The sequence below is a fragment of the Solanum stenotomum genome, chromosome 1, assembly GCF_019186545.1.
Source record: "Solanum stenotomum isolate F172 chromosome 1, ASM1918654v1, whole genome shotgun sequence".
Classification (NCBI taxonomy): Eukaryota; Viridiplantae; Streptophyta; class Magnoliopsida; order Solanales; family Solanaceae; genus Solanum; species Solanum stenotomum.
The window spans coordinates 35,360,854-35,432,942 of record NC_064282.1 but is presented as its reverse complement, the minus strand read 5'-3'; the positions used below and the strand labels follow the sequence as shown (position 1 = coordinate 35,432,942).

Sequence of the window (72,089 nt, the reverse complement as noted above, 5' to 3'; positions counted from 1 at the left end):
TCATCCAATAAGCTTGGTGTTCCAATTCCTCCGAAAGATGACATGCTTTACCAAGCACTATGTGATAGGGAGAAGTTCCTATGGGTGTCTTATAAGCAGTCATATACGCCCACAATGCATCATATAACTTCTCAGCCCAATCCTTCCTCTGCATATTCAAAGTTTTATGCAAAATTTGCTTCACCTCTCTATTCAAAACTTCCACTTGGCCACTCGTTTGAGGATGGTAAGTTGTAGAAACCTTATGCCGAATACCATATTTAGCAAGAAGACTTTTAACTAGATGGTTAATAAAATGCTTACCTCCATAACTTATGATTGCCCTTGGAGTGCCAAAGCGAGTGAAAATATGCTTCTTGATAAACTTGATCACTACCCTTGCATCATTCGAAGGAAGAGCGACAGCCTCAACCTATTTACTCACATAATCCACAACCACAAGAATGTATTGGTTTCCACTAGATGGCGGGAAGGGACCCATGAAGTCAATATCCCACACATCAAAAATTTCCATCTCCAAAAATGTTACTTAGCGGCATATCATGTCTTTTTGAAACAGTACCCAACCTTTGACATTTATAGCAACCCTTCACTAAAGCAATAGAGTCTTTAAATAACGAGGGCCAAAAGAAACCAGATTGTAGTACCTTGTGCGCCGTGCGCTCTCCTCCATGGTGTCCTTCATATGGGCTAGCATGACAACTTTCAAGAACTTTTCGAACCTCAGACTCCTTAATGCATCTTCTCACACCTAATCCATACCTTGGTTGAACAAGAACGGTTCATCCCAGATATAGAACTTGGCATCATGATTGAGCTTTTTCTTTTGTTGAGTGGTTGCACCCAGGGGTAATCTCCACTAACAATTAGATTCACAATGTCCGCATACTAAGGCACTTGAGAGATATCTAGTGCCATCAACTATTCATCCAGAAAATCTTCCCGGATTTGTTCACCTTCATTCACATAGGAAAAATCTACAAACCTAGACAATTGATCAGCTATTTGATTTTCAGTACCTTTCTTATCCTTAATCTCAAGGTCAAATTCTTGGAGAAGCAATATCCACCGAATCAGCCTTGGTTTAGCATCCTTCTTGTTGAATAGGTACCTAATAGCTGCATGGTCAGTAAAAACAATCACTTTAGTACCTACCAAATACGATCTGAACTTGTCGAAGGCGAACACTAGAGCTAGCATCTCCTTCTCAGTCACTGTGTAATTAGCTTATGCAGAATCCAGGGTCTTGCTTGCATAATAGATCAAGTGAAACACTTTATTTTTTCTTTGTCCCAACACTGCTACATCGCTTGCATCATACATGAGTTCAAATGGTACTTCCCAATTCGAAGCAATCAAGATGGGAGCCTCAATTAAGTTCCTCTTCAACATCTTAAAAGCTTTCAAGCATATCTCATCAAAATTAAATTTCACCTCCTTCTCTAAAAGACAGCACATAGGTCTTGCAATCTTGGAGAAATCTTTGATGAATCTCCGGTAAAAACCTCCATGACCAAAGAAACTTCACACCCCTTTTACAGAAATGGGAGGGGGCAATTTTTCAATAAATGCTACCTTGTCTTTATCAACCTCTAAACCCGACTTAGACACCTTGAGTCCTAACACTATCCCCTCTCTAACCAAAAAATGACATTTTTCCCAGTTTAGCGCTAAGTTAGTGTCCTCACACCTAGCAAGTACCTTATCAATATTCCAGAGACATACCTCAAAAGACTTCCCGAAGATGGAGAAATCATCCATGAACACCTCTAAAAAGTCTTCCACCATATCATGAAAAATGGCCATCATACACCTTTGAAAAGTCGTCGGTGCATTGCGAAGTCCGAATGTCATGCGTTTGAAAGCATATGTACCATAAGGACAAGTGAATGATCCTCGGGTGCAATCAAGATTTGGTTGTAACCTGAATACCCATCTAGGAAACAATAGTACTCCTGCCCTACTAGTCGATCAAGCATCTAATCAATGAAGGGAACATGGTAGTAATCTTTTCGGGTGACATCATTTAGTTTCCGATAATCCATACAAATTCTCCATCTGGTCACTGTTCTAGTAGGAATCAACACATTCTTTTCGTTCCTTACCACTGTCATACCTCTTTTCTTGGGAACACATTGCACCGGACCTACCCACTTACTATCAGAGATCGGGTACACAATTCCAACATCTAGCCACTTTTTTACTTTCTTTTTCACCACTTCTTTCATCAAAGTATTTAGCCGACATTGATGTTGTGAACTTGGTTTGTGATTATCTTCCATGTAGATTCTTTGCATACATAACGCCGGACTAATCCTATGAATATCATCCATTTTCCATCCAATTGCCTTTTTCGTCCGCTTTAAGATCCTCAATGCCGCCTCAACCTGTATTTCAGACAAATCTACGGAAAGTATAACAGGCAAAGTTTTGTTAGTACCCAAATAAGCATACCTTAGGTGAGCAGACATTATTTTCAGTTTCAACTTGGGAGCTTTTCCGATTGAGGGTTTGAGTGGAGGCCCTAACTTATGATCTAATGGCTCCACTATATACCTGTGAGTCTCCACAAGTTCTAGATTCAAGCATGTCTCTATCTCTTGGGACTCAGTATCTCCATCCACCTCATGGCCCACTAACACTCTTTCTAAGGGATCTTCGGGCACAACTAACTGCGATTCTACTATGTGATCTACCACTGTGATAGCAGACAACTTTTCATAGATAGAAGGCAATTTTAAAGCGTGGTAAATATCAAATACCTCAACCTTATCATGTGCCCTCATAGTTAATTGCCCAGTTGCTACATCAATCAATGCCCTACCCGTGGCCAAGAACGGACATCCCAAAATGAATGGAACTTCAAAATAGGGTTCAAAATCTAAGACCACAAAATCCACCAGAAAAATCAAGGAACCTACTTGAACTAACACATCTTCCACCACCCCCTCTGGCCTAGCAATAGATCTATCCGCGAGTTGGAGAATGACAGTGATTCTTTTTGGACTACCTAACCCAAGCTTTTGATACAATGATAAGGGCATCAGATTTATACTTGCCCACAAATCACACAACCCCCGAGCATGAACACTTTGCCCAATTGTAATCTGCACAGTAAAACTACCCGGATCTTTTAACTTTTTGGGCAGTCTATTTTTGATTCTGGAGCTGCACTCCTCAGTAAGTGCCACAGTTTCATATTTCGTGAGCCTTCTCTTGTTAGCCACTATCTCCTTCACGTATTTAGCATACTTCGAGATACCCTGCAAAATGTCAACCAAAGGTAGATTAATGTGAACCTTTTTAAGGAGAGAGGGAAACTTACCGAAGCATTCATCCTCATTCTGCTTTCTAAGACTTTGTGGAAATGGAGGGGGTAGTTTCTTTTGAGGAACGGTGTCTCAACATTGGAGCTCTTTACTACATCTTCCGCTTTCTTTTCTTTAGTACCTGCCTCAGTATCTCTCTTTTTCGGAGCTAGTTCCTCTAGTTGTAACCCATTCCTAGTACTTACCACATTTAGTTGTTTGGGGTTAAGTTCAGTATCACCGGGCAGCCCACCTTGGGGACGCAGGTTCAGAGAATTAGCTACGTGCGCAACTTGTTTCTCTAAACTTATTTGGGACATTTTGGATGTCTTTGATGTTGTTCTCATCCTGCTTATCTATCCTAGCATTTATTTTTGTACCTATTTCAGTCATGAGCTTTTGGAGTAGCTCCTCATTAGTCATCCCCCCTTTTGGTGCATTAGGATTTGCGCCTTGGTTAGGATTTTGGTATGGTTGCCCAGCCCCTTGAGAACGGTATTGGTTATCCCCTTGTGCCTGATTTTGATTTTGGTTCCCATCCCATGAGAAGTTAGGATGGTTCCTCCAACTAGAATTTTAGGTATTACCATAATTTTGTTGACCTACACCCCTTTGCGCATTATCCATATAGTTTACGGAATCTGGTTTTACCTCACATTGCTCGGTTTCATGAACTCCACTACCATATACCCTTGGATGCCTGTTGTACCATGTTAAACGATGCTTGGTTTAAGGACATCTATTTGAAATGCATGGCTATATTATATTACATCGCATCTAGTTTGGCATTTATAGCTGTGGCTTGATCTATATCTAAGATTCCCACGGCCTTTTGGGTTGTGGTTCTAGGCATTTCCCTCTCATACCCGGGGTTTCCTTCTGAGAGTCTATCGATTAGGTCGAATAACTCTTCACATGTTTTTGCTAGGGCTTGTCCACCTGTTGCACTATTAAGAAGCACACGTGCATTATAATCTAAACCCTCAAAGAAAGTGTGAGCAAGTACCTTATTAGTTTGCATGTGGTGCGGGCAGGCATTCAACATTTGTTTAAAATGAGCCCATGCTTGGTACATATTCTCCCTCGGGTTTTGCTTAAAGCTTAATATCTCACTTCTCAACCGTGCAGTTTTCTTGGATGGAAAGAATCGACTCAAGAACTTCTTTGCTAGATAATCCCAGGTAGTGATAGAGTTTGGTGGCTTAGAATCTAACCAACGCCTTGCGGATCCTAACAATGAGTATGGGAACAACGTCAGCCTCACATAGTCCGATTAGACTCCATTTGGGATGTATGTATCACTAATCTCTATAAAGTTCCTAAGGTGGATTTGGGGATCCTCATAGGGGAGACTAGTGAATTGCCCACTAGCATGGACGAGTTGTACCATGCCCTATTTCTATCACGACCCGAGAGCACCCCTTAGTCATAACACGGTGTACTTGACCTCGAAGGGGTCTAATACAAGCCTCTTAGCTCATTCATTGCATAGACAAGAGAAATAGTGCGGAATTAAAACTTTTTATTCAAAACCATACTATTCAAAGTCATTCAATATTCATAGAAAATCTTTCAAAAAACACCGCGGAAGACTAAGTCTCACATGGCCATCTTAGAAAAACTTTAACAATATAGGGTCACAACCCTTTTACAATCGAATCTTAATAATAGTCTCAAAATAAGAAAGAACTAGAAACAATAAAGTCCTTGTCCTCGACATATGAGGACATACCAAAAGAGGTCTTGTGAGAACTCTAATCCCAAGCTTCACTAGAGAATGCAATCACTTGTCGGAACCTACACTTGTAGTAAAAATAAGGAAATATGGGTTAGCACACAAAAATGTACTAAGTACGATGACCATGCAAAAACATGCTTTAAAAAGGGACATTTTGTTGAAAGTCATGCTTTTATGCCATTTTTGTAAAACTTCATGAACATTGATACAAGAGAGGCATAATATAAGTCATAACCAACATACAAAGTCACATAATTCACAGTTGAGCAAAATCACATATAACCCTTTACCTTCACCTGAACCTCCACCTCAAGTAACCCTCAAGCTATACCTTGTGCAATGTATGGGTAGCATCCCATACCACCACCCACACTAAGGCACCACCTTAAGGTCACCCAATAGTGAACTTACCATTCGTCCTTTCCACTTTTACACAATAAAGCATTTAAGAGACATAAGCATTACATGAGTCACATCATCACATTAAGACCAACATCTAAGACAACCCTAAGTCATACTTGTGCAATGTGCAAGTAGCTTCCCATACTACTACTCACACTAAGTACTCCTTTGACGTCACCCTAGACAAGGCACATTCATATACAATAGACATGACCAGGAAGTAACTCATAATACAATCCAAGTATAGCATGGATCTTTACATTTGAGCATTTAAACCAATATTCTTCATCATAAAGAAAGGAGACTTATTTCAAAGTGGTTCAGGTAGCTCAGCTGGATTGAAATAGGTTCATTTAGGACACATTCATTTATTTAGAGGACTTTCATACAATAGTCATTAAGACTTAGAGAACTCACTATAGCCCTCTTAAAGCCTACTCGTGCCATGAATGGATATCATCCCATACTACTACCACAATTCATAGAACTCCTCAAGAAACTATAATGCACATCTCACATGATGGGAATAAACATTTAACTGACATAGACCATGAGAGCTAGATCATGAAATCCGATGTACTATCCCACATCGTAAAGGTTAGTCTACTTGCCTAAGGTAAACCGGTTAACATTAGATCGGATGGAATCCGCTAGCTAATATCATATGTGGGCACATAGTTATGGGATAGGAAGATGTTCATTGGAACTCTAACCTAACATTGGGAGAGTTTCCATCTAACCATATCCACTCGGTGCTTAGCCTACATTCCCATGGATTATTTCATTCACATTATATTAGTGTATTGAGGAGGAATGCCATAGGCCTATCGACCCATGATACATCATTACCAAGGAAGGAATGCTATAAGCCTATCGATCCATGGTATATTCAAGAATAGCTCTAGGGTCCATAGGAAAGGAATGCTATAAGCCTATCGATTTATGGTCCCTCATTACATTCTTATACTCATGAAAGGAATGCCACTAGACTATCGATTCTAGAGTCTTCATTACATTAGATCATTTATGAAAAGAATGCATAAAGCCTATCAATTCATAGTCATCAAGTCAAAACACATTCATCACTCATATATGAAAGGAATGCCATAGCCTATTGATTCATATTCATCAAGTCAAGACACATTCATTATATAAGAAAAAGATGCATAGGCCTACCAATTCTAGATTCAACATTCCCATTAAAGAAACTCTTCACATTCCATCATTTTTCTTTCATGAGTGTCAAATTGAGAAAAAGCCTTTCAATACTAAAACAAATACATTGAATACAAGATCATCATTCTATCATTGAATCACATGTAAATCCTTTACATTATACAACATCATGATAATACTTCAATTCATCACACTATGCCTTCAAGGACATGATCACAATGTGCATAGTAAGTAAACACCTCCACCTTTCAAGTGGATCAACAATTCAAGCACAATTCTACATTAACATGAAATTAGGTCAAACTTGCCCTTTCAAGGCTATGATCATAAATCCTCAATTCACCAACAATTCACCATAATTAGGCATAGATGATGATACAAGTCAACAATATAAATCAATCTAGGCATAAATCCATCAACATTCATTCATAATCAACACACCCACTTTATAAGGCACAATTTGGAAATTGAAAGAAATCATGGGTTCATAGAGTAAAATCATCAATTAAACATCAATATAATCATAGTTTATCATTTGAAAACGTTTGATACAAGAACCCATGAGATTGAGTAAAACCTAGGGTTTTTCATGAACTTGAAATCACTTTGAAACTTCTTTGAAATTGACTCTAGGGTGAAAGATAACCCTAGATGAAGGATCACCATACCTTGCTATTGATTCCCCATGAAAATTGAAGAAGAAACACCTTGAAATCCGCAACCCTAGCTTGATCTTGACCTTGATCTCCAATGGAATTTCTAGAGAGAACTTTTAGGAGGAAAGGGTTTGATTTGAAAGATGAGATCTAAATGAGTGTTTTAATGTTTTAATACTCTTAAAATATGTTAATACACCTAAAATAACCATCCATGCACTTAAAAAGACTTGGGGTGAATTTACCAATTCACCCCCACCAAGGCCGAACTAAAACCAGATTGCAGGTGCCAAACGACGGCTCCTCATCCACGGACCGTGGATGAGTTGACGCCCCATACTGTCACCTTGTCGTTTGGTTCAGAGACATGGCTTAGGGGGCCATGACCCATAGAGGCCATCCACGGGGCGTGGATGGACCTACGGGTCGTGGTCCTCTTCCGTGGTTCACCATATTTTAGGCAGCTTGGTGGTTTCAAGGGGTCTTGGGGGGTTAGACTTAGGTCCTCCTCAAGGACCCCTAGGGTGGTCCTTGGGGACTTGTACCTTGACGTTTAAGCCCTAAACACCTCAACCATGCCTCGTGACAACATCAAAACACTTCAAAACTCAAGACAAACCCAAAGCACACACGTTAGGCTCTAGTTTCACTAGTTTGTTTTTAGGGTCGTTGCAGTTTTAGTTCAAATCTACCCCCCGGTGGAGGTTTTCTAATGCTAGACGCCACATTGGCCATGAGTGGGACTGCCACATCACGAACGGGTCTTGTTGGTACAACATGGGGTACCTCTTGTTTATTCAGTTCTCTTGGTTGTTCACGCTGTCTTGTTTATTCTCCTCATTGTCTCCACGAAGACCTAACCCCAATTCTTCTTGAAGCTCTCGTAAGGTTTTTTCGGGTTTGCTGTCTGGTTCGACAACTTCTCCTTTTCGAACCAGACTTGAGAGTTCACTGCCTGCAATAAACAAGCTAAGATCAAGTAGTTAACACCTGAATATTCTAATTGTAGACTTAAGAGGATCAAATATAAATAAATTTCTAAGTCTCCGGCAGCGGCGCCAAAAACTTATTGCTCCCCAATATACACGAAAGGGTACGTGGTCGCTCAAGTAATATAGATTCTTAAAGAAACGAGTTATCGTTCCCAAGGGACTTATGATCAACTTATATTTGACATTTATCTCTACAAATAAAATAAAACTAACCATTTTCAGAAATTGTGATGATTGTTAACTACTACTGAGTATGCAATAAATAAAAGTAACTAATGAACGACTTTAAGATGATGTTTCAAGAAAGTAAAAGACAATTCCAGGGCTTCAGCATATAATGAATCTCATGTATCATATTCTCGGCTTAGAACTAATTTTAGTTGTCAAGTTACTGGTTACAGAGTTAATTGTATGAGTCGGGTATCAAACCTCTAGTCGCCTACTCCAGTTAGTAGTCTAACTACATCGTTGAGCAGGGATATACATGCCTAACTGGCGAGCATTTATATTTCATTGTGTTTCGTAACCAAGCAAGTTGTTCGTCCGGGCGTCATTCCTAAATAGAAATCACCTCAATCAAATGGGTCGATCGAGCTCTCTAATTCTCTGTTCTATCTAACCCCTCCTCTCTCGATTTTAAGATTAGACAATATATTTATCTCATGGTGATCAAGCACGAAATACTAAAATAAGAATATAAAAGTAACTTATAATGACAACCAAGAATTAATTCAAAAAGCCTTAAATAATCAACAATCAATTCGTAGCTACAACCCCAGAGCTAAGGTGTTTAGCCACTCATGCTATTAGAAAACCACAAAATACAATTGTTCATGTTTATTTTCGGAAAATAGAAGAGTTAGAAGATTGAAACCTATTTCCAAAGATGAAACTTGCTCTTGCACACCAAATAAAAAGTCGAACCCTAACAATGTAGCCTTAAGGGCCTATTTATAAGAGTTAGGAACAATAGAGTTGAATTATACTTCAAATAGGAGTCCTATTTAAATTTAATTTCGCTCAAACATCTACAAAGTTGTGGGGCATCGCGCCCAAATCTCGCCTGGCAGGTTGGTGCGCTGCGCTGCCAGTGCGCCAAAAACAAGCTGCAGTCAAAAGGCCCTAGCGCGTCGCGCCCTTGTTGTGCCAGTGGTGTTGGGGTGCCGCACCACCCTTTTCTCCTGGCGTCACTTGTCGTCTTCAACTCCTTTTCATTCCTTCAATCAATCACTTCCCTTAAGAACCTGCAAAATCGCTAATCATGTATATTATTATGCAATCATCACAATCCTCAGCCAAAACATGTTAGTAATTAGATTAGTGAATGTCCTAAAACTTACGTTCAAGATGGATAATTCATAAGAGTTGGTCAAATAAATATGCCCAAGATCATACTTCAATGTATTTCCTTCTATGAAGTCTTCAATATTCCTTGTCAAGTAAACACAATTAGCTGAAAATATGTGTTATTGTATGGACCTCTACAAATTTCATAAAAAGTAAGCACGGATATAATTCGAAAAAATTCTTGAAATAATAAAAACTGGAAAAGTATGAGTTAAAAAAAGACAAAAAAATTGAAATAACAAACATAATAAGGCTGTATAACTGTAGTTTGATAACTACACTCCATAACTATAGCTCTGTTTGCTATGAATTTCGCTTGCAAATATACAAATAGGTAAGTATCTATAATTCTGTATTTTATAAATTTGAATTTTTCAGAACTTTGTTTGTATATTTCTCTTGCCAATATACAAATTAAACAGGGTAATTTATTTTGATTTTTTCATAAATCATATACAAATAGCTAGGGTTAGCACGTACAAAATTCTGGACTTATACAATCACGAGTCAAATTATACAACTTCTAGATTTATACAAATCAGAAAAATTATACAAATTCTAGATTTATACTATGTGTTATTATATGGAATTCAACAAATTTCATAAAAAGTAATCACTGATATAATTAAAAAAAAAGCTTGAAATAATAAAATAGTAAAAGCATGAGTTATAAAAAGAAAAAAAAATTACAAATAGCAAACGTAATAAGGTTCTATAATTGTAGTTTCGATAATTGCACTCAATAGCTATAGTTCTGTTTGCTATGAATTTCGCTTGCAAATATACAAATAGATAAGTATATAAAATTTTGTATTTATATATTTAGAAATTTTTCAGAACTCCATTTGTATATTTCACTTGTCAATATACAAATTAAACAGAGTAATTTATTATGATTTTTTCATAAATCGTATACAAATAGCTCGGGTAAAACACATAAAAAATTCTGGATTTATACAATCAGAAACTAAATTATACAAATTTCGAATTTATACAAATAAAAAAAATTATACAAATTTTAGATTTATACAAATCAGATGAATTATACAAATTCTAGATTTATACAAATCAGATGAGTTATACAAATCATGTTAATAACAAGAATTAGAGAAACTATAGCCGCAAATTACAATTTTCTTAAATTGTAGCTATAGTACATAATATAGGCTAAATGTTTACTATTTTAGGTAATTTTCTCTAAAATATAAGAATTCTAATTCTTAGGCAGTGTGTGAAAACTTGGGAAGAATGTAAAAGAAAGAAAATGTTAATTTTAAATTTTTTCGATGTCTTTCCTCCCTTGACAACTTAGTAAAAGGGGAAAAAGAAAGAATTTAAACCCAAGTTTTATTATGAAAAAAAAAGAAATATGAAAATGAAAGAATATAAATACAAGTTAAATTAACCATTTGTCACCATCAATCACATTGACTAAATAATTATATTTATCATTTTAGTAAATATTATGTAGTTTTTTAAAAATCTAAATATGCATTTTAAAAGAATATTACCATAAAATCAATGTATTTTTAATATTTAAAAATAAGATTTTAAAAATATGGTCATTACTTATAATTAAATGACTTTCACAATTTTATCGACACCAGCAGGAGTGGATTGCCATGCAGTTAGGTAGAGACAATTAGGAAATCATTTATTTTTCATTTATAAGAATTTATTTTCATAAATAAAATATTTTAAAATAAAATATAAAAAAATTAAAAAATATTTTCATTCATACAAAACTTACATAAACATTTTTCAGAACGAAGATCTTTACTATGTATAAATATCATTGGAAGAATATTAAATGGATCAAATTTCATAGTTTTCATACCTCCTTTACAATCTGAAATGAAAATTGAAAGTAAATAAGATGAACTTTATATATGATGACAAATATTCATTCGTTATGAGATGAATTTTAAAAGTAACTATGATGGCTTTTGTGATAATAGTCGTCCTCTACCGATGAACGTTAAAATTAAATATGTTGGTTGTTATCACGACATACATCCATCCTCTATCGGATAAACATTAAAAGTACATATGATTGTCTTTACATACGATAATTGATGTTCATCCTCCATTGAATGAACTGCAAAAGTAAATATAATGACAATTACGACAACAGACGTTCATCATCTAGACGACTTTAAAAGTAAATATATAGCCTTTTCAATGACAGACATGCATCCTCTATTGGATGAACTTTAAAAGTAAATATGATGGTCTTTACATATGGTGATTGACGTTCATCTTCCACTGAATGAATTGTGAAAATAAAGATAACGACCTTTACGAAGACAAGACGTTCATCCTCCACTGGATGAACTGTCAAAATAAAAATAAAGATCTTTAAGATGACATACCTCTATTTTCTATTATATAAAATTTAAAAGTAAATATAATTGCCTTTACAACAAACGACACACATCCTCTAGCATAATTTTTTTTTCATAGTGATATACTTCAATTAAAGACCGATCGAGTCAAACGAGAATTCCTCATTTAAATAACTTTCTTAAAGTGGTACCTTCGTGTTTTAATATGAAAAGAGACAGACATAACTTCTTCTTTTTTTGGGAGGGGTGGTGCCTCTACCTCTTTAGAAAAGCTAAGGAACATGATATTTTTCATCTCTTAGGGCTTGTTTGGTAGAGAGTATAAATGAGTAATTTCAGTTTCTTGCTTATTTATGTTATTTGGTAGGTAAAAAAAGAAATTGTCTCAAGAATAATTATACATAATTTAGAAAAATATTACAGAGTGATAGTCAAGGATCAGGAGTGGCTCAAAAATATTATAAACGCTCTAAAGTTAAATTAAATTTTATTAATATGCCTTAAATTTTAATAATAATAATAATAATAATAATAATAATAATAATAACAAATATAATTCGTGTTTTATTCTCGACATATTTGAATTCTAAGAAGTAAAATAAAATTACTCTTGCGATGTAATTTTTTTTTTTTAAAAAGGTTCATTTTTTTATATTTATAAAAAAAATAGGTGAGAGTTGGAAAAATAGAACTTGATTATGGGAATTGATAAACATTCATCCATACCAAACACACCCTTAAAGCAAACACATAAACATATGACAAACCAAGATTTTTGCTATTTATAAATAACATTGGAAGAAACTTTCCATAGTTTTCATTTCTCCGATACGGAGATAGACGTTCATCATAAAATGCAAAAGAAAATAAAATAGTATTTACGACCACAACAGTTCATCCTCTATCGAATGAACTATAAAAGTAAATAAAATAGCCTTTATAGCCACAACAGTTCATCCTCTACCGGATGAACTATAAAAGTAAACATGCCTATACGGTGACAACTGTTCATCTTCCACTGGATGAACATCAAAAGTAAATAGATATTGATCATTTGGGGGTTGTCAATGCCATTATCTCACTTGCAGCTTGCTTGCACATGTCTTTCACTGTGAATGCTTCAGAGAATTGAGCTAACCCACTTCCACCTTTTGCCTGAATATACATCAAACATGTTTTTAGAACCAAACAATAATAATATACTTAGTAAAAATTTATAAGTGGGGTCTGAAGAAGGGAATATGTACTCATATTTATCCATATTATTTCTATTAGACACTCGACTCAGGGAAAATAATTTAAATAATTTCTAAACATATATAATCTATGACTAAACTATATGTAGTAGCAAATAGAGAATTTCAACCTCAGGGTGAAACTAGGTGGGAGGAGTCATTTCTAAGAAACAAAAAAGATAGATATATACTTCATTCCATGTGAAGATAAATGTTTGATTAGACGCAAAACTTATAAAAGAAAAAAACAACTATATATTTTTCAAACACCCAATTCAAAAGAATTTCTCAACGCGTTTCATTCTTCAATATTTTCTGAGCAATCAAACTAAGACACGTAAAATGAATCGGAGAGTATGCTAACTAAAAAACCCTAGTTCACAATGTTCAAATTGACCAACATATAATGCACTACAAAAATGAAAGGACTTACATGAGCTTGGATCATGAACATGCTTCTGAATTGATCAGATGAAACTTAAGCAGGCAGAATGTCAATCTTATGTTTCTCCAAAACATAACAAATGATGGTAAATAACCGTGGCTTCTTAGGACAACACACACTAATATGTGCATCCTCACCACAAACATTTAGTATCACATTTGGTGAACTCCATGCCATAAAACCTGTTGGAATAAGGGGACTAGCACCATGAGTTATTGGTGTAATAACAGTAGAATTGTTGATTGATCCTTGATCACCCACATATTTCTCCCAACTATTACCAACTTTCTGTGAACTCATCAACCTTATGCTATATTCTTCTAGCCTTTCTAGCTTTTGACTTTCAAGTTTTTTGAAAGTATTCTGCAGTTTTAGGATGTGGTTCACTGCTTCACCAACTATTGTAGACTGATCAACCTGCATATACAAAAAATATGAAATTAATTTAATTTCTACTTCAGAGACGAAGTCAGATAATGAGGGAAGTAAACACACACGAAGAAGTTAAGGGAATACCATATACGAGTGAATTAGTTTCAAGTCATTTATTAGTGTCTTGAAAAAAAATCATTTAATAAGTATAAATTACAAAAAAAGGCTATAATTTAGAATCTATGATCTTCAAATCATGTCTATTACGCATCTGACCAATTTATCCTTCTTATAAAACTAATTGTAATAAGCGATTTACATAAAAACTGTTATTGGTTGTAATTAATATGAAAAATAAGCAAATTTTATCGGTAATAGCAAGTGAAAATACGCTACTACTAGTATAATGATTATGTATATGGTTATTGTAGACAAACTAAATTGATATAAAAATTAATACTTATTAATTACTTCAATGAGTTATAAAGATCTTATAATTATACGGATTAAGAAAATGTTCTTTTTGACAAATTTAGAATGAAATTAGAATAATGTTAAAAACTTCATATTCTTATGCTAGAAGAGAAAAAACAAATAAATTTGTGGAGATTTTTTTTTCTATAACTATATATGCGAAAAAATCGGAAGTTCTATATTGTTTTATCCTTCACTTTTTTGGTAAACAAAGCGCATCTTATTAGTCTATTTTGGAATTAACAGGTAGATATGTACAAATTAGTAATAAGGGGAATGTGTATATCACCAAATAAATTTATTCCAATTGAATCGAGGGTCTACTAGAAATAGTCTCTCTAATTTTTATTTTTATGTTAGTTTATTTTGAAACATTAAATAATATTTCTTTGATGTCTCCTTCAGTAAGCTTCCTAAAAATATTCTCCTAAAATTTATTTACTCAATTTAGAAAGTTGGAAAAAATGGAACTATCGTGAGTAACTTTTTAAATCATTTTCCAAGTTTCTATTTGATTTTAAGAAAAACTCATGTTCATTTTTCGAATTATTCTTGATTAGTTGATTATAATTATTAATTAAGGTTGTGGAAGACAATACAAGGAAAATAACAAAAAAAAAATCGTTTCAGATAAGCATTAAATTTATTGAATTATTTTTTATTGAATTAAATATCGGATAATAAATTATAAGGTAAGTCATTGAAAGAACTTCTTTTTTACCTTAGCAGGGAGATTAGGAACCAAAGCATGAAGAGTCTCAAAGCACGAGATATGTGTATCTCGTGCTCAGATTCACCTTTACCCCCGCCTCTGTCAACACCAGACGTTGGTTCTGCAATTTCCTTACCATTTTTTTTTTCGGTTGGGTGGACTTCTGTTTTTGGCAGCATCAATACTCACTTCAACCACCTCATTAACAATTGTCAGTGGCTGACAAGTATCCGACCTTGTCGGATCTAGCAACTTGTCACCCTCAAACGTCTCTCCACTCTCAAGTTGATAGTCATTCAAGTCCAGGTATGACCAGACATCAACATATAAACCATGGTCATTCTTGCCGCCTTCATTCTTTTTTTTTCTTTTTCAGGTGATCTGATAATGTAACCTATGTTACGCCTATTTATAGATTTTTTTTTCTTATAGGGGTATAGTGTAAAAAGGAGAAATAAGGGATTGAATATGATAAATATTGAATATGAAAAGAATATAGAGAAGGGTGACAAAAATAAAAAAAGAGAAAAGTAGAGATAAAAAAGGATGATTCATTTGTAATGAATAAAAAAAATAAAATACAATCATAAGCCAAAATGTTGTTACTGGCATCAAAACAAAAAACAGTAGCTAAAGAATTTTTGTTACAGACTTTGTTCTCACTCAATTGGGTCCCAATTCACACTTACTACTACTAAAAATAATTAATTAAATTAATTACTTTAATTGCAAATACTAAATCACAAACTTAATCAAGATATTATTCTCATCTATACAAACAGTCTAAATTTTTTTATCAGTTAAAATAATAATAATTAAGATGATTGTATATAAATATAATTACTTAATATATTTTTTTTTTAAAAATACAAGTCTTAATTCTTTCTTAAGTTATATGAATTAGGTGTGTCTGGGTTGTAGTCTTATAATATAAGAGATTACATGACTATCGTTAATGAGATTTTAATAATAGCTTATTCACCGTGATTGTTAATGTTAATGAAATTTCATTAATAGCTGGCTCCGACTATATACATTAAATTTTATGCATCTTTTTACTCATTTATTCAAGTTAACCACACTGAATTAATAACTAAGCAAGTATTTTTTTTCGTGAATAAAAGTTTTTATCATGTCATATATGTTTCATATAAAAGAAAAACATCATTTTATTTCATCTTCTGGCTAGGATGTTAAAATGCCTCTAAATACTAATCATGACTTTTCCTTTATTAGGAGAAAAAAAGGAATTAGTTATGATATTAATTCCTTGCTAATCCTCCATTAGTTTGTAGCTAGCATTTTTTTTATAATTCATTAATAAATGGTATAATCGACAATTTTTTTTTATCATTTATTGGTAATTAAAATTGTTTATTGCTATTTCTTTTAATTATGACAATTAGGAGTATCAAATGTAGGGTGGTGTATTGATTGGTTTGGTTTAGTTTTGAGATTTATCGGTTCGACTTATTGTTGATTAAGATATTGACCTAACAGTTATTGATTTATCGGTTTAATCATTAAGATTTGATACAAAAAAATCATTGAAATAACTTAGAAAAAAGGTGACAAATCAAATGAACCATGCACATGAGTTGACAAATTGCATTTTGCTCAAAAGCAAAGACACTCACATTTTAGAATACGGATAGTTTGAAACGATCAAAAATAAAAGTATGAGACTAAACTCTAAGTCAACGACTTTAATGATATACTAAATGGTATAAATATGATTATTTAATTTACTATGGGGTTATTGATAATCCGTTATGAAAAAACTCGACCCGTTAAGAAGCAATAACCCAAAAATAAAAAAATTGAAACCTTTACCGAAACTACTAAACCAATAACCCATTATCGATAAACTAATAACTTTATTCGGTTCGAAATCGATTTCAATTTGATTTTAAATAGCTCTATCAAATAGGTGGATTAAACTAAATTTGAGCATATTAAATCGAATTGAGTTAATAAATAGATGAGACAAGTTACTTGGATTGAGATGGACTAAAATCCGAGTCATAGCGAAATCCACCAATTTCTTATTAAGTTTTAAATTCTTTATTTGAGTATCTAATAAAACTTTTTACTTATGTTATAACCATTTATAATAGGAAAAATTACAAGGACATTGTGTTTAAGGCTTTGATTTACAATATAAATGTCACGACCCAGACCGTCGTGATTGGCACCCACACTAACCCTTTGGCGGGAAAACCATAAATACTAACTAATTAATACGAATCAAGCATTTAAAGATACGAAAGCAGGTTTAAATGACTAAAACTGAAGTTCCCATAAACTTTCAAAAGATCTAACAACGAACTGCATAATTAAATGCCTAGAACCTGATTGTCAATGTACCAAAACTCTAACAATGAATCGAAAGTCTAAAGGAAAATGGGTACAACCCAACTAAACATAAGATTATCGAATGAACTAGTCTAAGTCCGAAATGTGGACATAAATGAAAGGAGAACTCATGGCAGCTCGGAAGAACTGGTTCACCCTTAAATTCGAACAACGATCACTGATCTCCTGAACGAGGTCTGTCAATAGCCGCTTGAAGATGCCCTGTACTCAACAAAGAAAGAGCAAGTACAGTATCAGTACACAACCATAGTATACTGGTAGGATCACACGGCAATCCCACAAGTGCAACATACATAAGCCATTACAACAATATAATCACACGCATATACCGAATATATACAATATCAACAACATTCAATAACAACGAAGCATTTCACAAGCCTCAATTATACAAATATGTCAAGTCATAGGTCCTCTCATGGAACCCAAACCCAAACTGTTAGCATACCGAAACGTGGTACCCGATACAATGATTATGTCAGAACGTGGCAACTGATCCTATAATTATGCCGAAACGTGGCAACCGATCCAAGTTAGTATGTCGGAATGCAACACCCGATCCATTCAACAAGACACAATCACAATCACAAGTATATTCTCATAATCGTATAATCAAGTCATGATTCATGACATTCATCATTCATCTATCTCATTTACAACTAGTGTGATCAATAATGCAACATTCACATACATACACGTATTATAATGAAGAAGAACGAACATATATCACACAATCATGAAATCACAACCATCACCTACCTCGAAACAAACTTGAATCCCCTAAGAAGCTTGATTATTTCCTTTCCGAATTCGTTCTGCTTGTTCTTGGTCTACAAACAATCATAATAGCACGAGGATCAATAAACAACACCTAATTACCCGGATTATAAACAATAATATCAATCCTATTTCAAACACTTGATCCCCATACCCAGATTAGGGCTTTCTCCACCATAATTTCCAGATCAAAACCCTCGCCCATTGATAATTACCCAATAGATTACGCTCTACGGATCGAAAAAATGGATTTGAGAAGTTAAAATCTTACCTTTAGCCTCAAGAATGGTGGAAAACTGTCAAGAAAACCTTTGGGTTCGTTCCTTAGCTCTCAAGTTTGAAAATTGCAAAATAAAATGTTTTGGGGTTTGTTTCCGACTTTAAGTCGCGTCTGCCCCGCCATGGCGGCACTCACCCCGCTACAGCGGCCCTGCCCTGGCAGCAGAAATCCCGTCTCAGCGGCTTGCACGGAAACAATGAGTTATTTTAATAATTACTAGACCCCTATTTCATAACACACCTTCAACCAACGATACGCAGAAACTACCCGTTCACACTAAGATCAATTTCGGGAGTCCTACTTACCCGAATTCAATTCCGTAAAGTTGTATGGGTTCCTTAACGTCTTAGCTATCTACTCATGTGATCAAATTCATAATTAGATCATCCAATTATTACCATATTTCCCTAGACTTTAATGACTCCGATTTCATCCAAATCTGGACTAGGTTGGAAAATTCCAAGTTACTACGAAAAAGTTTTTCGACTCAAAATTTTTCCCTATTGGCTTTTCTATAAAGACGAAACTCGTTCGTTACAATAGATACCAATTTACCCATCACTCGCCCTCGAGTGACCAATTTAGGAAAAATAGGCTAAGGAAGAAATGGAGTAGTACCTGAATCGACGAACAATTGGGGTACTTGTCTCGTATGTTCTTATCGGTTTCCCAAGTAGCTTCCTCAACTGGATGATTCTTCCATTGAACTTTCACGGACTTAATCTCCTTGGTCCTCAGCTTTCGGACATCACGATCAAGATTTCAATCGGTTCCTCCTCATATTGGAGGTCTTTGTCTAACACAATTGAGTCCCACTTAATGATATAATCTCCGTCCCCATGATATCTCTTCAATATGGACACATGAAGTACCGGATGAACTCCCGATAGGTTAGGAGGTAAAGCTAATCTATACGCTACTGGTCCTACACATTCAAGAACCTCAAAGGGACCAATGTATCGCGGACTTAGTTTGCCCTTCTTGCCAAACCTCATCACCCCTTTCATTGGCGATACCTTAAGAAGAACATTCTCATCAGAAATGTCATTCCTCTCACCTTATGGTCTGCATACTTCTTTTGTCTACTCTGGGCTGCTAAGAGTTTAGTTTGAATACTCATCACCTTCTCTTAAGCATCCTTCACTAAATCGACCCCCAAAGGTTTCACATCTCCAGCCTCAAACCATCCTATGAGTGATCTAAATCCCCTCCCATATAATGCCTCAAAAGGTTCCATATCCATGCTAGAGTGATAACTATTATTATAAGAGAATTCACACAAGGGTAAGAACTTATCCCAATGCCCTCCAAAGTCAATCACACATGCCCTCAACATGTATTCTAACACTTGAATAGTCCTCTTCGATTGCCAATCCATTTGTGGATGGAAAGCGGTACTAAAAGTGAGTTGTGTTCCCAATTTATCATGCAATTTCCTCCAAAACTTGGAGGTAAACTGCGTATCACAATCTCAGATGATAGAAAGGGGCACCCCATGCAACCTCACTATTTCTTTCACATAAACCTTAGCCAATTGTTCAACATTATAATCTATTCTTACCGGAACAGAATGGGCTGACTTAGTCAATCTATCAACCACTACCCAAATAGAATCAAACTTTCCCAAAGTCTTGGGAAGACCAACCAATTGGTATTATTTGAAGCAAACCTGTAGGCCTTTGATGTTCATACTTCACTGGTTGACAATTTTGACACTTAGCGACAAACTCTGTTATATCCTTCTTCATGCTCGGCCACCAATAAATTCACTTCAAATCTCGGTACATCTTGGTCACACCCGGATGAATGGAATATCACGAACCATGGGATTCTATCAACAATTTCTGAATCAAGTCATCATCTCAAGGAACACATATCCTTCCTTTAAAGCTAAGAACACCTTTCGCATCAAGAGTGGTCGCTTGTGCCTTACCAATCACAGTCTTCTTCTTAAGTTCATTCAAATTCTCATCCTCAAATTACTTGACATTGATCTCTTCCATAAACGTGGCCCTTACTTCAATGCTAGCTAACACCTCACCTTTTTCTGAGATGCCCAATTGCATGAATTTAGACTCCAAGGTCTGAATTTCCTTAGCCAAAGGTCGTCTAGTTACACTCAAGCAAGCTAAACTACCTATACTTACCACCCTTCGACTCAAAGCGTTTGTCACTACATTAGCCTTACCCGGATGGTATTGAATGGTGACATCATAATCTTTAAGTAATTTCATCCACCTTCGTTGTCTCAAATTCAGATCCTTTTGAGTAAACACATACTGCAAACTACGATAATCAGTAAACACCTCACACTTAATACCATAGAGGTAATGCGGCCAGATCTTAAGAGCAAACACTACCGCTGCCAACTCCAAATCATGTGTTGGATAATTCCTCTCATGCACGTTCAATTGACGTAAGACATAAGCTATAACATTCTTATCCTACATCAACACAACACTCAAACCAGAATGTGAAGCATCACAATAAACAATAAAATATTTACCTTCCACTGGTAGTGCTAGGATAGGTGTTCTGGCCAGGAGAGTCTTGAGCTTTTGAAAGCTATCCTCACATTTTTCAATCCATTCAAATGGTATCTCCTTTTTGGTCAAATTTGTCAAGTGAGTGGCAATAGAAGCAAAGTTCTTCACAAATCGACGATAGTAGCTAGAGAGCCCCACAAAACTCCTAACTTTCATCACAGAGCTAGGCCGAACCCAATTCTTAACCGCCTCAATCTTTTGGCGATCTACCATTACCCCTTCTTTTGAAACTACATGCCCTAAAAATGCAACCGAAGTCAACCAAAATTTACACTTAGAAAATTTAGTATACAACCTTTGTTTTCCAAGAACACCCAGAACAATATGAAGATGGTCGGCATGTTCTTCCTCACTTTTTGAATAGACCAAAATATCATCAATAAAGACTATGACGAATGAATCAAGAAATGTCTTGAACACCCTCATAAAAGTGGCGGGTGCATTAGTCAAATGAAAAGACATAACTAGAAACTCATAGTACCCATAGCGGGTTTTAAACGTTGTCTTGGGCACATCCTCAGGCCTAATTTTTAACTGATGGTAGCCAAACATTAGATCAATCTTGGAGAAAACTAATGCACCTTTCAATTGCTCAAAAAGATCATCTATTCGAAGCAAAGGGTACTTGTTTCGAATAGTGACCATATTCAATTGCCGGTAATCTATACACATTCTCATACTACCCTCCTTTTTCTTAACAAACAAAATTGGAGCCACCCAAGGGGAAGCACTAGGGTAAATAAATCCCTTATCAAGAAGCTCTTGGATTTTAGCCTTACGCTCTCTTAATTTCGCTGGAGCGATGCGATATGGAGGGATAGAAGTGGGGTGGGTACCAGGTTCTAAATAAATGCAAAAATCTATAACCCTATCCGGAGGCATACCGAGCAAATCATTACGAAACACTTCTTTAAATTCTGACACCACAGAAATAAACTCAATAGATGGAGAGTCAACCTCAACATCCCGAATATGAGCCAAATAAGCCAAACAACCCTGCCCCACCAATTTTCTATCCCGAATGGAGGATATGATCTTAGCTTGCTTAGGCTTGTACACCCCTTCCCACTCTAACTTTTCCCTTCTCAAAATTTCTAGAGTTACAGACTTAACATTACAATTAAGCATAACATAATAGGGGGACAACCAAGTCAGGCTTAAGATTATGTCAAAGTCAGTCATATCCAATATCACTAAATCAACCCAAGTTTGAAAACCATAAATAAAATAGGACAGGCACGATATACATGGGTGACTATGACAGACTTTCCAACTGGGTAGAAACATGGATGGGGGCATAAGTATATCACAAACCATAGCAAATTCTGAGGCAAATCTCACGGATACATAAGAATAAGTAGAACCCGGATAAAATAATACATTAGTCATCTGGTCACAGACAAGAATAGTACATGTGATCACTGCGTCAGACACCTCTGCTTCATTCTTGCTCGGAAAGGCGTAACACTAAGCCATATCATCGTGACAGGCGACTTCTCTGCATGGTTTCATTGTACCTATGCCTGCATTACCATTTCCCCTACCTCCGCGGCCTCGCTGATTTCCTCTTCGCCTACCTTGTGGACATCCTCTATCATTATTACCATTTCCCGCAGGTACCATTGCTCTAGACGACTGTTGTGCGAAATCCAACACACATAGGTGGGGACAATCTCTCCTCATATGCCCAGGTTCTCCATAATTGTAACAAGTACGATCAAAAGATGGTATGCCGCTCGTCAAAGGTGCGACTCCCTGGCTATCCAGAATCAAATTATGAGGTGGAGTTCCCGAGTAATTATTTGTAGAGGCGGACAAAACAGATTGAATTGGCCTGGATGCAAGTGTTGGCCTCCCTGCCCCTTTGGAGTAAGAACCTTGAAAGTTACCCGAGTTTTTGGCCCTTTTAGCCAATGCCTTAGCCTGACCGTCTCGCCTCACCCCCTCCACTTTCTTAACAAAGTTTGTTACCTCATTAAAGCTCCTCCCTGCAGAGGTCATATGAACATATAATACCTGCAACTCAAAATTTAGTCTCTTAATAAATAAACAGATCCTCTCTTCCTCAATAGTCACCAATTGTGTAGCATATCTAGACAAGGCATGAAACTTGGCCTTATAAGCAGCCATAGACATACCACCTTGTTCCAAAGCCATGAACTCATCCTGCTTACGATCTCTCAAAGTCCTAGGCACATATTTCTCCAAGAACAAATCATGAAACTGGGTCCAAGTGAGTGGGGGTAAAAAGGAAGATCTGCATTTCATATAAGCTCTCCACCGCTGCTTAGCCGCACCTTGAAGCTGAAAAGTCACAAACTCAACCCTATGTTGATGAAAAATTCCCAACTTATGCAGCCTCTCATAGCAATCTAGGATGAACTCATATGCATCCTCACTCTCGGAACCATGGAACATAGGCGGTTTCAACTTCAAGAACTTAGTCAACATTTTATGTTCATTACCAGTCATAACAGGACCCAACAAAGGACTAAAGAAAGCATCATTATCTCACGTTCCACCCACCTTGGGGACAGTTATAGCAATAGGAGGATTGACGGGAGCTTGAGTTTCTTGAACAGAAGGAAGCACTCTAGGACCAACCAACCATTTCAGGAATGACATGATTTGTTGAGCTAACACTGGTCTATGGGAGGAATACATGTAGTCTCAGCCTGCACCTCTTTCTCTTGTCTAACCTCCTCAACATTTTCAACCACAATATTCTCATCTATCTCTTCAGAATGCACGGGAGAGGCCTCATTTATGGGAGCATTTTCGACCAGTACCCCATCTCTGGTAGGCGTCACTCTTCCTCAGCCTCTACCCCTAGCTCTTCCTCTACCCCTACCTCGACCGTGACCTCTCGCTGCAGATTCCTCAGTTAGAGCATTGACTGTAGTGATTGGTACCCACACTAACCCTCCGGTGGAAGAACCATTAATACTAACTAATTAATACGAAACCAAGTATTTAAAGATACGGAAGCAAGTTTAAATAACTAAGACTGAAGTTCCCATAAACTTCCAAAAGATCTAACAACGAATTACGGAATTAAATGCCTAGAACCTAAAAGTCAATGTACCAAAACTCTAACAATGAACTGAAAGTCTAAAGGAAAATGGGTACAACCCAACTAAACATAAGAATATCTAATGAACTAGTCTAAGTCCGAAATGTGGACATAAACAAAAGGAGAACTCATGGAAGCCCGGAAGAACTGGCTCACCCTTGAATTCGAACGACGATCATTGATAATCTAAACGAGGTCTGTCAATAGCCGCTTGAAGATGCCATGTACTCAACAAAGAAAGAGCAAGTACAATATCAGTACACAACCATATTGTACTGGTAGGATCACGCGGCTATCCCATAAGTGCAACATACATAAGCCATTACAACAATATAATCACATCCATATACCTTATATATACAATATCAACAACATTCAATAACAACAGAGCATTTCACAAGCCTCAATTATACAGTTATGTCAAGTCAATAGTCCTCTCATGAAACTCAAACCCAAACTATTAGCATACCGGAACATGGTACTCGATCCAATGATTATGCCGAAACATGGCAATCGATCCAAGTTAGTGTGTCGGAACGCAACACCCGATCCATTCAACAAGCCACAATTACAATCACAAGTATATTCTCATAATCATACAATCAAGGCATGATTCATGGCAGTCATCATTCATCTATCTCATTTACATACATACACGTATTATAATGAAGCAAGAACGAACATATATCACACAATCACGAAATTACAACCATCACCTACCTCAAAACAAACTTGAACCCCCTAAGAAACTTGATTCTTCCCTTTCCGGATTCGTTCCTCTTGTTGTTGGTCTACAAACAATCATAATAGCACGAGGATCAATAAACAACACCTAATTACCCGAATTATTAAAAATAATATCAATCCTAGGTCAAATCCTTGATCCCCATACCTAGATTAGGGCTTTCTCCACCATAATTTCCATATCAAAACCCTCCCCCATCGATAATTACCCATTAGATTACGTTCTACGGATTGAAAAACAGTTTTGGGAAGTTAAAATATTACCTTTAGCCTCAAGAATGGTGGAAAACTGTCAAGAAAACCCCTGGGTTCGTTCCTTAGCTCTCAAGTTCAAAAATTGCAGAATAAAACATTTTTGGGGTTTATTTCCGACTTTAAGTCACATCTGCCCTGCCATGACGGCACTAACCCCGCTACAGTAGCCCCGCCCTGGCGGCAGAAATCCTGCCTCAGCGGCTTGCACGGAAACAGTGAGCTATTTTAATAATTCCTAGACCCCCATTTCACAACACACCTTCAACCAACGACACTTAGAAACTACCCGTTCACACTAAGATCAATTTCAGGAGTTCTACTCACCCAATTCAATTCTGTAAAGTCATACCGATTCCTTAACGTCTTAGCTATCTACTCATATGATCGAATTCATAATTAGATCACCCAATTTTTACCAAATTTCCCTAGACTTTAATGACTCCGATTTCGTCCAAATCTGGAGGTTGGGAAATTTCAAGTTACTACGAAAAAGTTTTCTAACCCAAAAAATTTTCCGGTTGGATTTTCTATAACGACGGAACTCAGTCGTTACAATAAAATATACTCTTTCTTATTTACAAAACTAAGTTTTTAATTACAAATATGACAATTTAAATTAGTACACGTTTTTATTTTTTATTTGGGTTAGTGTGCTTATTTTTTGAGACTCATAACAAGATCTTTTTTCTTCCTCTCTCCATTATTCATCTCAATCACAAAAATATTCTCTCATATGTTTCTCTCTCTTATTAGTCTCTCATCTCTTCCATTGTTAATATCTAGGTAAAACATTCATTCTTGATAATATTTTATTCTTTTATATTCTTTTTTTTTAAATCACCTCTAATTCAAGAACAAAAATTCATTTTATTGTTGTTTTTTTTTTCATGAATTCTACTCATAGAAAAAGCCTTAGGTCAAGGCTTCAACACAATATTAATAGCCCCATCGTATGTTCTAAATTACTTTTTGAGTTGAATGCATTCACTCTATTCCCCATAAGTGAATATGAAAGAACAATTCATGCCATCAATAGTGAGATTTCTTTCTCTGTTACAACTAATTCGCCAAAAGAAAGGTAAGGAGAAAGATGTTAGTGCAAATTCTCTCATTATTATACCTTCAAATCGACAAAAAAAGAAGGTAGTGAATATGATTTGTATCATGTAGCCCATAAATTATTGGATAATTTTTAAACACAAAAAAAAATTAGTGTATACACTTTGGTGATCGATTTGGTACAATTGTTGATGATGTGTTATTTTAAATGATGATATATATTATGGAATATAGTTTGATGGCTGATCTGGTACAATAATTGATGATTTATTGGTTTTTAACCATGGTATATTTTAGTGTATATATTTTGATGGATGATATAGTTAAAATATTGGTAATATGTTGATTTAAATTTGATGGATGATGTGACTAATTTTTGGTGATATGTTGATTAAGAATTATAAAAGAAATTGATCTATAATTGATGGTAAGGTTGATTTTAGTTATGTTCGAACTCTACCATGCTTAACATCATAATCTAATCAAGTATGTACCAACTTTTTAGTATCATCAAGTTAATTTACATGGTGTACAATGTGGTGTAACCTTTGTGTCAAGTTCAAATTTTAATAACTATACAATTAAAAATAATTGGTGAATTTGTTGGTTTAAAAATAATTGTTATTTGATGATTTGAAGTTGCAATATGTCATAGTGTATGTATTTTGGTGTATGATATGAATAATTTTTTGATGATATATTGATTTATAACTATAAAAGATATTGATTTGTGAAGTTGATTTTAGCTATATGTTACAATCCTATAATACGTAACACCATAATCTAAACGATCAAGTATGTATCAACTTTTGAGTATCATCAAATAAATTTTCATGGTGCACAATATGATTTAACCTTGATGTCAAGTTCAAATTAATCTAAATCAATTTTACCATAATGAATGAATAATATCAAATCATAACCAAATGAATTTTAAAAAATAAATTAAAACTTTGATGATAAAGTTAATTTTTGTGATATGTTCCAACCTAGATTAGTGTAAAAATGATTTAAATAAAAGAATGAAGGGACATAAATAAGAAAAAAAACAAAGAAAATTTTAGGAAAATAAAATGCAGTAAAAAATGGTTTAAAAAAAGAAAAGGAGAAAGAAACGAGTAGAGAGAAATTAGAAAAGGAGGGAGAAAAATTTCAGAAAAAAAAAAAGTGGAGAGAGAAAAAGAGAATCTTCTTATTCAATATTTTAGGAAAAGGATTAGAAAAGGAGAGAAAAATAGGAAGTAAAAATATTGAAGGGAGATATATTTAGGAAGAACCATAAAAAAAGAAAGATTTTTTAGGGACAAAAAACGTGTCCCTTTATTATATTTTTCATTTTATTTTATTTTTTATTTTGTTTTGTTTGTAAAGATTTTATTGTTATGTTGTTGAAAAGTCAAACTACGGTTATATAGAAGTAATTTGTGTGCTTAAACGGTATAATTAAGTTTTTTTCCCTGAATGAATTCAGTGTCAAAATAAATTTTATTATTGTGAAAAATCATCTATTCTCAAATCTGTTCAAAATTTGGTAATCTAACAAGCTCATCAAATTTTTATAGTTGAAATTATAAAATCAAATGTATTACAATATTATAATGGGAAAAAACTTGATTATACAAATTTGAGAATAGATGATTTTTCGCAATAATAAAATTTATTTTGACATTGAATTCATTCATGCAAATTTTTTTATGTATCAGTTGATTTGAAGAAAAATATTGCAAGAATATAATGAGACCCACTAAACAGAAAAAAGGAAAAGAATAGATTTATTGAAAAATAAGATGATAATTAGATATTGTTAACGTAATAGATCTTCAAACAAATAAAATCATATAAACTATATAATAGGTTCAACTTTAAAATAGTCAATAATATGATACATTAATCAACTAATTCGTAATGAGTGGGTATGTATACTAATTATACTTAATAATAAGGATAAAAATAAAAGAGTGGTAAATTATCTCTTGAATTTTTAAATTCAAAAAAGTAAAAGTGAACTTCTATTATTTTTAGTATAATGAACAAAGTAAAAATGAACGAAGGGAGTATTATAAGGGATCAGTTGCACAAGTGCATCTATTTTGAATGGTCTTGAATTTTCGTTTCTCAAAATAATTGATTTTTAACTTATAACCCTTAAGAGCTTTTAAGTAAACAAAAATAGCCGAAAATGTCCTTAACAACGGAATATTTTTTTTCAAGGCATAGTTCAGGTAAAGTTATGCTTCATGCATAAGTTCAATGATACAAATTAGGCATAGTACATTAATATGATTTTTAATTTGGCTTTATTTTACATTTATGTCCTCCAATTTTGAGTGTGCAAAAGTAGACACTTAAACTTATATAAAGTTGAACAAGTAGACACATGAATCATATGTGACTTAAAACATGTAGGACACCATGTATGATACAAATTGTCATGTAGGATGCCACATAGGACGTGGGTGCCTATTTTTTCAGCTTTATATAGGTTTAAGGGATGTTTGGTGTGAGAGATAAAAACAAATTGTCTTGGAATAAAATAATAATATAGGGATAAAATCTTGGTGTCTTATTTGGCGGAATAACTAATCCCAAGATATTTAATCTTGCGATACCTTGTTCCCAACAAAAACGACCCCCAAGTGTCTACTAGTGCACACCTAAAGTTGAAGAACATAAATATGAAATAAGGCCATGTTAAAAAGTATATTTATGTATTATACCCACAAAATATGCCTCAAAGTATAAGTTCACTGGCACAAGTGCAGGAGAATTATGTCCAAGACACAAGTTATGCCTGAAGGAAAAAAAATTAAGCTCAACGCAGATTTTGTAGAGCTTTGAATAACTTACTTTTTAATGACAAGTTCATTGGTTTTTCTATGCATAAAAAGGGTCCTCCAATTAATCTCCTTAGTTATGCAGATGAGTTAATCTTGTTCACTTCTGGTGATAAGTACTCCATTAAGTTGATTATGAATCTTTTGTACAAGTACCAATTGACTTCTGGGCAGGAGGTTAACAAGGACAAAAGTTTTTCTTACCCACAGTGAGACAAATAATCTTCTTACAGAAGGATTAAAAGATGGATTGGGTATACTCAACCCTCTTTCCCCTTTAATTATTTAGGTTGTCATATATATAGTAGTGCAAAGAAAATTTGTTATTTCTATGATATTTCCAAAAAGATTCTTAACAAGATTGCAGGGGTTGGCAAGGCAGATTACTTTCTTTAGGAGGTAAAGTTAAAATAATTAAGCATATTCTTCAATCTCAGACTAGGCATATTTTTGCTTCTTTAATGCCTCCAACTTCCAAGAGTCGTTATCAAAGAGATAGAAATGCAGTTTGCTAATTTCTTTTGGGGACAGAGATGGAAAAATAGCTATCATTGGGCTTCATGGAAAAACATGCCTTTTCCTACTAAAGAAGGTGATTTGGGTTTTAAAAGCTTAATAGATATCTGTCACACATTCTCAGCTAAAAGGTGGTGGAGATTGAGGACATAACCTTCTCTTTGGGCTCTTTTTTCAAAAAGCTAATTATTGCCAAAGGAGTAATCCAAACTTTAAGGTAATTGCTACTAAAGATTCTACCGCTTGGAAAGACTTGCTTTGCATGAGACACAAGATGGAACAACATATCATATGGAAGATCAACTTAGGTAATAATTTTCCTTTTCACATGATTAATCCAAATCGCAAACCTGATAATGTTACGGTTAGCACCTACATCACTAACCATCAATGATACTTGGATCATATTCAATATCCCATACCATAAAAACCTTGAACTTAATCGAAGGTACTCAAATCAGCAATGGAGATACAAATGATAAAGCTATCTGGAAATTAAGTCATAATGGTTATTTCTCTTGTTCAAAATTTGAGGGGGAAAAATGTTGTTTCTCCAATATACAATTAGATATGGATAAAGGAAATCCCATTTAAGGTATCCTTTCTTATGTGAAGAATTTTCAGGAACAAACTTCCTATCGATTCCTCAATGTCCAAATTTAATATAAATATAAATTCATCTCTGAGTTGTTCTTGTTGTAAAATTGCCCAGCATGAAACTAATGATCATTTGTTTGCAGTTAGTGACATGGCCAGGTAGGCTTGGTCCCAGATATCTAGACCACTTGGTTTCAATATCACTAGAAACACTGTCAACTCAATTGTGTGGCAATGGTGGAGGCAACATCCAAAAAACAACATCCACAAATATATATTTCTCATCACTCCTATTATTACATATTGGGAAATCTGGAAAGCCAGATGTATATAGAGATATGGAAAGAAAAAAGTTATTGCTTCTAACTAGGGTGTACATGGTCGGGTTGGTTCAAATTTTTCAAATAGCAAACCAAACCATTTGTGTCGGATTTTTAAATTTATAAACCAAACCAAACTAATAAAATTCGGATTTTTCAACCTCGGCTTTTTTCGGATTTTTTTGGTTTTCCGGTAAAGTATTCATACAAACATAGAATTTACTTGTACTTCAGATATTTCTTTAGTCCTACCTAAATACAACTATTTAAGGTGTTTCTTAAGAAAAATAACACAAAATATTATATGATTAATGACACTAAAATATCCAACAAAAAAATAATAATAATGAAATTGTGTAAAACAAATATTGCAAATTAACAAGTCATAATGAAAATGATCATAATTTAAAAGTACTAAATCATGCTAAAATAAGTTTGATAAGTATTAGTTACATGACTGAATATTAAAGGAAATTAAAATTAGATTATGTATTTTAATTGTCTTCACCAATGTAAAACTAAAGAACAAATATTCAATAGTATCGTCATTCTTAGTGTTGAATTGATTTTATTTTTGCATTAGTATTAATTTGTTTTTTATTTAAGCTTTATTATAATTACCAACATCTGTGGACTATAATTTTTATTGAACCATTCAGAATTCTAAGTTTCAAACTTGAAATAATATATTAAAAGATAAAAACTATGAAAAAGTATAAAAAAATATTTAAAATTTCTATCAAAGTAAATATTTTTATGTATAAAAATAAAATTTTAAAATTATATATATAATGTCGGGTTGGTTTGGTCTCGCGTTGGTTTTTTTTAGTTAAAACCAAATCAATCCAAATATAGTCGGGTTTTTTTTTCAATACCAAATCAAGTCAAACCAAACCACTAGTCGGATTTTTTTTCCCGATTTGACTCGATTTGCGGTTTGGTTCGATTTTCAATTCAGTTTTGTACACCCCTACTTCTGACATATGCTTTCAATTTCCTTTTCAGGTTAAAGTAACTATTCGAAAGAAGTTCAAATTCATAGATTACACCTTGAATTGGAGCAAAGTATATCTTATGGCTGAAAACTTTAAAGCAATAATCATAAGCAGGATGATACAGTGGAACAAACCTAATGGCAATAATTGGAAGCTCAATACCGATGGGAGTTACATGAGAAACCAAAACAAGGTTGGAGCCGGAGGAATTGTTAGAAATAGAATTGGGGACATGATTATAGCTTTCTCATACCCTATTCAATGCTACACTAACAATTATAGTGAGGCTCAAGTAGCTTTGATTGGTATCTCTTGGTGTCTTGATCAATAATTTGAAGCTTTGGAGGTAGAATTGAATTCTCAAATTGTGGTCCGAATGATTAATGGGAGTTGTAAACCACCTTGGAGAATCCACAACCTCATTGAAGATATCAAGAATAAGATTGCTCAAAGAAATATAATAGTAAAGCATTGTTATAGGGAAGGAAATGAAGTTGCAGATGCTCTTGCTAAGCACGCTACTATTATACAAGAGACGATCATTTACTTTCAAGAGTCTAAACTTTCGACCAAGGTCAGGGGTCCTTGAAGACCAAAGAAAGCAACTTACTGGCACTACGACCCTCCATAATTCATTTCATCTCTTGTTTCTTCTGTGTGTTACATTTTAGGTGTTTTATTTGGATGCATCACATGGGAGATTAATGACTTGAAGATCATTTTTTGATCATAAACTCTATTAGGATATTTATTGTATTCTAGGATATAAAAGGAGGTAAGGTTTGATGTCCCCCTCCAACTTATGTATTTTTTTTATTTGTAGTGAAATGGATATGGTAGGGATCACACCAGTGGTGAACACTTCTGTACGAATGATTTTTGATAAAAAGGAAAAAAAAAAAGTTATGCCTTATGGAAAAAGTTGTCCTGCAAATCAAAAGTTATGCTTAAGGTAGAAGTAATGGCTTAAAAAGTTTTGCCTTGGAAATTAGTTGTGCCCAATGAATTTAGCCACAACTTTTTTGTTAAAAAAAGCAACATTTAGCAAAAATTAAAGACCACATGATCAGTCCGTGCAAAAACTTGTATTATAGTCTACAAAATTCCAATACCTCAGATTCAGTTGGAGAATCAATTTTAGTGTCTTCTGACTGCATGGTGGTGATGGTCAAAGGGAGATAGCGCATCAAGTTGTTCATTCGCAAGGGCCAATTTGATCACAGGTGGTGAACACTCTCATTCATATACATGCAACAATTCCAAAGTAGTTGGAACCGGCATAGATTGCCTTTTACATGTAATTAGAAGAATAACTAACACTGTTGTGTCCCTATTACCGCTTATTCAGGTTGCTCACCTCTCCACAAACTAATATTACATTACATACATTATATGATACATAGTTACATTCCAACAAAATATTACTAATCAATTATCTGCAACTCCTATTACTGGTATTTGCGTTAGGAATTTTGGTTCTGAGCAGACTTCCTGTGAGATTGATAGGTGTTCTGCTCTCTAAGTTTATGATGTGTACTCACCTGAATTTTGTGTCCTTACCACAACCATTCAGGTCTTCAGCCTCATGAGAGCGAGAAACTTTGTCCCTTGCTCCCAAAACTAACTTCTGAGGATGACCCAGCTTTTGGCTAACATCAATTTCTTTCAATCTAGCTAAGGCACCCATTTCCGTTTGACTCTGTTTTCCCAACAGCCTTTTAACCATATCATCCAGTTCCACAATTTTCCTCTGTAAGTTAGTCCTATCCATCTGGTGGCAAATCCAACAGCAATATCATTAATTAATAACTAATGTACCAATATTATATTTATCTCCTAATATGAGAGACAGTAAAAACTTCATACTTTTAGCATTTCATTTTGAGCAATTAGCATCTGATCACGCTCTCGGAGTTGTTCCATGCACATCTGGGATGATAGCACATCTGCCTCTCTTTTTTTTGCTTCCAAAGTGTGTCTAAAAATTGTTAAAATAGTCAGAACCCCTCATTCATCCTACAATCAGAATCTAAGTAGAATATTATACTGGCTTTTCTCAAATACTGGAATATCTATCAATCCTATGCATTTTCTGGAAGAACGTGAATGATATTGTGTTGCTCCAGCGAAACACTATTTCATTGATCTTTCTCTTTCAAAAAGAGATTTACTCCACTGCCAACCACACTACTAATATAACACATCATTCCTTGTCTACTCAACACTGGTTAAATTCAAAGATGAGGAAGACAAAGTAACTCACCTCTCTCTTTCTTCAACTAGATCATCAATTTGTCTCCTTAGATTGGAAAGTTGTCTCTCCTGTAATAACATAAACCACTTGTAAGGCTCAAAACTAAAACTTTAGCATATGATTTCCTATTAAGCATACCATTACAATGCGCTCTTCTGATTGCTGCTGAGCCTCCTCTACAAACTTTTGTAGTTGAAACTGGTTCATCAAATTCTAGAACATACAGAAAAAAAAAAGTCACTACAACTCAGTAACGGAAATACACAAGAAAATAAAGAGGGATTCGTGGGGAACTTACTGCATAACTAGTCATGTCCAGCTTGACACCAAGCAAATCCCGAATTACATCATGTGTCATGCTTTCTGTTGCAGCCAGTCTACTGTTCATCATACAAATCTGACAACATATACGGTCATAAATATATGTAAGAAGAGTAACTATCTGTATGGAAGCAGGAGGAAATGTCTTTGAAACATGTAAGTACAGAAGATGATGGGATTATAATAGCACTGCTGAGACAATAGCCAAAGAGTAACTTTGTTGGTTGTCAGAAATGAGAAGTAGATATATCAATACAAAAGTGATGGAGATATATATTGATATTTTCAACTTCATTCATGTAGATCCGTGATTTGGTCTTAAATCGTGTTACCTGTTTTGAGGTCATGATAGATTGCCTCTATTAGGCCTTTGCAAATATACTTTACAAATTCTTGTTTATGTCAATAGCTTTTACTGCTATTAAGGAGGATTTACATATAAAATATGTACACTGACTGAATTTTCCCTTTTTTGTAGAGCTTAGCAATAAAATGGTCATTTTTTTCATTAATGACGGTGTCTGGTCTGGTCTAGTCAGGATGCACCTTGATGAATCCACCTGGTACTTGCAACCTTCCATCAGCACAACTACTATCACCATTCACCAAGGCTTAGGGAAATGAGAAAAATTTGCATAGTGTCACCTCTGATGGGATTCGAACATAGCAAAGAAACACATTGCGATTCATGCTTATAAATGATTTTGTGATAAAATCTCAGAATAAGGGGTGATAATTTGGATTACGAAATTTACGTCACCCCAAAAGTTGCTTAGCGTCATCATTAGGAACCCCCCCTCAAGCAAATGAATTAGCTTTCCACAGCTACCATGTCTAAAATAAGACTCCTGTATGAAAGTTTTTATTTATCTAAAAGTGCATACCTCCAGCTCTTTCTTTTTTTTGACAAGGTTTTCATTGTACATACCTCCTTCTGCTTTTGAGCCAGTAACACCTCTAGCTCTTCTATTTGAAATTTAGCTGCTGACAATTCCTGGTCTTTCTCACTATTCATCTGCTGAACCAAACTGGAAATGCATCTGAAAGGTGAGCTTGAACCTCTTGGCCTGGTTGAGCACTTCTCTGAAGTTGGTCCTCCATTTATTGTGTTTAATGAGTGGGTTTCAAGTCCATGCACCACTGCCTCCAACTCCTTGTACTGTATCATATACGGTGAATGAGGTCTGGTAACTTTATATAAGCATCATTGATCATAGCCCCAGACAAAAACTACTGCATAGAGATTTGGCTAAAGCTCCAAGCGGACTAAGCAGTCTCTAGTGTGGCACTTACATTAGAAGCTTGCAAATAGTTTTCCTTTCCAAGTGTAGTTATAAAATTCCTTTTGCATAAAAGTTTATGAGTTCAGACACTTTTAATTCTTAGAATATGAGCATTATCAAAGAACTTCCATAAGTCTAAGTGTACTAAGTTGAAACTCACTGCATAAGTTTCAGTTATGCATGCACTGCCTAGCAGTGGGCTTAAAATGGGGACTCTGAAACCTCGTCCTGGAAAATGAATTAGAGGTATAAAGGTTTTACTACTTGATTTTCTCATTTACTTGCACTCAACGATAGGTTTAATGGACTTTCTGTGCTTTACAATACCTTTTGTTGATACTGTGATGCCTGGGCTTGAGAGTGCAATAAGATTTCTGAAATGTATTCCTTGCATTGTTTTATCTACAGCATAGAAACCAAAGCTCAAACATGTAGAAATCCGGCTGGACAGAGAATCTTATAATGAAAGAAATCAACTTGTGACACAAGAACCTACCTCTTTAGTTAGCTCTGTTTTTTCTTCTTCAAGAACTCCTATTTGGTAATAAGCCTTTGTAGGTTCCACCAACCTTCCATACAGTTTTTTGGATCAATGTCACATCATATACCATGCCATGGTTATGTATAAATGATTCTGTATAAAATAAACCACATGACCTTTCTGACCTTAAAAATTGATCCTTTGTGGATAGTTCACCTGAGCTCATGTCCATACTTTGAGAGTTCTCAACCATTAATAATCTTTTTCTTAGTGCCTGAAGTTCAAGTTCTAATGAATCTCTAATCAGGCGATCTCTTTCGACCTCTTCTTCCATTTCATGTACCTTGAAATTGGAACAAAGGAAAGGACTTGAATTCTTAACATTAAACCAAGAGAATAAAGCTTGCATGTTAAATATTGTTTTGTTTTAGAAGGCCATTCCACAAGTAAAGGATAGCTAAAGCTGAATTTAAAAGTTATACTATGACTGATTTTGCCAGGGATCAATGAATAATTTTTGATGAATAGGGACAAATTAATAATGAACACTTTTAACTCTAAGACAGAAAATTAATGTGGAAAGGCTTACCTTACTCTCCAGTACATTTATGGTTCCCTCAAGTTCCTCAACAGAGTGTTCTAAAATCTTAACCTCCTCATCCTTTTCTTCAGCATACATTTTACTGGCTTCTGATGCCTGGTAACTCAAGTGATATGTCATCAGCACAGAGCATGTCCATCAAAGTTTGGCCAGTTAAATATTCTTCAGAAAAATACATACCTGACGAGCTTGTACAGCAATAGCTTCATTCTCATCGGCTAGTGAATATGCCATATCAAGCTTGTCTTGCAAGAACCGAAGTTGTTCAAGAAGCTGGTTCTTTACTCCAGTCACCCTCTTAAGATCATCTTCAGTATCTTTATCTTTATTCAACAATATCAGTTGTTTCTCTGCTGAGGAGGTCAGCCGAAGAATTTCATTTTCTAGGCTTTTCACAATCTCCCTTTGTTCTTTCAACTCATCTTCTGTTTGGGACTTCTTCACACAAAGATCCTCTAAGAGAGCTCTCAACTCAAAGTTTTGCTTTGAGAAATTATCTGATGCTCTTCTAGTCTCTTCAAGATCAGCTTTTGAGGAAAATAGAGCACTCTCCATCTCTTGTATCTGGTTTTCAAGAGTTTTGTGCTGAATGAGCATTTCATCTAGTTGACGTTCTTTAGTAGATAACTCATTTTGAACTCGATTCAAAGCTGCAATTAACTTTTCAACTTCATCCGTGAAATCCTTTCTGCTAGAAGCTGATTCTTGCAACAAGCTAATGTCAAATAGCAAACCTTTCAACAAAACTTCTTTTCGTTCCAATTCTTTTCTGAGCTCCAAAATTTCATTTTTGCTGTCAATCTGGTCTAGACACAACTCTTTATCCTCCTCTCTTCTGAAGCTTGTCATTCCATCCAGCTTTTCTTTATCCATGATCATGCCACTTTTACAACTTCTCCCCAAGTCATGCATAGAATCAATAGCTTGGCAATGGTTTAGCACAGAAGAGGATACCCCGTTCTTCATAGTGCCAGAAAATATACCTTCTAGTATTGATTTTGAGCTGCTGATGTGGCGCAGTGTTTCTTCTGCCATTCTAGAAGCATCAGCAAACAATGTTTTCAACAATCCCTCCACATCTCTTTGCATATCAACAAATGACCCTTCAAGCAAGGACATTCTATTTGAAATTTCTATCAAGCTGTGACAGGCCTCGTCCTGTAGTATTCCTTTTTCTTCATCACTCTGTCGAATGGAGGACTTAAGGTGTTTGACATCTTCAACTAAGCTTGCTTTCTGTACCAGTAATTCCTCTTCTGGTTGTCTCAACATAGAAGTCAAGTGTTTTTCATTTTTATTCACTTTCACCAGAGCATTTAACGTGTAATCTACTTCTTTGATGGTTGAGAAGGCTTGCTCAAACTTCTTGAAGAAGATTTTCTCTTCAGTGATGTTGTCACCAACTTCTTCCTGCATGCCCAGAATGAACCCAAGGAAATGATGTGAATTTGCAGAACTCAAATTAAATGAATGGATAAGAGCAGGGCATTTCTTTTATCTAGTAATACAAGCATCTAAAAACCAGCAATTTGACCTCTTTTCTTACCTCAAATGATTAAGGATATGATGTTTCAGATTCAATTCAAGACTATATGACATTAGTATTACCTCTCTCTTGTAGTTGCAGCTAACTTCAGCTCCATGCATCACCATTTTATGACCCCAAATTGTTTCATTTTGTTGATTCCTGATTGGGTGCTGGTCGTTCCGTTTTGCAAGTTCAGCTGAATTAGAGAGATACAGCACTGGGGTTGAGCAATCGCCCTCTCCTTTCTCATTGAAAACCGAATTGAACTGAGCATTTATTTTGGCAAAAGCACCATATGCCATATTAAAATCCCTCCTCAAATGCACTAGTGATGTGTCTTCTAGATTCAACTTCTTTCTTATGCTTTGTGAGGTACCACTGAGAGAAGATGTATTTGAACTTCTTCCTGAAGCAACACTTTCAGCTAAAAGATTAGAACATGAAGCTAAACAGTCAGTTGTCCATCCATCTGATTCACTTGGATCCTCAGTTGTATCAGGGCATAGATATGAATTCAAAATTCTGTTTATGTTTGTGGTGATTTGATTCAATTTCTCATTAGTTTCAACAAGTTCATATTTAATCTGATGCAGCAGTTTCTGCTGTTTGTCATGGTCATGAAGCTTACTGAAATCACATGATGGAAATCCAACTGCATGGTACTGAGAATTGCCATTTTCTATCAGATTATAGAACTTATTCCGCAACTGATGGACAAGATCCAGAAATTCTTGATTGAAATCCTTGCACAAACAAATCATTTTATAGGCGTCTGATTGGAGGCTTGACAGATAGTTTTGTGCATCAAAGCAGAGAGCATTAACAGCATTCTCCACCTCCAGTAGCTCTAGCCTTGCCAACTCAATATTATTTTCATGAGCTACCAATGCAAATAAATTTTCACTTGAACTGTCTCCTTTTTTGAGGTTATCAATACTATCAGATCCATCATTTGCAGAAGATGAGCCAACATGAACTTCAGCAATGTGGTTCCCCTTGTACAGTAGATTTTTTTCTAAAAATTCCAACCTACTGATTTGATCATCTAAAGAAGAAACTAGCTCGATTGCTTCCTTGCTGCTTGCCTCATTATCTAACTGCTGAGCTTGTGTAAAAGCCATTGTTGCACCTCTCAGAGAATTCAATTTCTCATCCATTTGCCATATGCCCTGCTGTGCTTCTTCCAAACTCCTTTTTAACAAAAGAATGGTTTCTTCCTTCTCAACACAAATTTTAGCAGCTTTCTCTACATGTTCGCCAATGCAAGCATTGACGTCTGGAAATGAGCAAGCTATATTTTCTATCTGGGAGGAAGCATCTCGCATGGACTTAGAACCATCTATGAGAAAGGTCGTTAGCTCCAAAGTTGCTCTTTCCCATTCCATGCACAGCACCTTTATTTCTTCCTCTTTTGCTGCCAGACTGTTCTTCAAACTCATGTTTTCATCAGCCATTAAGCATATTTTCTCCTGTAATTCTGACTTCATTGCAACAATCTCTTCCTGCATATGAAGAATCGTTTTAGTTGTTTCCATTTCAACCTCCTCACGCACTAACTCAGTTTGGTGTTCCTGCAACAACTTTAATGCATGATCCTCCAGATATTGGCAATTAAGCAAGTGAGCCTCCTCAAGGTCCTTGGACATTTTCTCCAACTTATCTTGCAAAGTAACCATGCAGAGCTCTCCATTACCATCTTGAGTTTCAAAAAGAGAGCCTCTTGATTCATGGCTATCAGGTATATGCATGTGTTGCATCCCAGACCTTTCAGAGGCACGCATCTGCTTAGACAACCTTTGATTTTCTTCCCTCGTGAATTCAAGCTCTTCTATTAGCTGAACTTGTTCCTGTTCCATTGCTTCCATCAAGGATCTCGCTTCAATCAACTGTTCCATGATATCTTTATGCTGCAAAATGGAGGGCCCATCAACATCCTCAACTTCTTTATTTTTGGATTCTCCACCTGCTGGAGGATCATGTGGTGTCCTGTTTGCAGTATCAGCTTCAGTTGACATGGTGTCCACCTGTTAAAGTACCAGCTAGTCAACAACAGATGGGAACAGTAGATATGTCAAGGAGGAAATCTAATCCCTCATACAGAAGAAAATATCCAGGATCATTCTTACAGAATCAAAGGCAGCTTGGTTATAGTTCACATGTTTGCTCAATTCTCCTTGCAATTCATCAACTTCCCTACAAAGCAAAAGACAGATCAGAAGCGAAAACGGAAGCTTTTGAATAAGAACAGTTATGCTTTTGAACTCTCACTTCATTGAGGTAATACTAAGAGAAGTTTAGCATGCTATTTGGGTGTCAAGGAAGAAAGCATCAATCTTTTCACACCAATTGTAGACCAGATATTAGATAGGTAAAATTGATACAGGTATATGTGTGTGTGTGTAAGGATATATATATATATATATATATATATACTAGTTTCTAGATACATGCGTTGCACATGTGACCCATGTAATTATTTATAAATCCGTTAGAACAATTAAAATTCAATGAAAACATGTGTGCAATGACTAATAAAATGCAACACTTACATATAAATCTTTTATAGAAACAACAAATGAGGGATGAATTTTAATGTTCAAAATTAATTCCTTTTAAGCAACCAACTATAAATTTTAAACTTAGTTTAGTAGTTAGCAAACTTCCAATGTAGTCACAACTGACTATTTTGAGCCCAAATAAAAATAAAGACTTACGACAAACAAAAATTCATAGAAAGTTGAATTAATGAAGTCTAACAGAGAGAAAACACAAAAAAAAAAAAAACAGAGAAGAAAAATATAGCATATACATCCTTCGTTTTTAAGACTTTAATCGTAACAATATAGATAGATGAAAAAAGAAATACACAATCAGTACATAATTTTTCGAGTTCTTGTCGATACCTTCTCCCATAACCAATCAAAATTCAAGAGTCTTCTTCATTGAGTCAAACATATTTGAAGCAAATAAAGGAGAAAAATAAATAAATAAATAAAGGAGAGGAAGTCCAAATGATATTCAAGCATTGTAGCTATGTGAGGTTAAGAAAACGGATTTGACTTTTTTTTTCCTTTACTACTTCATTGTGTTTGTGTTAAGTAAATTGAAGGAGAGAAACGAAAATAAATACAAAAAAAAAAGAAGATAAAAGAGAAATGTAACTAATTTAGTTTTTAAAAGGGTAAAATATCTAACAACTTTCTATAGATATTTTTGTCTTTCAACTTTTGACTTAACACCTTCTCACTTTTAGCATTTAGTATAATATGAAATGATTATTATTTAATATTTAATTATTTGATATTTTATAATATTTTGATTTAGTGTTGGTGTAATATATTAATCCAACTTTGCACTTAGGAGTTTCTCATTTTTAGTTACTACTCCCTCCGTTCACTTTTACTTGGCACACTTAGACTTGGCACGCCAATTAAGAAAATAATAATTGACATGGTTGATGTACCACACTACCCTTACTGATTGATGTTTAGTATTAGGTTTTGGAAAATGATTTGGGAAATAAGTAATTAATGTTAAGGGTAAAACATGGGGAGAAAAATTGTCTTTTCTTGATATGAAGTAACAAGTAAAAGTGAAAATCTAATTTTTGGAATAGTGGACAAGTAAAAGTGAACAGAGGGAGTACATGATACGTACATACGTATATATGAAGCTTACCAATTAGTACAGTTCGGCCAAACTAATTTACCAATATGACTGAAATATACAAAGTTTATACATTGATTATGTAGATTATACTTAAATATACAAAGCCTATACATTTGTTGACTATTTTGTAAACTAGATCACCCAAAGACATTGGACTGTAATTATCCATATATATATTCACACATAAGTTCCACTGATTTGGGAAGCGATATAAGCAGTCTTCATGCTCTGAAAGAAATTAAATTTGTTGAATAGAATTAACCACCTCATCTAAAAGTTAAGATGTTAGAGACGAACACTTATTTATTTATCTACAACGCACCCCTCACATGCCAGCCCAGATTCTTTTTCATGGGTCGAGCACGTGAAAATAATTTAGTTTTTGGGTGGTGGTGAGACTTGAAGATAAAACCTTTGTTTGCTCTAATTCCATGCTAAATACTGGTGAACACCTCAGATTAAAAACTTAAACTGTAGAGAGTTAATTGTGTATTGCAAGTTTGCATACATGTAAGGGGTGATTGCAGGCTAAGCTGAAGATTTAGTTGTGTACACCCTTATATGATAATTGGATTTTCACTTGCAGAGACTTTACCTGATTATTTTTGAATTCATTTCTCCACATTCTTTTAACTCTCTTGCAGCTACTATTTCCTGCATTTGGGATGCCGTTTGCACATGTCAGATGATACACAACAGTCACCTTATCAGTAATCTGATGTTCTTCTCTTAAGCTGGCACAGGCTTCCTAGAAAAGCATGACTAATTCCAAAAACTTGACCTAGAGTAAATTTCATGAAAAACAACGGATGTATTGAACCCAAAAAATAGAGCCATGAGAGTAACTTTGAACCTGTTCACGTAATTCTGACATTTCAGCAAGCAATTTTTCTGTCTCCTCGTTCTCATAGAAGTTCTCAAACCTGAAGAGACAGATGCAAGATTAAATTACTATAGAACAGGGAGCATCAATCTTTGTAAAAGACCAATCATCGTAGTTAATACCAACTGAGTTGCTTAAGGAGGCTAATATTCTCATATGCAAGTCGAGTCAATTCTGGATTTCGTTCAGTTCTCTCCTGAAGTATCTGAATCTCGTCTTGTAAACCATTATTTTCTTCCAGGACAAAGCTGTCGGCAGAAATCATTCCATTTCCAAGTGATCCCAATCGGTCAAGTTTTTCGTCTCTGAGCTTCATTATCTCTTTACTAAATTGAACCTCTTCTTCTTGCTGATGAACCTGTAAGGCAACCCTTAACTTTTATCAAACATGGTACTATATTTAAATATCAACTTCATCTAAGGTGCACTTTCTAATATCACAAGGTACATAAGAGATGTCATAATTATTCATACCAAATGTTTCATCTCTTCAATTTCAGCCTCTAATCTCCTAATTTCCATCTCAGCCAATTTCGCTCTCCTCACGGCATTGAACAAAGTTGCTTTCAGATAATGCAACTGTCATTGATTCATGGGACAATATTATACTTGATCTTGATGCTAAATAGAGAAACAATTGAAGGAGTAGAAGACTACCGAGTTTTTTCCTCCATGTTGTGGACCACAATCAGTGTGCATATCCAATTCCTCAGACAGATCGAAGCTCTCAGGACAGTCGCCCAAGCTGAATTGATCTAAATGTGGGACACTTTCTGCAAAGTAACTCTCAAATCCCTGATGCTTCAGTAGAAAGGACAACTGACCCTGTTCAACACGTTTTCAAGTATACTTGAGAGCATTGAATATTTTACATGTTTCATATACAGCATAATATAATACACCTTTAATAGAGCATAGTACATGCCTTCAGTTGTTGGATTTGCTGCTGCAACGCTGAAACATCACCTGAAGCATCTTCGTTTATTTTAGCCTAGAAAATTAAAGGCCAATACTTTAAAAACTAAAGATTTTTGGTTTCCAAACAAAGTTAGCATGGCCTAGAAAATATAGCTCAGAAGTTAAATAATTTAAAGAATTTTGGTCTTTCCAAACAAAAGTAAGCATATATCTGGAAGTTCATACATTGTTCTGAATAAGCTTTGCACGCTGAGCAAACTTTAGAGTGCTCAGTGTCTCACTGGCAGAACTGCACAGGATAAAAACTAGTCATTACAACACTGCAATTGTCTTTTCAAAATGACAGCAGAGATTATCCTGTTACCAAATGGATGGGTTGATGGTGGCGATTACTGTAGTTTTTGAGTTCCCACCTAGAGAATCCTACATCGAAGAAGAAAAAGATAGCCTTCTATTTTGAATAATTCAATAATAATTTATTACTTCAGTATAATAGTCATAAGATAATTCTCACCTGAAGGAGAAAAGTTAGCCTAGAGTCTCTGTACGGAACGTGTCTATGTTTTCCATGTGCCAAATCCACCAAAGACATGATGACAAGTCTGCATGCATTGACAAGGCACAATTTAGAACAAAACATAGCCAAGTAGGACAGCATAAGGCTAGCTTGAATATCACTTCAGAATTTTGTAGAAAAGAGATCAGTAACACAAAGCATAAGAATATTCTACACACTGGATAATGAGACCCTGCAGTCTACAAATTTCCTTTTGAAATTTAAACCAGCTCCTCCTACTTGTTAACTTCTTGCTGTTTAACTAAACTCATAGTACTTGCTAAATAACTCTTCCACATAGAATTATGCTAAATAAAGACGAGAAACTAAAGCATATGCTTAATCTTCTAAATAACAAATATATCTTCATATTGTTTTTTGCATAATTCTCTGTGAAAGAGTATTTAGAGCATAAGATAGCTCAAACATTGTAAATAAAAAATTAATCAATGCCAAACGACGATTCCAGTTTGGCCCTCAAAGTTTTTTAAAAAAAGTGTGTGTGTGTGAGAGAGAGAGAGAGGGAGACTAAATTTGACAATGCGTGGACAAACATCCCAGAAAATCACAAGTTGTAACAACACAACCCCTCTTTTTTGAGTTTTAGCTCCCCACTTCATGTTTCCAGACTTCTTATAGGTTCATATTATGTGTTTGGACTTGTTAGTATGTTTGCATTGGGAAGTGTTTTGGCATATTTTAGAAAGTTATAGTTGGTGCATTGCTGAACCTGGAGCGTCACAAATGCGGACACCAAGTTCACATTTGTGGACCAAAGGTGATGGGTAGGGGTTTTCATTTGTGGCTGGTTGTTTGTTTTTGTAGTGGTCACAATTGTGATGACCTAGCCACATTTTATGATGGTGCCCTAGAATTGGTAAAATGGTGATTTGATCAAGTAAATAAACTCAAATGGAGATCTGATTATAGATTTAAACTCATAGGGTTATGGGTAACCCAAAAATGTCTTTTGTTTCGAGGTTTGACTGTGTGCTCGGGGTTGACTTTCAGTTGACTTTGACCTAGACCGCATATTTAATCATGAGATAGACCACAATGGATTTATTTGATGCCATTAATTATTCTTATGAGTGGAGTTGAACCGTTTGGAAGGTTTGAGGCGTGAAAACAATTTTGGAAGGTTAAAGTTAGGCACTCGGAGAGGTAGACCGAAAAAGCATTGGGGAGAGATGATTAGACAAGACATGGGGCAGCTTCAGATTACCGAGAACATGACCTTAAATAGGAGGGTGTGTTGGTCTATATCAAGGTAGAAGATTATTAAGTAGTGGAGTGTTGCCTTGCTTGTTAGTGTTTGTCGTTGTACTAGTTCTAGTTCTCGATATATATCATCTTTGTTTACTAGGTTTCAGCTAATGCACTATTTTATGTTGTTAGTATTCTTTCTTTTAGGCTTTATATTGCTTCTCTTATGTTCTCATCACTGCTTTCTTCTCCTTTATATCTGCAATTGTTGCACTTGAGTTGAGGTTTAAAACAGTCTCTCTACCTCCACAAGATAGGGGTAAGGTCTGCATACACTCTACCCTCCCCAAACCCCACTTGTGGAATTTCACTAGGTATGTTGTACTAATTGGTGCTTGTAGTAATGATCTGAGTATGTGACGATTCTGTAGCTCGTACTCTTTGAAAATGTCGACAGGTGCATGTTGGACTCTTCAAAAGTAGTGCATTTTTGAAGAACCCAACATAGGTACGGCAATATTTTTAGAGAGTTTGAGCAACAGCATCAAGATACTCAAAAAACTGTGCTTAATAAGTACTTCACTTCCTCATTTGGACAAATATCATTATGGCCACCTTGCAAACCTCTTTTCAACCTTTTTTAACGCTACATTCCATGTTGTCTTCGTTTGAAGCTCTTACGGGAAAAACAAGGTGGCTGGTAGGAACTAGGAAGAGACTGAACCTTACAATTCAATTCTTGTGTCTCAATATCATCTACCTCTCCGACTGGGATAATCTCGCACTTACTGAGGTTGATCTTAAGGCTCGACACCCGTTTGAATCCAAATAAGTACATATCTAAAATATTTTAATTGAGTCATATCAGCATCATAAAAAAAAATATATCATTAGCAACATTAATTGTGAAATCCTCATAATACCATGTCCTTCCACTATTGTAGGGGAGCCCCTCAGATATTCCCTGGGCAGTGCTCTATCCATCATCATACTCAAAGCCTACACAACCATATAACAACATGGGAGATACCGGGTCCCCTTTAGACAATTCTCCCAAACTACTGAAAAAGCCACAAGGGTTGCCATTTACAAGAACTGAGTACCTAACCTTGAAGATATAATACTCATTCCACTTCCTCCATCTTCCTCTGAAACTCATCTTCAACATAATGAAATCTAGGAATTCCCAGCTTCCTTAAGTATGGGCCTTCTCGAGATCCAATTTGCATAAAATACCAGGATCTTTTTACCTTCTTCTAGAGTCAACTATTTCATTTACCACCAAAGCTCTATCTAGATTTGTCCACCATCCACAAAGTAGTTTGTGAAGTAGGCACTATCTCGTTTAAGACCTTAAGTTTATTAAAAGCATCTTAGAAATAATCTTATAGATGCTTCCCGCTAGACTAATAGGTCTATATTTGTAATCTATTTTCCTTTCTCAAAAAAAAAAGACTAATAGGTCTATACGCCTTAATGTTTGTTGCTCCCTCCCCTTCCGGATGACAATGAATGAAGCATTAGACTTAAGATATGTTAACCTTATTTTAACAAAAACTCAAAAAAAAAAAAAAAAAAAAAAAACTCAAATGATTCATGTCATTCGTTGTTATCATGTCTCAGATTTTGCATTTTTGTGATAACCAATTTAATAAAGGAGCAAATTTCATTATAGAAATAGGTTATGTTGCTAGTCAGAAATTAATGTCTTACATCAATTCAAATATAAAGACAATTATATAGCCAACCCCAATTATTTAGGGATTATAGTGCAATTGATTGATTAATATATATGTATATCTGATGTAAGGTTTATCGTAGATCATAGCAAGATGAAAATTAGTATATCAATGACGATGACTAATTGGACTATGTTTATCTTCTTTCATAATATTTCTTGGATCTTATAACTCCTCAGAATTTATGAGTGCAATGTGCCACTATTAAGAAACTCAATTGTGCACGCCATGTTAAATTCACGGCATAATTCTTTCCCTTCAAATTGTTGCCAATTTTGGACAGGATGTTCATCCACCAATTTCAGTCACTCAATGGTAATCCACAACCTTTTGTCGTGCAAATGCTTGATATTGTTCGTACATATATTTTGCTTAATCAGTTGCTAATGTCCCAATAAAAATACATATTACACTTCCTACATTATTAAAATAAAGGTAAAGAACTTATCGTATATCCTTATTTTCTATACTTGCTTCTTGGTACAACGAGAAGGGCGAAAAATTCTAGTTCTAGCTATTCTTCTGCCTAATCTTTGGTATTAAGAATAGTATAATGATTAGAATTAATAATGCATGATAGGGATTTAAAAATAATCAAGAAAATGGCATAGTAATTTCAGTCCCCAATTTACTCAAGATTATCTTATGATTATCATTACCCAAGAGTTGATAAAGACTTGTTTATATTGGCAGCTTCTTTCAAACGATCTCCTTCTGCACCAGAGCTTTTCTGCCTAGATAATGGGAAACTATGTAAGCCTGAAAACACAACTGACTAAGATTATATGCTATTGAAGTTGAAGCTTACCTTTCAGAACCAGCTAGATCTACTAGGTTTAACCTTCCAAATCTAAAGTGCTTCATCAAGTCTTTCTCCCAGCAACTCTCAATGTTGCAAGTGAAAACACTATGAGATCGACTGCTCTCAGTATTCATATGAGTAGCTGCCATTTTTCTATTTGCAGCTCCCTGTGGTAGACAAAATCATCAAAACAATTCTATTATGAGAAGTGCTTAGAGACTGTGTTGCTAATAGCCTCCAAAAGTGAGATCGGGTGTGTTTCAGATCCTCCAAAAGTAACACATTTTTGGAGGATCAACACGGGTGCACCGGCATTTTTGGAGGATCTGAGCAACATAGCTTAGAGATGAAGGTTCAGCATTAGGTTTCACCTGTAACAAAATTCTGAGAACGTCATCAACAGAACTGACACTAACTTCAGTGAGGTTTTCAACATATACACCTTTCTTCAAGTCTTCTCTTAGCTATCATATGTCAGCATATGTAGTGACTGATTCTGTATGAATGTAAAACACAACAGCAATTGTCATAAAATAAAATTACACTTACCAGCAAATTAGTTGATGAAGGCTCAAGGAGGTCGGTTATCTGTTCATTATATATCTCTAAGAAAGAACATTTGCAACTATACTTCAGCTTCTCATTCTTTCGCTTGTCCTCTTCCTAAAAGGCATTAGAATACCAAAAGGCATTAAAACTAGTCAGGCAAAGTAGTGTGGACAGCTAAATGATCCTTTTTTTCATATCTAACCTCTCTAATTCTAGTAAATAAGTACTCAAATATTCGAGGAGTGATCCCACATTGTTCGCTTAGCTTTCCACTCATTTCACCTATGTCACCCATCATTGTGTAAGTCTTTCCACTTCCAGTCTGCAAGAATGGAATAACCCCAAAACCTATAAATCAATAATTGGCTATTGTAAATTACATCAAACACCAAGAATTAGCATAGTTGCGCACCTGACCATATGCAAACATGCAGCTATTATAACCGGACATGCAGTTATCCACCATGGGAAACCCTGCAACTCTGAAAAGCTTTTCCTGCTCAAAGCTCAAGAGAACAGTTCATATCAAAATTTTATTAACCTTGAGTTATCTCATCCTGCGCCACACATGGTGCATTCATGCTTCTGTGAATGCAAAAGCATGCAGATACAGATTATAGTATTACGAACCTGTGATATAGTTTCACAAGCAACGTGATCAAAGGTGAATCTGGTTTCAGGATGACCAAGCCAAACCAGTGTCTGTGCACTCTCTTGCCTTAAACATCTAGAATATCCTTGTGACACTTTCTCTGTGTTATTTAATGGTCTAACACGGATCAATACCTACATGAATAAAAGTAGTGACTGTTGTCATTGTTGTTGAGAATAAAGATTGACCTTGAGCCAAACTCAATTCAAAAGCTATCCAAGACCATAATGGTAGTCAATGAGACAGTCAAATAATTCAAATTGAAAAGACATAAAAATTCCTGAACAGAACCTGCACATTGTGATCTTTCCAGAAAGAAGGATCTTCAGCCAGCTCAAAGTGCGGAACTTGTATAGAAGGCTCGGAGTTGATAACTTTTGAAGTTCTAGAAGATAAAGTAGCCCCTTTGGATCCTGTATGTCTAACCCCAGAGCAAGTCCCCGGTGTAAACACATTAGAAACTCTCCTCACTGGAGTAGTTTGAGCTGAATTAGGTTCAGAATGTGCTTTCCCTCTAACTCCATTTCCAATATGAGTATCGGGGGTGTCGTATTTTCGATGGGAAGGTCTAAAAGTTTCAGATTGGAGGTCTTGAGATGGATCGGGAATGGAACTAAGAGGTGTACGAGGAGGAGGAAAAGGAAACTGGGTGAAGAGGTTGTGGAAGTCATTCTCATTGGACTCGATTGGTTTGAGATTGGTTCGAGAAGCGGATCTAAGAGATGAAGAAGAAGAAGCGTCTTTCGACATTTTCCTCAACTCTTCTCAATATCAAATTGGACTGACTAGACTACTAGGGTTTTTTACGGGAGAATTTGAATGATGGGTTTATCGGAGATGGGAAGAGAAAGCATTCACCATTCGCCCATTCAGTGGTGGCCTCGTGGGGTCTGAATTGAAGCTGCAAGCCCGCCCCGCCCCGCCCCGCCCCTTTTCAAATTCAATTCTTCTCTCCCCTTTACATTTTTTATCTTTTCATTTTATTTAGCATATCATATTAGAACTTGTGGGTATAGGGTAGGTATTGATATCATTTTACTGTATTAAATATAGGTGGGATCGTGTATTATTTTGTAGAGGTATTATTTAATCGATAAAGTAATATTTATTAATTTAAAGATTGTTTTGAGATTTAATGAAGGTTAACTTTGATTACATCAAAATCATTATATCTTATTAGTTTATGTTTCATATTTATTGAATTCACATAAAAAAAAACTATCTTATTATCTTATAAAAATGGATGATTTTTTTCATTGGCTCAAATCAGAACCGAAAAAAATACTATATTTAAAAAAATTATTAATTTACCGAATATTAGTTAAGTGGGGTTTTATTGTATTTAACATATTATATAAAAACTTGTAGGTGTTGGGTATAGATCTAGATCCCCAACAAATCTACACTTTTGGCTCAACAATTCTATTGGTTTGAAAGTTAAATTCGTAAGGTGAGATTTATATTTACTGTATTATTTCTTCTTCTTTTTCTGATCAAATATTTTCAACCGAATAATTTAATGTATTTCACCATTTTTATATGGAGAATCAATGAAGCAAATAATGGTGTAAAATAAAAAATTAATTTATCAAATTTCACATGTAATCAACATCTAATGTGATCTCTATTTAATGAACACTTGATGGATATACTTTATTGCAGATAGTGAGCAGTTTTAAAGGAAAAAAATCCATTTATAAATTTAAGTTATTCAAAAGTCTTGAGTTCATTTTAGGAAAAAGAATTAAAAATATCTTTGAACTATGTGAAATTGAATAAAAATATATAAATAAATAGCTTGGTCTAATAATTCTCATGTCATCAATAGTTTGATAAAAGAAAATGTCTTCATTGTTACTTAGGTCTCATTTGTTTGCACTTAATAGGGGTTTGAATCTTAATCATTCAGATTCGTCTCATTAAGTATGTTTGTTTTTGAAGACTGAATCTTAATTATTTAGATTCAATTCGTTTGTTTTATTTCCTTATAAGCCTCTTAGTGAGTTTGAATATATATGAATGAATCAGATCTGTAACACACTCTTAACACCATTCAGACTCAAAAATAAGACTCCTATCTTAATTCAACTACGTCACAACAACTCATACAAGTTATTTTCTTATTTAATTAATGTTAATTACATGCTTTCCGTTATAATTTCCTTTATTCTTATTAACTTAACGTCTTTTATTTTCATAAATTAATCAATATATTTAGATTGATAAGCATTCTCATGATATAATATTTAGCACGGTTCCAGAAAAGAAAAAAGTATTAATTATTTGATCGATAACAATAACAAATGTCTATTATAAAATAAAATGTTTTCATAAACATTATATTACTACTACTCTATATAAACTTTTTTACATTGCATTATAATAGATTCTCAAAGTTTTTGTGTGCAAAGAATAGTCATATTAATGATGTAACTTAATGTTAAATTCTTGAAAGATAAATAATATTACCTTGTTACGATAAAAATGTTCAAAATATTATTTTCTAAAAAAAAATGATTTTACTAAAATGAGGTTTTTATAATATTTTATTGATATATCGTTTAATTTCATATGCATATTCAGATATTGAAAACAAACAGTCTCAATAATTCAGTGTTCAGATTCAGAGACAACATCTTAATATTCATATGTTTATTCAGATTTACACATCTAGATCTTAATGCACATCTTAATATTCAGATGTGTATTCAGATTCAGATGTCTTAATCTTAATGAAAACAAATGAGGCCTTAATGGATAAAAAATGTCCCTTTCCTAAGAAATATATTATTTCTTTTCTTTTTAAACATATTTTATCTATAATAATAATAATAATAATAATAATAATAATATTTTAAAATCATGAACTCCCTAACTTGAATGTTAATTACTATTATACCACAACTTCAAACATTAAATTTAGCATATCGTCTATATTTTATATTTTATTATTTATTTATTTATTTATTTTATTTTTCTATATTATATTAAAAGATGACACCTTTTCACATTGACGGGTAATGACTTCTCTGAAGGATTATTACAATTATGAATCACTAATGAAAATCATAATTCTTGGCCTTAGAGTTTCAAGAAACTAATTCAAGAAATCTCAAGAAAGGTTTTTTTATTTTTCTCCTTCAAGCTAGTGTTTCAAGACTTCTAATCAAATTCTTCTTGAAGATTCTTCAAGAACCTTATTCTTCCAGGTATGTAAGGCTATTATAGTGTTGGACTAGTTCATCCTCACGCCCTACATCTACTTTCAAATCAGTAAAAGAGAAATCTAGGATTCTACCCCTAGATTTAAGTATTCTTGAGATGAGTTGATTTTGAATTCTTGAGTTCTTAAATCTTTCTGAAATTATATCCCTAGTTATTGAATTTCTATATGTTATGCATTAAGATCCTTGTAACACCTCTCCATTTGAAAGAGCTAGAAAGAGTCAGAATTGGAAATAGTCATTTTAGGAAAGAATGAAAAATCTCGAAATTTGTTAAGTTATGTTAAGTTTGAGTTTTGGGTCAACTTCAAATGACCATAAATCCTAGGTCGGGATGATTTAGGTGTGCTGTCATATATTGTAGGAAATATCTTGGAATTATATTTCCAACGCCGGTGAGTTTGCGCGATTTCGAGTTCGTATGAGTGAGATATGCCCATTTGAACTTGGGTTGTTCAAATAAGGAAAGTCTAATCCGGATTTTTGAATGGCATTATGGTCTTTTCCATACCCTATTATTTTCATTTCATTTTTGGTAATTAGTTGGGGTCTAAACTGAACTTTGTCAGTTTACGCTTTTGGAAAAGAGTTAGGGTTTTGAGAGAAGAGAAAAGAAGAGGAGAAAAGAGGAGAAAAAGCAAGGATTCGTCGATTTCTTGGAGAATTGCCTGTGGATTTCGCCAAGGGTTGATCCCTACGAGGTATGTGAGATCACATAGCATTGGTTTAGTTTACCCACACGCCAATCATGATTCAATTCAAGCAAAGTTGTAATGTTTTGAAAGCAAATCCTATGAGTTCTTGATGTTAATTTGTTTGAAATCTTGTGGGTTCTTATTGTTGAAATTTCTTGAGGTTGATTCATGTATTTAGGTGTGATTTCGAGTTGAATATTGTATATATTGAGGGTATAGTCGATTCTAAGTTTTTGGGGAAAGAACTAAGTTGGAATAGGGGGTTTAGAGTTAAAAAACGAAGGAGAAAAATTGGAGTTCACCTGGGCAAGGGCCTGGGGCGCCGCCCCAGCCATTGCACCCCAAGTGGGGCTCTGAAGTATAGGCTCTAAGGCTCTGCGCTAGCCAGTGTGCCCCACCCCAACCTTTGAAGTTTTAAGGCTGGCCCCCCGCGCTCGCGGGTCCCCAGGGACGCCAGTTCTTCCCATTCTTCTCGCTTCTTTCCGTACTAGTTCCTTAGCAACGTACCTGTGTTTCCTAGTTGATTACAACAATCTAAGGTACATCTAAACATTATGAAATCATCCATAAACATGAGATCATGAACCTTGAACCCATAAATCAATTCAAGGAAAGTTAAGAATCAAGCTAAGAAGTTAAGAATCAAGTCAAGAGAAGTTCATAAGAGTTTTTCAAAAGTCTTTTACAAACGTTTTAACTTAGTTTCAAGACTTAAGCTTTGAGTTAACTAAAGAATAAGAGTAAGAGTTCATTTCTTCAAAGATTATATGGGAACTAAGTATTCCCAAGAGTTAAAATATTTTCACATTTGAGCAAGAAAGGAAACACCGATTTCCAAGAGAGATTTGAAGCTAAGTTTTGAGTAATTATCTCAAATCAAAGAAAGAGTTTGTTTTAAAAACATATGAGCTAAGTATATTTTTGGGAGTAGTATTGAGCACCGATATGGGGATGCGATTTCATAATAACTCAAGTCTCCATAAATCATGTAGCCATCATGGGTAGAAAAAGATCATACTTTTTAGATGATTCCTTAGTGCTTTTTAGCATAGACTAGTGTATCCACTTAGTTATGGCGTCCTATATGACGGTAAAGTATAGGACAGTTTGACAGCGTGGGAAAGACGTTGTATCATCACTTCGGCTCATTGTGATGGTTGTCGGTTAGAGAAACTCCCACATAAATTATATTAATTTATTATATGAGTAAGTTGAGTTGTTATTGCATTTCTTTAACAAACTGAGTTGCTTTCTAGTGTTTTAAAAGCTTTCCATATATTGCATATGTATTATTGCTTTATATTTAGTTAAGTTATTCATGAGTTGAGTAAAGCCAAGGTAAGTGTTTCTTTCAGATTTCTTTCAAGCTTACATTATGTTTAGTATTCCCCTCGCATACTCGTACATTCAATGTACTGATGCCATTTGGCCTGCATCATTTTATGATATAGACACAGGTAACCAGGATCAGTATCCAGTGCCTCGTTGATCCAGTTGAGCAATCAGAGTTAGTTGGTGAGCCTCCTTGCTTTTCAGAGGACCCCTTTATCATTTGATTTAGTACTTTAGTGTTAGGATGATCGGGGGTCTTGTCCTGACATCCCTCTTTGTGTTAGATGCTTCATAGACGAGTAGTTATAGTTCTTTAGTCTTTCCGTTTTCAATTGTACGTTAAGACTTGAGTTGCCATTTTTGGCTAAATTATTATCTCTTGAAGTTATTTGCATAAGTTATATCTTAAGACTGTTTCTTGATTATTAAGTCTTCCGCTATGAGTTAAGCTAGTCCAGGGTTCGCTTGGGGTAACAATGGTTCTTGAGTGCCACTCCCGCCCAGGGTGTAGGCTCAGGGCGTGGCAAACTTGGTATCAGAGCACAAAGTTCAAGAGTCCTAGAGAGTCTATGTAGCCGTGTCTGTAGAGTCCTAGTTATCGGTGTGAAGCGCGCTCATCTATAATTAGGAGGCTGCAACACTTAAGAAATTAGCTCACTTCTTTCACACTCATTTCATGCGTTAGAGTTTGATCTCTAAAAATTTCTTCTAATTCATGCTTGCGCGTGTTTTTAGTTAATCATGCCTTCACGAAGATCTGTTAGAGGTCCTCCTGCTAGAAGGAATGTCGAGGAGCAAGGGGTAACTAATGCACCTGAAGTGCAACCCCAAGGAGAAGTCATGAATACTGAGTTCAGGGAAGCGATTCGGATGTTAAGCCAAGTTGTGACCAACCAAGCTAGGAAACAAAGGGGGGGCTCAATAAGAAAAAGCTGATACTTTGAGGATCCGAGAGTTTTTGAGGATGAATCCTCCAAGTTTCACTGGTTCAAGCACTTCTGAGGATCTAGAGAACTTTATTGAGGAACTGAAAAAAGGTATTTGAGGTTATGGGCGTTGTCGATGCTGAGCAAGTAGAACTAGTTGCATATCAGAGTTAGTGCTGGGTTAGCCTAAAATCAAAGTTTATCCGATCCCTGAAAAATTGAAGAATGTTGCTAGGACTTGGTTTGACCAGTGGAAAAAGGGTAGAGCTGAGGGAGCACCACCTGTGAGTTGGGCTTGCTTTGAGGAGGCCTTTTTGGGGCGTTTCTTTTCCCGAGAACTGAGAGAGGCCAAGGTACGAGAGTTTCTCACCCTTAAGCAGGATTCACTAAGTGTTCATGAGTATGGCTTGAAGTTCACCCAACTTTCCCGATGCTTCGGAGATGGTTGTGGATATGAGAAACTGGATAAGTCTTTTTGTTGCTGGGTTGTCCCATCTGTCAAGCAAAGAGGGAAAGGCAGCCATGCTAATTAGGGACATGGATATAGCAAGGTTAATGGTCTATGTGCAACAGGTTGAAGAGGAGAAGTTGAGGGATAGGGAGGAATTCAGAAATAAGAAGGCTAAGACATCAGGGAATGAGTCAGAGCAACAAAGAAATAATGTGAACCAGTTTTCTTTCCAACAAAAGCAAAAGGGACTTGCTCCATCATCTGCTAGTGCACCTGCACCCAGAAACAAAGGTGGGTATAATAGTCATAATTCCCAACACTTTAGAGCTAGACCTGCACAGTCTCGGGGTAGTGTGGCACAAGGAGATAACTGGGCTCCTGCATGTGCTAAGTGTGGTAGAACCCACCGAGGTAAGTGTCGCGATGGCACTATAGGTTGTTTCAAGTGTGGACAAGACGGTCACTTCATGAAAAAGTGCCCTAAGAATCGGCACGGTAGTGGGAATCAGGGCAATAAAGCCTAATCTTCATTTGTCGCTCCACCAGATAGGGCTGCACCTAGAGGAGCTACTTCCAGTACTGGTGGAGGAGCAAACTGCCTTTATGCGATCACTAGTCGTCAAGAGCAAGAGAATTCTCTAGATGTTGTCACTGGTATGATCAAAGTATTTACTCTTGATGTTTATGCTTTGCTAGACCAGGAGCAAGTTTATCTTTTGCGACTCCATATGCTACAAATAATTTTAATGTTCTTCCTGAGAAACTCTGTGCACCCTTTTGTGTTTCTACACCTATTGGGGAGTCTATTCTAGCTGAGTGAGTATATCGTGATTGTGTCATTTCCATCAATCACAAGGACACCATGGCTGATTTCGTCGAATTAGACATGATAGATTTTGATGTCATTCTAGGTATGGACTAACTTCATGCCTGTTATGCCTCAATTGATTCTAGAACTCGAGTTGTCAAGTTTCAGTTTCCAAATGAGCCCGTCTTAGAGTGGAGAAGTAGTTCAGCAGTGCCTAAGGGTCGTTTTATGTCATACTTTAAGGCAAAAAGGTTAGTTTCCAAGGGGTGTGTCTATCACTTAGTCCAATTTAATGACTCTAGTGTTGAGATACCTCCTATTCAGTCAGTTTCAGTAGTAAAAGAGTTTCCAGAAGTCTTTCCTGATAACCCGGAGTCCCTCCTGATAGATAAATAAACTTCGGTATAAACATTCTTCTAGATACTAGTCCTATATCTATTCCGCCATATAGAATGGCCCCAGCAGAGTTGAAAGAGATAAAAGAGTAGTTGAAAGATCTCCTAGATAAATGTTTCATTCAACCAAGTGTCTCACATTGGGGAGCTCCGATCTTATTTGTGAGGAAGAAAGATGGTTCCCTTAAAATGTGTATAGATTATTGCCAGTTGAACAAGGTTACCATCAAGAATAAGTATCCTCTTATGAGAATTGTGTCACACGTCGAGTCTACACCCTGGGCGGGACTGGCATTCGTGAACCATTGTTGGCCCTAAGCGAACCCTTGGCCTGTCTTACTTACTCAGCAGAAGACTTAAACATAAGAAATAGTCTCAAAAGGATAACTCATGTAATGTCTTAAAGAAATATTAAACTTAGCCAAAATGGCAACTAAAGACTAAAGAACTATAACTACTCGTCTATGAAGCCTCTAAATAAAAGAGGGATGTCGAGACAAGACCCCCGATCATCCTAACAACTGAAATATTAAAAGCAAAGTAACAGGAGTCTTCCAGAATGCAAAGAGGCTCACCAATTGACTCTGAGTTCTCAAATGGATCAACGGGGCCCTGGATGCTGATTCTGATTACCCGTGTCTGCATTATAAAACGATGCAGGACAGATGGAATCAACACATTTAATACACGAGTATGCGAAGGGAATACTAAAACATACGTAAAATTGAAAATAATCTGAAAGGAACACTTACCTTGGCTTTACTCAACTCATGAATAACTTGACTCAAATGCAAAGTAAAACAACAATAATGGTGTAGTTATACAAAACATTTAAAACAGTAGTAGCAACTCAATTTATTAAAGAAATACAATAACAACTCAGTTTACATATATAGTAATATAGTAGTGTGGGAGATTCTCTAACCAACATCCACCACTATGAGCCTAAGCGGTGATACAACGTCTTGCCCACGCTGCCAAAACTGTCCTATACTTTGTCGTCATATAGAACACCTTAACTAAGTGGATCCACCCGTCTATGCTAAAATGCACTTAAAGAATCATTTAAAAAGTATGATCATTTTCTACCTATGATAGCTACATGGTTTATGGAGACTTGAGCTATTAACTCGCAACCCCATATCGGTGCTCAATACTACTCCCAAAATATACTTAAGATCATATGATTTTAAAACAAAAAACTTTCTTTGATTTAAGATAATTACTCAAAACTAAGCTTAAAAGCTCTCTTGGAAATTGGTGTTTCCCTTTTTGCTCAAATGTGAAAATATTTTTAACTCTTGCGAACACTTAGTTCCCGTATAATCTTTGAAGAAATGAACTTTACATTTACTCTTTACTCAACTCAAAACTTAAGTATTAAAACAAAGTTAAAACGTTTGTGAAAGACTTTTGGAAAACTTTATGAACTTCTCTTGACTTAAGTCTTAGCCTCTTGACTTGACTCTTAACTTTCGTTGAAATGAATTATGGATTCAAGATTTATGATCTCATGTTTATGGATTATTTCATGATGTTTAGACGTACCTTAGAGTGTTGAAATCAACTAGAAATCATAGGTACATTGCTAAGGAACTAGTACGAAAAGATGGGGGAAGAATGGGAAGAACTGACATCCTTGGCGCTCTGAGAGGAGCAGGGCGCCAGCCCATGAATTTTAGGGGCTGGGTTGGAGTGCTTTGTCTTGTGTGGCGCCCCAGATCCCAAATTTGAGAGACCCATTTTGGGCGCTCTGGCTGGGGCGGCGCCCCAGGCCCCTGCCCAGGTGCATTTTGACTTTTCTCCTTCATTTTTCCATTCTAAACCCTCTATTTCAACTTGGTTCTTTCCTAAAACACTTAGGAACAAATAAATCATCAATATATGCAAGATCCAACTGGAAATCACACCTAATTACACAAATCAATCACAAGAAACTTCAACAAAAAGAACCCATAAGATTTCAAACGAATTAACATCAAGAACTCATAGGATTTGCTTTCAAAACTATACAACTTTGCTGAATTGAATCATGATTGGCGCGTGGATGAACTAACCCAATGCTATGCGATCTTTCATACCTCGTAGAGATCACCCCTTGATGAAATCCACAAGCGATTCTTGAAGAACTTGACGATTCTTAGTCCTTTTCCTCTTTTCTCCTTTTCTTTTCTCTTCTATCAAAACCCTAACTTAGTTTTCAAAAGCATAAACTGACCAAGTTCAGTTTAGACCCCAATTAAACTCCTAAAAAGGAAATAAAACAATTGGGTAAGGAAAAGACTAAAATACCTTATTTGGATAGCCCAACTTCAAACGGGCATATCTCACTCATACAAACTCGAAATCGTGCAAACTCGGAGGTGTTGGAAAGATAATTCCAATAAATTTCCTACGGTATCTGGAAGTACACCTAACTCATCCTGATATAGGAGTTATGATCATTTTAAGTTGACCAAAAGCCCAAACTTAACATAACCAATTTCTAGATTTTTCATTCTTTACTAAAATGACTATGTCCAGTTCTAACTCTTTCTAGTTCTTTCAATTAGTGAGATGTTACAATATCTTCCCCTTTGGAACATTCGTCCTTGAATGAGATTACTCTTTCTAGGCTAAGGGTATAACATCAAACATTTAGCTCAAACACCCAACAAGCAATGCAAATACAACATGCCAACTTATAGATTGAAAAGTACTAAGAACAGAATTAGTACCTTGATCTGGAATTTTTCCGGTCTCAAAAAGATGTGGATACCTCTTCTTCATATCTTCTTCAGCTTCCCAAGTAGTTTCCTCAACAAACTGGTTTCTCCAAAGAACTTTGACTGATGCTACTTCCTTAGTTCTCAACTTGCAAACTTGACGATGTAGAATCTGAACTGGAATCTCCTCATAAGATAAGTTATCCTTGAGACCAATATCATCAGTTGGTATGATAAGTGAAGGATCTTCCATGTACTTCTTCAACATGGAAATATGAAATACCGGATGAACCGCTGCTAACTCTTGCGGTAGCTCTAACTCATAAGCTATATTGCCAATCGTCTTGGATATTCTGTAAGGACTAATATACCAGGGACTAAGCTTCCCCTTCTTACCAAAATATCATAACACCCTTCATAGGTGAAACTTTCAAGTATACCCAATCATCTACTTCAAACTCTAACTCCCTTCTACTAACATCAGTGTAGGATGTATGATGACTTTGCACCATTTTCAACCTCTCTTGAATCACTTTCACCTTTTCCATAACTTGATGAACTAAATCTGGTCCTATCAACCCTGCTTCACCACATTCAAACAATCCAATAGGAGATCTGCACCTTCTCTCATAAAGAGATTCATAAGGAGCCATTTGGATACTAGAGTGGTAGCTATTGTTGTAAGCAAATTCAATAAGAGGTAGGTGATAATCCTGATTACCCTTGAAATCAATCACACAAGCCCTCAACATATCCTCTAAGGTTTGAATAGTGCGCTCTGCTTGCCTATCTGCCTGAAGATGAAAGGCAGTACTTAAGTTCACTTTTGAATGCAAGCCTTCTTGGAATGACTTCCAACACTGTGCAGTAAATTGCGCACCTCTGTTTGAAAAAATGGAGGCCGGAACCCCATGAAGTCTTACCACCTATTAAATATACAACTTAGCATAAATTTCTGCTGAATGAGTAGTCTTTACCGGCAAAAAGTGGGCTGGTTTTGTTATTCTATCAACAATCACCCAAATAGAATCATGTTGCCTGAGAGACCGTGTTAAACATGTGATGAAGTCCTTATTGATCATCTCCAACTTCCATTCCGTAAGTTCTATATTCTGAGCCAAACCACCCGACCTCTGGTTCTCTATTTTAACTTGCTGGCATTTCGGACACTTAGCCACAAATTCTACAATGCTCTTCTTCATACCACTCCACCAATAAACTTCTCTCAAATCATGATACATTTTTGTGGAATCCGAATGAATGGAATATCTGGAGCTATGAGCTTTCTCCATGATCCTTTCTTGGAGTTCATCCATGGTACACACAACCTACCTTGAAACCTCAATACACCATCTCCCCCTTGTTCAAAAGCCAATACTTTTTGCTTATGAGCATTTGCCTTTAATTCAAGAAAAATAGGGTCTTGACCTTGTTTCTCTTTCAGTTCTGACACTAAGGATGATTTAGCCCCATTCATCACCACTACTAATTCTTCTGTGGAATCCATTAGTCAAACTCCTAAGCGTGCAAGTATAGCACATCTCTTGCTAGCTCTTTCTTATTTTCCTCAAAATGGGTGATACTACCCATAGACAACCTGGCAAGGCATCAACAACGATATTAGCCTTACCTGGGTGATAAAGAATACTCATGTCATAATCCTTGAGTAATTCCAACCACCTCCTTTGTCTGAGATTAAGCTCTTTGTAAGTAAACACATACTGAAGACTCTTGTGATCGGTGAACACATCCCTATGAACACCATAAAGATAATGTCGCCATATTTTCAAAGCAAATACTACTGTAGCCAACTCTAGATCATGGGTTGGGTAGTTTGTCTCATGAACTTTCAACTATCTGGAGGCATAATCTAGATTCAACTTGCCATTCTGCTTTAACACACAACCCAAACCAACTCTAGACGCATCACAATATACGACAAAACCTTGAGTACCTTCTGGTAAGGTCAACATTAGGCAGTAGTTAACTTCTTTTTCAATTCCTGAAAGCTTTTCTCACAAGCTTCAGACCATTGAAACTTCACTGTTTTCTGAGTTAACTTGGTCAAAGGGGATGAAATAGATGAGAACCCCTCTACGAAGCTTCTATAATAGCCAGCCAAATCCAAGAAACTCCTAATATCTATATGATATATGTGTCTAGACCAATTCTTCACTGCCTCTATTTTCTGGATATAAATTTTAATTACCTCTCCAGACATAATATGGCCTAAGAATGCCATAGACTCAAGCCAAAACTCACACTTAGAGAAGTTGGTATACAACTCTCTATCCTTTAGAGTTTGGAGAACTATTCTGAGATAACTAGCATGATCTTCTTCATTCCTTTAATAGTTTAGTATGTCATCACTGAATACGATAACAAACAAATCTAAATAAGGTTTGAATACTCTATTCATAAGGTCAATGAACGCAGTAGTCACTTTGGTCAAATCAAAGGACATAACTAGGAACTCATAATGACCATAACGGGTCCTTAATGTTGTATTTGGAAGATCACATTCCCTTACTCTCAAATGATGGTAGCCTGATCTGAGGTCTATCTTTGAGAAACAAGTAGCACCTTGAAGCTGATCGAAAAGATCACCAGTTCTCGAAAAAGGATACTTGTTCTTGGAACCATATTTTTTTCTCACAAATAAGACCGGAGCACCCCAAGGTGAGACACGCTAGAATAAATCCCTTATCAAAGAGATCTTTCAACTGTTCTTTAAGCTCTTTCAACTCTTCTGGTGTCATTCTATATGGCAGAATAGATATAAGACGAGTGTCTGGAAGAATGTCTGTAACAAAGTCTATTTCTCTCTTAAGAGGGACTCCGGGAAGATCATCAGGAAAGATTTCTGAAAACTCTTTTACTATTGATACTGACTGAATAAGAGGTATCTCAACACTCGAGTCATTAACTCGGACTAAGTGATAGACCCAACCCTTGGAAACTAACTTTCTCGCCGTAAGGTATGAAATAAAATGACCCTTAGGTATTGCTGAATTGCTACTCCACTCTATAACTGGCTCATTAGGAACCTGAAACCTAACAACTCGAGTTCTACAATCAATGGAGGCATAACAGGCATGAAGCCAGTCCATACGAAGAATGACATCGAAATCTACCATGTCTAACTCAACTAAATCAGCCATGGTGTTCTTATGACTGATGAAAATGACACAAATCACGTTATACTCGCTCAGCTTGACTAGACTCCCCAGCAGGTGTAGAAACACAAAAGGGTTCACAAAGTTTCTCAGGAAGAACATCAAAATTATTTGCAACATAAGGAGTCCAGAAGATAAAATTTCTCATGGGTCTAGCAAAACATAAACACCGATAGTAAAGACTTTGATCATACCAGTGACAACATCTGGAGAATTCTCTTTCTTTTGATGACTAGTGATCGCATAAAGGCAGTTTTTCCTCCGCCAGAGCTGGAAGTAGCTCCTCTAGGTGCAACCCTGTCTGGTGGAGCAACTGATGAAGATTGAGCTCTATTGCCCTGATTTCCGTTACCTTGCCGGTTCTTAGGGCATTCTTTGATGAAGTGACTCTCTCGTCCTCTTTTTAAACAACCTGTGGAGCCATCGTGACACTTACCTGGGTGGTTTCTACCACACTTAGCACATGTAGGATCCTAGTTACCCCCTTGTGCCACACTACCATGAGATTGGGCAGGTCTAGCCCTGAAGGGCTGTGAATTCTGACTATTGTACTCACCTTTGTTTCTGGGTGCAGGTGCACTAGCAAATGATGGAGTAGGCTCCTTTAGCTTTTGTTAGAAAGAAGACTGGTTCACATTATTTCTTTGATGCCCGGACTCATTCCCTGACGTCTTAGCCTTCTTTTTTCTGAACTCCTCCCTATCCCTCAGCTTCTCTTTCTCAACCTGCTGTACATAAACCATCAACCCTGCTATATCCATGTAACCTATTAGCATTTCATCCTTACCTTCCTTACTCGACAGACGAGACAACCCAACAACAAATAAACTCATTCTACTTTTCATATCAGCAACCATCTCCGGAGCATAACAAAATAGTTGGGTGAACTTCAACCCATACTCATGAACACTTAGTGAATCTTGCTTAAGGGTGAGAAACTCTCATACCTTGGCCTCTCTCAATTCTCGGGGAAAGAAACGCCCCAAAAGATCTCCTAGAAGCAAGCCTAACTCGCAGGTTGTGCTCCCTCAACTCTACTCTCCTTCCACTGGTCAAACTAAGTCCTAGCAACATTCTTCAGTTGATATGCAGCTTGTTTTACTCGTTCAACATCGGCAATGTGCATAACCTCAAATACCTTATTTAGTTCCTCAACAAAACTCTCTGGATCCTCAGTATTGCTTGAACCAATGAAACTTGGAAGATTCATCCTCAAGAACTCTCGGATCCTTGAAGTATCGGTCATTTCCTGTCTAGCTCCTCTTTGTTGCCCAACTTGGTTAGTCCTAACTTGGCTCAACATCTAGATAGCCTCACGGAACTCATTATTGGTGACCTTTCATTGGGGTTGCACTTCTGGTGCATTAGGTACCCCTTATTTCTGTGGTTCAACGTTCCTCTTCGCAGGACGACCTCAAACAACTCTTTGTGGAGGCATGATTAACTGAAAACATGCACAAGCATGAATTAGAAGAAATATTTTAGAAATCAAACTCTAACCCACGAAATGAGTGTGAAAGAAGTGAGAAAATTCCTAAGTGTTGTAGCCTCTTAATTATAGATATGGTGCGCTTCACACCGATAAACATGCCTCTACATACATGGCTTCCTGAACTCCTTAAGACTCTTGAACTCTGTGCTCTGATACCAAGTTTGTCATTCCCCAAGCGTACACCCTGGACGGGACTAGCATTTGAGAACCATTGCTGGCTCTAAGCAAACCCTTGGCCTGACTTACTTACTCAGCAGAAGACTTAAACACAAGAAATAGTCTCAAAAGGATAACTCTTGTAATGTCTTAAAGAAATATTAAACTTAACCAAAACGGAAAGACTAAAGAACTATAACTACTCGTCTATGAAGCCTCTAAAACAAAGAGGGATGTCGGGACAAGACCCCCGATCATCCTAACAACTGAAATACTAAATGCAAAGTAAAATAAGTCCTTCGGAATGCAAGGAGGCTCACGACTTTGAGTGCTCAACTAGATCAATGGGACCCTGGATGTTGATCTTGATTATCTGTGTCCGCATAATAAAACGATGCAGGCCAAATAGCATCAGTACATTGAATGTACGAGTATGCGAGGGGAGTACTAAAACATATGTAAGCTTGAAAAGAATCTGAAAGGAACACTTACCTTTGTTTTAATCAACTCCCGAATAACTTAACTTAACTCAAATACAAAGTAAAACAACAATAATGATGCAGTTATACAAAGCATTTAAAATAGTAGTACCAACTCAATTTGTTAAAGAAATGAAATAACAACTTAGTTTACACATATAGTTATATAATACTATGGGAGATTCTCTAATTGACAACCACCACTATGAGCCTAAGTAGTGATACAACGTCTTTCCCACACTGCCAGAACTGTCCTATACTTTTTTGTCATATAGAACACCATAACTAAGTGGATCCACTAGTCTATGCTAAAAAGCACTTAAAGAATCATCTTAAAAATATGATTCTTTTCTACTCATGATGGCTACATGGTTTATGGAGACTTGAGTTATTATGAACTCGCATCCCCTTATCGGTGCTCAATACTACTCCCAAAATATACTTAGCTCATATGTTTTTAAAACAAAACTCTTTCTTTGGTTTGAGATAATGACTCAAACCTTAGTTCAAAAGCTCTCTTGGAAATCAGTGTTTCCCTTCTTGCTTAAATGTGAAAACATTTTTAATTCTTGGGAATACTTAGTTCCGGTATAATCTTTGAAGAAATGAACTTTAATTTTACTCTTTACTCAACTCAAAACTTAAGTTTTAAAACAAGGTTAAAATGTTTGTGAAAGACTTTTGGAAAACTTCATGAACTTCTGTTGACTCAACTCTTAGCCTCTTGACTTGACTCTTAACTTTCCTTGAAATGAATTATGGATTCAAGGTTCATGATCTCATGTTTATGGATGATTTCATGATGTTTAGACGTACCTTAGAGTGCTGGAATCAACTAGAAAATATTGGTACGTTGCTAAGGGACTAGTACGAAAAGATGGGGGAAGAATTGGCGACCCTGGAGCACTAAGATGCGCGGGGTGCAAGCCCTTGAATTTTAGGGGATGGGTTGGGGGGCTCTGGCTGGCGCAGCACGCCAGAGCCCAAATTTCAGAGACCCTTTTTAGGCACTCTGGCTGGGGTGCCTGCCCAGGTGCCCTCTGACTTTTCTCCTTCGTTTTTCAACTCTAAACCCCATATTTCAACCTGGTTCTTACCCCAAACACTTAGGAACAACTAAATCATCAATATATGCAAGATCCAACTCGAAATCACACCTAATTACATGAATCAATCTCAATAAACTTCAACAACAAGAACCCCCAAGATTTCAATCAAATTAACATCAAGAACTTATAGGATTTGCTTTGAAAACCATACAACTTAGCTGAATTGAATCATGATTGGTGCGTGGGTGAACTAACCCAATGCTATGTGATCTCACATACCTCGTAGGGATCACCCCTTGATGAAATCCACAAGCGATTCTTGAAGAACTTGACGATTCTTTCTCCTTCTCCTCTTCTTTTCTCTTCTCTCAAAACCCTAACTTAGTTTTCAAAAGCTTAAACTGACCAAGTTCAGTTTAGACCCCAATTACACTCCTAAAAACGAAATAAAACAATTGGGTGAGGAAAAGACTAAAATATCTTATTTGAACAACCCAACTTCAAATGGGCATGTCTCACTCATACTAACTCTGAATCGTGCAAACTCAGAGGCCTTAGAAAGATAATTCCAAGATCTTCCCTACTGTATCTGGAAGCACACCTAATACATCCTGATCTAGAAGTTATGATCGTTTGAAGTTGACCAAACATCCAAACTTAACATAACTTAACCAATTTTCAAATTTTTCATTCTTTCCTAAAATGACTATTTCAAATTCTAACTCTTTCTAGTTCTTTTAATTAGCTAGATGTTACAATATATTCCCCTTGGGAACATTCATCCTTGAATGAGATTACCCTTACTAGGCTAAGGGTGTAACATCTAACATTCAGCTCAAACACCCAACAAGCAATGCAAATACAACATGCCAAGTTATGAATTAAAGAGTACTAAGAAGAGAATTAGTACCTTTATATGGAATTTCTCCGGTCTCAAAGAGATGTGGATACCTCTTCTTCATATCTTTTTCAGCTTCCCAAGTAGCTTCCTCAACTAACTGGTTCCTCCAAAAAACTTTGACTGATATGACTTCTTTAGTCCTCAACTTGCGAACTTCACGATGTAGAATTTGAATCGGAATCTCCTCATAAGATAAGCTATCCTTGCTACTAGTATCTTCAGTTGGTATAATAAGTGAAGGATCTCCCATGCACTTCTTCAACATGGAAATATGAAATACCGGATGAACCGCGGCTAACTCTTGTGGTAGCTCTAATTCATAAGCTACATTACCAATCCTCTTAGATATTCTATAAGGACTAATTACTAGGGACTAAACTTCCCTTTCTTATCAAATCTCATAACACCCTTCATAGGTTAAACTTTTAAGCATACCTAATCATCTACTTCAAACTCTAACTCCCTTTTCCTAACATCAGTGTAGGAGACGACTCTGCACCGTTTTCAACCTCTCTTGAATCACTTTCACCATCTCCGTAGCTTTATGAACTAAATATGGTCCTATCAACCCTGATTCACCAACTTCAAAACATCCAATAGGATATCTGTATCTTCTCCCATAAAGAGCTTCATAAAAAGCCATTTGGATGCTAGAGCGGTAGCTATTGATGAAAGCAAATCCAATAAGAGGTAGGTGATCATCCCAATTACCCTTGAAATCAATCACACAAGACCTAAACATATCCTCTAAGGTTTGAATAGTGCGCTCTGCTTGCCCATCTGTCTGAGGATGAAAGGCAGTACTTAAGTTCACCTTTGAACCCAAGTTTTTTTGGAATGACTTCCAAAACTGTGTAGTAAATTGCGCACTTCTGTCTGAAATAATGGAGACCGAAACCCCATGAAGTCTTACCACATCTTGAATATACAACTTAGCATAATCTTCTGCTGAATGGGTAGACTTTACCGGCCAAAAGTGGGCTGATTTCGTCGTTCTATCAACAATCACCCAAATAGAATCATGTTGCCTGCTAGACCATGGAAAACATGTGATAAAGTTCATATTAATCATCTCCCACTTCCATTGTGGAAGTTCTATATTTTGTGCCATACCACCCGGTCTCTGGTGCTCTACTTTAACTTGCCGGCAGTTCGGACACCTAACCACAAATTCTGCAATGCTCTTCTTCATACCACTCCACCAATAAACTTCTCTCAAATCATGATACATTTTTGTGGAACCCATATGAATGGAATATCTGGAGCTATGAGCTTCCTCTATGATCCTCTCTTGGAGTTCATCCATCATTGGTACACACAATCTACCTTGATACCTCAATACACCATCTCCTCGTTGTTCAAAAGCCAATACCTTTTTCTTATGAACATTTGCCTTCAATTCAAGAAAAATAGGGTTTTGGTCTTGTTTCTCGTTCACTTCTGACACTAAGGATGATTCGACCCCATTCATCACCACTGCTCCTCATTTTATGGAATCCATTAGTCGAACTCCCAAGCGTGTAAGTCTATGCACATCTATTGCTAGCTCTTTCTTATCTTCCTCAAAATGGGTGGTACTTCCCATACACAACTTGCTCAAGGCATAAACAACAACATTAGCCTTACTTGGGTGATTAACAATACTCATGTCATAATCCTTGAGTAATTCTAACCAACTCCTTTGTTTGAGTTTAAGCTCTTTCTGAGTAAACACATACTGAAGACTCTTGTGATGGGTGAAAACATCCACATGAACACCATAAAGATAATGACGCCATATTTTCAAAGCAAATACTATGGCAGCTAACTCTAAATCATGGGTTGGGTAGTTCCACTCATGAACTTTCAACTGTTTGGAGGCATAAGCTATAACTTTGTCATTCTGCATTAACACACAACCCAAACCAATTCTAGATACATCACAATATATGACAAAACCTTGAGTACCTTCTAGTAAGGTCAACACTGGCAGTAGTCAACCTCTTTTTCAATTCCTGAAAACTTTTCTCACAAGCTTCAGACCATTGAAACTTCACTATTTTCTGAGTTAACTTGGTCAAAGGGGATGAAATAGATGAGAAGCCCTCTACGAAGCTTCTATAATAGCCAACCAAATCCAAGAAACTCCTAATATCTATATGATATATGTGTCTAGGCCAATTATGCACTGCCTCTATTTTGTGGGTATCAACTTTAGTTCCCTCTCCAAACACAATTTGGCCTAAGAATGCCATAGACTCAAGCCAAAACTCAGACTTAGAGAATTTGGCATACAACTCTCTATCCTTTAGAGTTTGGAGAACTATTTTGAGATAACTAGCATGATCTTCTTCATTCCTTGAATATATTAGTAAGTCATCAATGAATACGATAGCAAACATATCTAAATAAGGTTTTAATACTCTATTCATAAGGTCCAATAACACTGCAGGTGAATCGGTCAAACCAAAGGATATAACTAGGAACTCATAATGACCATAACGGGTCCTGAAAGCCGTCTTTGGAATATCACATTCCCTTACTCTCAAATGATGGTAGCCTGATCTGAGGTCTATCTTAGAGAAACAAGTGGCACCCTGAAGCTGATCTAAAAGATCATCAATTCTCGAAAGAGGATACTTGTTCTTGATGGTAACCTTGTTCAACTGGCGGTAGTCTATACACATCCTAAGGGAACCATCTTACTTTCTCACAAATAAGACCGGAGAGCCCCAAGGTGAGACACTTGGTCGAATAAAGCCCTTATCAAAGAGATCTTTCAACTGTTCTTTAAGCTCTTTCAACTCTTCTGGTGTCATTCTATATGGCAGAATAGATATAAGACGAGTGTCTGGAAGAATGTCTGTAACAAAGTCTATTTCTCTCTTAAGAGGGACTCCGGGAAGATCATCAGGAAAGATTTCTGAAAACTCTTTTACTATTGATACTGACTGAATAAGAGGTATCTCAACACTCGAGTCATTAACTCGGACTAAGTGATAGACCCAACCCTTGGAAACTAACTTTCTCGCCGTAAGGTATGAAATAAAATGACCCTTAGGCATTGCTGAATTGCTACTCCACTCTATAACTGGCTCATTAGGAATTTGAAACCTAACAACTCGAGTTCTACAATCTATGGAGGCATAACAGGCATGAAGCCAGTCCATACGAAGAATGACATCAAAATCTACCATGTCTAACTCAACTAAATCAGCCATGGTGTTCTTGTGATTGATGGAAATGACACAATCACGATATACTCGCTCAGCTAGAATAGACTCCCAACAAGTGTAGAAACGCAAAAGTATTCACAAAGTTTCTCAGGAAGAACATCAAAATTATTTGCAACATAAGGAGTCACAAAAGATAAACTTGCTCCTTGGTCTAGCAAAGCATAAACATCAAGAGTAAAGACTTTGATCATACCAGTGACAACATCCGAAGAATTTTTTTTCCCTTGACTACTAGTGATCGCATAAAGTCGGTTTGCTCCTCCGCCAGTGCTGGAAGTAGCTCCTCTAGGTGCAGCCCTGTCTGGTGGAGCAACTGATGCAGATTGGGCTATATTGCTCTGATTTCCATTACCTTGCCGGTTCTTAGGGTACTCTTTCATGAAGTGACCCTCTTGTTTACCCTTTAAACAACATGTGGAGCCATTGTGACCCTTACCCGGGTGGGTTCTACCACACTTAGCACATGCATGAGCCCAGTTACCCCCTTGTGCCACACTACCCTAAGATTGGGCAGGTCAAGCCCTAAAGTGCTGTGAATTATGACTATTGTACTCACCTTTGTTTCTGGGTGCAGGTGCACTAGCAAATGATGGAGTAGGCCCCTTTTTATTTTGTTAGAAAGAAGACCGGTTCACATTATTTCTTTGCTGCCCGGACTCATTTCCTGACGTCTTAGCCTTCTCATTTCTGAACTCCTCCCTATCCCTCATTTTCTCTTCCTCAACCTGCTGCACATAAACCATCAACCTTGCTATATCCATGTCACCTATTAGCATTGCAGCCTTACCTTCCTTACTCGACAGACAAGACAGCCCAACAACAAACAAACTCATTCTACTGCTCATATCTGCAACCATCTCCGGATCATAATGTGATAGTTAGGTGAACTTCAACCCATACTCATGAACACTTACTGAATCTTGCTTAAGGGTAATAAACTCTTGTACCTTGGCCTCTCTCAGTTCTAGGGGAAAGAAGCACCCCAAGAAGGTCTCCTAGAAACAAGCCCAACTCGCATGTGGTGCTCCCTCAGCTCTACCTTTCTTTCACTGGTCAAACCAAGTCCTAGCAACATTATTCAGTTGATATGCACCAAGTTCTACTCGCTTAGCATCGACAATGTGCATAACCTCAAATACCTTCTTTAGTTTCTCAACAAAACTCTCCGGATCCTCAGTAGTGCTTGAACCAATGAAACTTCGAGGATTCATCCTCAAGAACTCCCTTGGACTCTTGAAATTTATGCTCTGATACCAAGTTTTTCACGCCCCAAGCCTACACCCTGGGCAGGACTGGCACTCGAGAACCATTACTGGCCCCAAGCAAACCCTTGGCTTGGTTTATTTACTCAGCGGAAGACTTATGCACAATAAATAGTCTCAAATGGATAACTCATGTAATGTCTTAGAGAAATATTAAACTTACCCAAAATGGAAATTCAAGTCTTAAATGTATAAAGCTGAAAACGGAAAGACTAAAAAACTATAACTACTCGTCTATGAAGCCTTTAAAACAAAGAGGGGTGTCAGGACAAGACCCCCGATCATCCTAACAACTGAAATACTTAAAACAAAGTAAAAAGAGTCCTCCAAAATGCAGGGAGGCTCACCAACTGACTCTGAGTGCTCAACTGGATCAACGGGCCCCTGGATGCTGATCCTTATTACTTGTGTCTGTATCATAAAATGATGTAGGCTAAATGGCATCAATACATTGAATGTATGAGTATGCGAGGGGAATACCAAAACATACGTAAGCTTGAAAAGAATCTGAAAGGAACACTTACCTTGGCTTTACTCAACTCATGAAAAACTCAACACAAATGCAAAGTAAAACAACAATAATGGTGCAGTTATACAAAGCATTTAAAACAGTAGTAGCAACTCAATTTGTTAAAGAAATGCAACAACAACTCAGTTTACATATATAGTAATATAATACTGTGGGATATTCTCTAACTGACAACCACCATTATGAGCCTAAGTGGTGATACAACGTCTTGTCCACATTGCCAGAACTGTCCTATACTTTACCGTCATATAGAACGCCTTAACTAAGTGGATCCACTA

The 72,089-nt window shown here is 36.0% G+C and overlaps 2 protein-coding genes and 1 pseudogene across 2 annotated transcripts; 1 reads left to right on the top strand and 2 right to left on the bottom strand.

Moving 5' to 3' along the window:
* Positions 1–13,014: 13,014 nt before the first annotated feature.
* On the bottom strand, positions 13,015–23,845 carry LOC125845380 (transcription factor bHLH95-like; annotated as a pseudogene).
* Positions 23,846–32,773: 8,928 nt separating this feature from the next.
* Positions 32,774–49,926, bottom strand: LOC125876205 (kinesin-like protein KIN-12C). Its single transcript, XM_049557325.1, has 30 exons — positions 49,308–49,926; positions 48,995–49,150; positions 48,777–48,860; positions 48,567–48,686; positions 48,365–48,478; positions 48,187–48,279; positions 47,822–47,982; positions 47,673–47,747; positions 44,027–44,114; positions 43,877–43,935; positions 43,738–43,801; positions 43,520–43,585; positions 43,252–43,419; positions 43,069–43,173; positions 42,717–42,952; positions 42,565–42,634; positions 42,307–42,365; positions 40,169–40,235; positions 38,123–40,066; positions 36,695–37,924; positions 36,503–36,610; positions 36,099–36,256; positions 35,929–36,001; positions 35,760–35,834; positions 35,078–35,308; positions 34,127–34,225; positions 33,967–34,041; positions 33,838–33,896; positions 33,441–33,552; positions 32,774–33,345 (listed from the first exon to the last, which is right to left on the bottom strand). The coding sequence occupies exons 1-30, from the start codon at positions 49,764–49,766 to the stop codon at positions 33,112–33,114; spliced, it is 6,642 nt and encodes a 2,213-aa protein (XP_049413282.1). The 5' UTR covers positions 49,767–49,926; the 3' UTR covers positions 32,774–33,111.
* Positions 49,927–55,008: 5,082 nt separating this feature from the next.
* On the top strand, positions 55,009–63,318 carry LOC125845293 (uncharacterized). Its single transcript, XM_049524809.1, has 4 exons — positions 55,009–55,149; positions 55,445–55,546; positions 55,635–55,864; positions 63,303–63,318. The coding sequence occupies exons 1-4, from the start codon at positions 55,009–55,011 to the stop codon at positions 63,316–63,318; spliced, it is 489 nt and encodes a 162-aa protein (XP_049380766.1).
* The last annotated feature ends 8,771 nt before the right edge of the window (positions 63,319–72,089 follow it).

Coding starts and splice junctions, on each gene's coding strand:
- LOC125845293 (XM_049524809.1), top strand. CDS start 55,009: ATGCCTTCACGAAGATCTGTTAGAGGTCCTCCTGCTAGAAGGAATGTC. Junction 55,150..55,444: donor CGATTCGGATGTTAAGCCAA/GTTGTGACCAAC, acceptor TGGTTTGACCAG/TGGAAAAAGGGTAGAGCTGA. Junction 55,547..55,634: donor GAGAACTGAGAGAGGCCAAG/GTACGAGAGTTT, acceptor GATGCTTCGGAG/ATGGTTGTGGATATGAGAAA.
- LOC125876205 (XM_049557325.1), bottom strand. CDS start 49,766: ATGTCGAAAGACGCTTCTTCTTCTTCATCTCTTAGATCCGCTTCTCGA. Junction 49,151..49,307: donor GGAAAGATCACAATGTGCAG/GTTCTGTTCAGG, acceptor TTATTCATGTAG/GTATTGATCCGTGTTAGACC. Junction 43,420..43,519: donor AGCAAATCCAACAACTGAAG/GCATGTACTATG, acceptor CGTGTTGAACAG/GGTCAGTTGTCCTTTCTACT.